Source organism: Notolepis coatsorum (genome assembly GCF_963971535.1).
Source record: "Notolepis coatsorum genome assembly, chromosome: 10".
NCBI lineage: Eukaryota > Metazoa > Chordata > Actinopteri > Aulopiformes > Paralepididae > Notolepis > Notolepis coatsorum.
The window spans coordinates 38,476,132-38,548,220 of record NC_140174.1 but is presented as its reverse complement, the minus strand read 5'-3'; the positions used below and the strand labels follow the sequence as shown (position 1 = coordinate 38,548,220).

The window sequence follows — 72,089 nt, the reverse complement described above, 5'->3', positions numbered from 1 at the left end:
ATGGGAGTAATTTTAAGAATAGAAAAGCCAACACCGTGGTGTGCGGGTATGGTACCCGTGATGAAGCCCAACGGGAAAATCAGGATCTGCGTGGATCTGACTAGACTCAATGAGGCGGTATGTAGAGAACGACATATACTACCATCAGATCAGTCACTGGCTCAATTGAATGGGGCAAAGATCTTCACTAAGCTAGACACACGCTCAGGTTTATGGCAGATCCTCCTATCAGAAGAATGCAGAGAGCTCACCACATTTGTTACTCTGTGTGGCCGCTTCTGTTTCAAGGTCCTGCCGTTCGGAATCAGCTCTGGTCCAGAACATTTTCAGAGGCGCATGTCGCAGCTCTTGGACGGACTGACGGGCATAATATGCCACGCAGACGACGTGCTGGTGTGTGGCGTAGACAAGGCCCAGCATGATGAAAGGCTCACAGCGGTCCTTTCCAGGCTTCAGGAAGCCGGTCTGACCCTAAATGAAAAGTGTGCGTTCGCACAGACAGAGGTAGTGTTCGTAGGCCACAAAGTCAGTGCAGGGGGCCTAGCACCAGACACAGAGAAAGTGAGGGCAATCGTAGACATGCCCGCTCCACAAAATGTCGCAGACGTGAGACGGTTCCTGGGCATGGCCACATATATGGGAAGGTTTTTACCTCTTTTCACCGACACTACCAAACCACTACGGGATTTACTGGTGAAAGAGAATGCCTGGGTGTGGGGAGAGGTGCAGCAGACAGCCTTTGAAAAGGTGAAGTTGGATCTGGCCTCAGACAGGATGCTAGCACAATACAGGCCAAATGCTAAGACAAGAGTGTTTGCAGATGCATCATCTTTTGGAGTGGGAGCAGTCCTCACCCAAAAGCAGGACAACAAGGAGTGGCACCCAGTAGCCTATATCTCACGCAGTCTCTCTGACACAGAGCAGAGATATGCCCAGGTGGAGAAGGAGGCGCTGGCAGTAACATGTGTGTTGAAGCAGTACAGCAGGGCTTACCAGCGTACAACAGATTGCTGAGGAACAGCAAAAGGACTCTGTCTGCAGACAGCTTATACAGCAGTGCAAAAAGGGGTGGCCAAGACAGGAGGAGCTGCCACAGCAGCTAAAGCCCTACCGGATCTACCAGAGTGAGCTCTACTGTGCAGGAGGCCTTTTAATGAAAGGACGGAGGATAGTAGTACCAGAGACTTTGCAAGCAGAAATGCTGGCACGTTTACACGAGGGACACATGGGGATATCTAAGTGCAGAGCGAGAGCAGAGCAGTCAGTGTGGTGGATGGGCTTAAGTAGTCAGATCGCTACGGTAGTAACACAGTGTGAAACATGCGTGAAGAGTCAGACACGGCATCCAGACTCAGAGCCAATGATGCCATCGACATTGCCTCAGCGGCCGTGGCAAAAGGTAGGAGTGGATATGTTTTTCCTGAAGGGCACCACCTACCTGTTAGCAGTAGACTACTATTCAAGGTACATTGAAATAGAGAAAACCCCCATTACCACAACTAAAGGAGTGATCGAGGTGTTAAAGGCCATGTGTTCTGAAGGTCCAGATTAACACCTAAAGTCCACGTTTATTATTTTCTATACCTTATATGTTGTTTATTTGTATAAGATATATATTTACTCTGTTTATTTACCTGAGAGTATTTTTATCATTCGCCCCCTTTTCATATGTCCCTTCATCGCGCCGTAGACAGCGTGAGCCCATGCACCTGTAGAGTGTACGTAAAATGCCCAGTGTTGGCGCAGCAGGAAAACAGCTACAACGTATTACGAGAGAGCTGGCTTGCTAGTGAGATGTAATTACAACATTGGTGAGCTACGAGTTGGAAACGGCAGCGTGATATAGTTGGGAGAAGTGAAGTAATATACTTCGATATAGATCTGCCGACGTGCAGATAACAAAGGACAGTGGAGAGACTTTGGGCTGAGTTCAGCTGCGTTCTGGATTCAACTAGCTACTGAGGACTGCATGCTGGTTAGCCTTAGCATAAAGGGCTAACTAGCTATTGAACCCGAAGTTCGGGCGTTGGACTATAGGACCCGGTCCGTATGAGACCCCCTATCCAGCGACGCCAGGATTATATCACACAGGTCTGCATCAGCCTCTGGAGTAGGAACTCCAGAGAACATCGTCTCCGTCCTCGCCTCTCTCCCCCTTGCTATTCACCACGCCCCCCTCCATTCAGAGCTGCAACGATCTGGTACCATTAGTTTAGGACCTATAATACTTCGGACATTCGTTGCCTATAAATTGTATAATTCATTCGGACATTGTTGCATATAAATTGTATTTGTATAGGGAAATCAGTGTTACATATTACATGTGTGTTTTATGTTAAACATTAAATGTGATTATTCAACTTGGTACCCTGTCCCCTCCCAGTTAATAGAGTGTCCGCCATCTTGTGTATATTTAATATTTGGTTAATTAATCATTTAGTATTTGTCAAGCTCATAATTTAAATACAGTCAGGGTTGTGTAGCCCCTTAGCTACAATTGGTCCTTCGAGCCGGAGCTTATCAGTGATAATATGGCTAGCGGCGGACACTCCCCAACCAGATCTCCCCCATTAGAATGCCCTATGTGCCGGCGTCAGCCTCCTCCGTACCTGGAGGGCTACACTGTAGATTTACCCACTAGCTTAGCCACGAGGATGCTAAGCAGGGATAGCATTGGTAGCTCAAGCATGCCCAACCTTACAGAGGAGTCAACCCAGATGCACACAGTGGTGTAGGGACCCCAGCTAGTTTTAGTGCAGCTAACCTAGCTTACAGGGGGGGACAAGCGAGGCATGACTTGACTAGACCCACAGAGTACCGTGCCCCAGAGGTGGATCTCGGAGCGTGTAAGAAGACCAGGTCGCCGCCCAGCCCGGGCAGCCCCGGATCAAGGTCATCAGCGTCATCCCTGAAAGGGACCGCCTCCAGGTGCAACGAGAGAGTGAGCGTGAACATCTCAGAGTGGAGGAGAAGCGCCTCCAGGCTGAAGAAAGGAGTGAGTGTGAACATCTCAGAGTGGAAGAGAAGCGCCTCCAGGCTGAAGAAAGGAGTGAGCGTGAACATCTCAGAGTGGAAGAGAAGCGTAGCACGAGGCAGAGAGAGAACGCCTTCAAGCAGAGAAGGATATGGAACGTGACCGCCTCCAGGCACAAATGATGACGCAAGCGCTCCGGAATGTAACTCCCCATTCTTACACCCGGAGCTCGCGGAGATCATCATGCCAAGGGTCGAGGGCACCCTCCCCGACCCAACGAAGCTACATGGGACCCCGCCTCAGGGAAGAACCTGCTTACGTTGCAGAGCAGCTAGCTGAGCGACTACAGAGCCTGACTGAGGACAAGGGAGGTCAGACGGCCCACCCGCACTACTCCATCCCAATCAATGAAACCGAGCGCAGCCCCGGTCTCACTCACGACTCGCTGCCGTGAACCCCCAGCACTTCCCAGTAGGGAGTTAGAGCACCAGACGGCACTGAGGACCAGCGCCTGGTAACCCAGCCCCTGGTTCCCGCCCAGCACGAACCAACGCCCCCACGGACCGGGAGACTCGCCGCCGGCACCTCTCCCCCAACGTGTGTCAGGGTCGCAGCCCTCCATGGCACCCTACATCGGGACACCCACATTCCCAGACTTCACCAGAGAAGACCGAGCGCAATATACCGAATTGCGTATGTGCCTAGAGACAATCATGTCAGGAGTACAGGATGAGCGATACAAGTACGCCATCCTTCTTAAACATCTCAAGGTAACTAGAGCGCACAACATTGCGCTGGCGTACTCCAATTCACCCACTCCCTACTCTGACACCCTGGCTGCCCTTGACGGACGTTATGGACGTACGTGGGATTATGTCATTCAGGAGATACATGAGATCGAACGTCTCCCCCCGGCTAAAGACAACCGGGCCCTGGATGACCTATCAGTCAAAGTACAGTCCCTAGTGGGGATGCTCGGGTCCCAACAGGAGAAGGGGATGAGCTGTACGCCAACTCCAACGTGGAGCGCATTCTAGAGAAGTTCCCCCCATTCCGCCAAGAACGGTTTCGGCGGCAACAAAACTACCGTGACCTGAATGCCCCAGAGCAGTCACTGCTGGATCTTGCCGACTTCCTCGCCAGAGAGGTTAGCAGCCTAAGGTTTGACACCTTCGCATGGGGTGGATCGAACCTTAAAGAGGGACAGAGGAAGGCTAAAGACCAAAGCAGGCCCATCACAGTGATGCACCAGGCCGAGTCTGGGTCGCGGCAGAAGAGTCACACCCCCCCTTCCAAGGGGAAGTGGAAGGTCGCATGTCAATACTGCGACAGCGAACACTGGCTGTCACAGTGCGACGCATTCAAGAAACTGACCACCGCCGAAGTAAGTCAGTGGATTAAGGTTAACCGCCGCTGCTTCCGCTGCGCGCGCGGCCACATGGCAGCAGAATGCCGCCTTAAGAAGAAGTGTGGCAAGTGTGACGGCGCTCACCTCGAAGCACTGCACGAGTGCAACAAGCGGAACCCAGCTCCACCGATCAAATCGGGAGCCGACGTACTCTACAACGACCCCGCGAAGAGTGGTAGTTCCAAAGTGCTCCTCAAGGTGGTCCGAGTGCTCCTTAGTCACCGGGATAAAGTACTCGACACCTACGCCGTCCTTGACGACGGGTCGGAGAAGACACTCCTCCTCGCCTCCGCCGCGACCCAGTTGGACCTGCGGGGACCCAAGGAGACCATGACTCTCCGTACCATTCGTCGAGACTTGAAGACCATTGAGGTGAAATTGTCTCGTTCACCATTGCAGCGATTGACCAGCCTGAGAAGCGGTATGTCATTGGCAAGGTATTCACGAGCTACGACATTGGCTTGTCACGTTACAATTACCCCATCCAACAACTGAAGGAAAAGTACGACCACCTACGCCAACTGCCCATACCGCCCATCAGCGGCGCCACACCGACCCAACTCATTGGGTCAGACCACGCGGACCTCATCGTCCCTACGGACGCGGTCCACATCGGACCCAGAGGATGCCCATTGCCCAGCCGCAGTTAAGACCCGGTTGGGGTGGACGCTCCAGGGCCCCCTCTCCGGGCCTTCCATCCGACCAACGTCCACCCGCTGCCTTTACACCAAGGCGAGCGACACGGACCCCACTCTCCTACAGCATGTCGAGCGGTTATGGACGCTAGATGCGCTGCCATTCAAGAACGAACGGAAGATGGTCCGGTCCAAGGAGGACAAGTTTGCCATCGCTCTACTAGAGCAGAAGTCTACTAGGGTCGAGGTCAACTGAGTGCTAAGGTACGCGACCCCACTCTTGAGGCGGGAAGGGATGCCCACTCTGCGTGTGCCTAAGGGAGCGACACACCAGTACCTACATAGCACTGAGCGGCGCCTCGCCAAGAACCCCAAACAAGCGGTGATCTATCGCGCCGAGATCGAGAAGCTGGTGGCGGCCGGCCACATAAAGAAAATCGATGACCGCAAGGCAGAAGGGACGACAGAGTCCTGGTACGTGCCCCACCACAAGGTCACACACAACGGCAAAGACCGCATTGTGTTCAATTGCAGCCATCAGATTGGACAGCAGAATCTGAATAGCCTACTCCTGCCCGGTCCCACACTTGGACCCTCCCTCCTCGGCGTCCTGATACGTTTCCGTCAGGACAAAGTGGCCATCAGCGGTGACATCAAGGGGATGTTCTTACAAGTCCGGCTGATGGAGGAAGACAAGCCTTTACTGAGGTTCCTGTGGAGGGAGAGGCTCGACACCCGTATATCGAACAACCGTCGATATACCAATGGGAGGTACTCCCCTTCGGCACCACCTGCAGCCCGTGCTGCGCCACGTTCGCGTTACAGAAGCACGTGGCCGAAGACCCCGGAGCTGGCGATGATGTCCGACACAGCGTTGAGCGATGTTTCTATGTGGACAACTGTCTACAGAGCGTATCCACACCCGGAGAAGCAGAGAACATCATGATGAAGCTACGGGCTTCGCTAGCCAAAGGTGGATTTGACCTCCGACAGTGGGCCAGTAGCGAACCTCAAGTCCTCCGGCACCTCCCTCCATAGACAAAGGCCGCTAGCAGCGAGACCTCGATGGCGCACACCCCAGGCGAAGCGCAAGAGATGACCCTGGGTCTCGTCTGGCGCTTTAAAACGGACTCGCTTCACTACCGGCACACACCTCTGAGGACGGACCAGGAGGCGTCCACGACTAGGCTGACCACTCGGCGGAGTGTGTACCGAACACTCGCCAGCCAGTACGACCCCATGGGGTGCATCCTCCCCTTCACCACATGGGCGAAGATGCTGGTGAGAGAACTATGGGCAAAGGAGCAGGGCTGGGATGACCCCATACCCCAGCACCTAGCCGCCAAATGGAGAGAGTGGGAGGATGAACTCGTCTTACTCTGCAAGGTTGCAATCCCGCGGAGCTACTTCCCTCCTACCGTGCGCTTGGAGACTTGTGAGATCGACCTGCACGTCTTCAGCGACGCCTCGGAAATGGTGTACGGATCAGTGGCCTACCTGAGGGCTCGAGAAGAGGGAGGAGAAGTCCACATAGCCTTTGTCCTGTCCCGCTCGAGGATTGCTCCCCGCAAGCAGCAGTCGATTCCGCGACTGGAGCTCTGCGCAGCCCTGGTAGGCGCACAACTTGCCAAAATGGTGAAAGAGGAGCTCACCATACCGGTGCGTGAGATCATCCTATGGTCAGACTCTATGACCGTGATCACCTGGCTCCAGTCCCCCTCCTGCCGGTACAAGGTGTTTGTAGGAGTCCGCGTATCGGAAATCCAGGACCTGGTAGGAGCGGAATGTTGGAGATATGTTGACACCAAGCAGAACCTGGCGGATGTCATCACACGGGGGATGTCCCTAGCCGACCTCACCCATCCCAACTCATACAGTGACAGTCCAGAGTTCCTCAGACTCCCGGATGAGAAGTGGCCTATCCCAACACCTCGGGATGCGAACCAGCACGAGTCTGAAATAAAGAAGTCCACGTTCTGCAGGCTGAGTCAAGCCCAGGCTCCAACGGGCCCAGACTTAGACGACTGTCAGACTCTGGAGAGTGCCCAAAAAAGGACATTCCTCTGGCACCACCTAGAGCTCCCCCCCACCACAGACCTCAGTGCAGCCGCCTACGAGGAAGCGGAACTCCTGGTGCTGCAGAGGGCGCAGAGAGACTCTTTCCCAGAGAAAAAAAGAGAGTGTCTGACTAGGGCGAAGCCGGTCTCATCAGACAGTAGACTCCTCACCTTGGCCCCAGAAATCGACGCCCAGGGTCTCATTAGGGTGGGGGCCGGTTGAGACGGGCCCCGGACTTGGCCGAGGATGTGAAGCATCCCATCGTCCTAAGCAACCGACACAGGGTAACAGACCTGATCATTCAGAAATATGACGAGGTGGTGTGCCACGCGGGGACTGAGCGAGTGTTCGCGGAGATCCGGCGGCGCTTCTGGATACTCCAAGGGAGAGACGCTGTACGCCGGTTCCAACGAACTTGCCCTACCTGTCGCAAGTGGAGAGCACAGCCTATTATACAGAAGATGGCAGATCTGCCTCCCTGCCGCCTCAGAGTCGGCGAGCGGGCCTTCCATTCCACGGGAGTGGATTGCTAAGGGCCCTTCAATGTTAAGAGGGGAAGAGGAACGGAGAAGAGGTGGGGTATTGTGTATAAATCCATGACCACCAGAGCTGTACACATTGAGCTCCTTCAGTCTATGAGTACCGACTCGTTCCTCATGTCCTTCCGGAGGTTTCAGGCAAGGAGAGGGACCCCTGCAGTACTATTGTCCGACCAGGGGACGAATTTCCGAGGAGGAGACACGGAACTGAGGGAGAGCTTCCTGAGCATGGGTGAGGAACTCAAGGCCCGCCCTGCTCCATCTCAAGTCACCTTCCAGTTCAATCCACCGAATGCTCCCCATTTCGGGGGAACATGGGAGAGGGAGGTCCGATCAATTAAGACTGCTCTGTACACCGTGCTTGGAGCCCAGACTGTGGGCGATGAAGTCCTAGCTACGGTCCTTACTGAGATTGAGGGATTCCTAAACTCCAAGCCCCTCGGCTACGTTTCAAGCGACGTAGCTGACGTTGACCCCATCACCCCAAACTACCTCTTGATTTGGCGGCTGGACCCTGCACTTCCTCAGACTGTGTACAGACAGGATGAAATGAGCGGAAGGAGAATGTGGAGACAGCCAAGTGCTGGCCGACCAATTTTGGGCTCGCTTCCTCCTACACTACCTACCCTCCCTTCAGACCCGGCAGAAATGGGTGAAAGACAGGGACAACCTGACTGTGGGGACCGTCATGATGGTCATAGACCAGTCACTACCCCGAGCTACGTGGCCAGCCGGCCGTGTAAGCCGAGTTATCAAGGGCTCGGATGGGAAGGTCAGAGCTGCAGAGGTCATCGTCCAAGGGCGGACCTATACCAGACCAGTAGCTAAGTTGATTGAGCTTCCTGCTTTCCCTGACTCCCCTGACGATGACGATAACCCATCGACTTCATAGCTTACCTCCAACTCCCCATAGGCCCTTATGGAGAAATCGACTTGACATTTGATATTAATCTGTGCCCCAATTTTTGATTGCTAATTAGGTTCCGACTAATTTTGGGGCGGCTGTTCTGAAGGTCCAGATTAACACCTAAAGTCCACATTTATTATTTTATATACCTTATATGTTGTTTATTTGTATAAGATATATATTTACGCTGTTTATTTACCTGAAAGTATTTTTATCATTTGCCCCCTTTTCATATGTCCCTTCATCACGCCGTAGACAGCGTGAGCCCATGCACCTGTAGATTGTACGTAAAATGCCCAGTGTTGGCGCAGCAGGAAAACAGCTACAACGTATTACGAGAGAGCTGGCTTGCTAGTGAGATGTAATTACAACATTGGTGAGCTACGAGTCACACCATTGCAGCATGGACCATCACCTGCTGAGCTCCTGATGGGCAGGAAGCTCCGCTCCCCACTGCCACAGGCACCTGCCCAACTGAAACCACAATGGCCCAAAACGAAGGCCTTTCAGGAAAAGGACTACCAACTGAAACTGAGCCAGACACAGAACTTTAATGAGAGACACCGGGCCACACAGAAGCCGGAACTGAGACCGGGTCAATCGGTGTGGATCTCCACCTCAAAACGGCCAGCTACGGTGCTCAGGAAGGCTGACACACCACGCTCCTATGTGGTCCGGGCAGGAGAAGAGGTGGTGAGAAGGAACAGGGCTCATCTGCAAGCTCTCCACAAGAGACACAGACTCCAAAGGAGGAGCAAACAACGGAGGAGGAAATAGCACCAGGCGCCCTGACTAGAGAGAGAGAGATTACAGGGACTAATGTGAGAAACGTTCCAAGTCGGCAGATAAAGCCGCCAAAATGGCTCAAAGACTACGCTCAGTAAAAAAAAAAAAAAAAAAAAAAGGGGGTGTTTCACCTTACGGCTAGAACGCACTTACCTGTATGGACAGTTGTGTTTATCTGTACAGGAATGTTATGTAATGTTACATTATGGTTCTCTTTAGAGTATTTCAACATATACTTGAGGATGTTAGGTTTATTCCTGGGAGAAGGAGAGATGTAATGGATGTCTGTAGTGGATGTCTGAATATACTTGAGGATGTTTATACTTGAGGATGTTAGGTTTATTCCTGGGAGAAGGGGAGATGTAGTGGATGTCCCTTATGGGCATCCATAGCTGTTGCTGTAAGGCGTCAGACAGGCGCAATTGGGTTAGACAATAAAGACGTTATGGCCACGGTGTCCGAGTCCCTATATGAAACACCACCTAAGCTTTACCACAGTACAGAGCATGTACAGTACAGAACAAGGCCAAGTCATATTATGAATGACAGAACTAAGAGTGTCTGTGTCCTGCATTTAGAAGGTGAAACAGATTTATTTCAAGAACGTAAGCCCCTGGCCCTACTCCATATCAAAGGTCACCAAGACAAGATATTTGTGTAAATTTGTTGCTGTCTTTCTTCAATAAACAATAAATAATAGGAGAGTGTGGATATTAAATTGTATACATCACTTAGTGCAATAGACTAAATAATACAACAAAAAACAATGCAAAAATGTTACTTGAAAATATGATACGTCCCCCACAATGCAAAGAGGGATATGAATCATTACTTTGGATTGGATGTTTAAACTTAATGATCGAGTTGATCAGGGAAGCATCAGCATATCAAAACTTCTTGACACTGAGTCTGCAACAGGAACAGGATTCAGAACGAAAACTAACCATGTGCACCTGCCAAATGCGGTTAAATTCTGGTTGTGGCTGGTTAATCTAATCAATTCTACACTCACATCATTCTAAATCAGGTAGCCAGCTGGTCCTCCATCACGTATTTTCTCCACTAAAAACTAATTGTGCAGCTAGAAATTATGAATCTACTGGCCACTGTGACCAGGCAATGAATAGTGTCATCACAAACAACAACATTGAACAAGGCAAGATTATTATTATAAAATGACTGAATTAAATGTGCCTTGGTTACTCTCCGCTGCCATCTACTGGCCATTGTTTCCAATTGTATGTATATGTGTGTGCCACTGCAATTTTGATTGGTCTGTTCTCTGTCACCCAGGTAGCCTATGTAAATGGCTGAATTTATAAATCATAGAGTGCATCAGGCCTCCATTCGTTCCTGTCGATAAGTGAGTCAATATATTTAGGTTACCATAAAGATATACTGTGGCAAAATAAAACCCATAAGAGGTACCCCTAAAATTAAGCAATATACAAACATTGGCTACTTATTGATTATAATGCTTGAATCGAACTGATGAAACCTTATTTGATCCAGGGAGTGTGGAATTATCGTTGTCTTTATCCATGTAGAGCGCTAAAGTAGTGTGTGGAGAGAGGGATAGATAGATAGATAGATAGATAGATAGATAGATAGATAGATAGATAGATAGATAGATAGATAGATAGATAGATAGATAGATAGATAGATAGATAGATAGATAGATAGATAGATAGATAGATAGATAGATAGATAGATAGATACACATAGATATAGATACTGTATTCACCCCCTAGGGGAAATCCAGGGTATCGCATCACACAATAGACAAATATACAGACAATAAAAAAGACACAGACAATGCAGTTTCTCAGTCGTTCACCGCATCATGAATTTAAAAAAGTAAGCACATGATAAACATTTAAGTACATCAGATCTACCAGTAATAATAATAAAAACGTGATAAATAAAACAGGTGTATAAAAAAGGGTGTATAAAAACAGGTGTATAAAACAGACCTGTATAAAACAGGTGTGGCGAACAGGAAACAAACAACAACCAACAGCCACAGGTCAATGTCAAGGTCCCCCTCACTAGACTGAATTGTTGAACAGTCTGGCTGTGGGGACAAAGGACCTCCTGTGTACTATATGCGTGCCATCACTCAGTCAAAGCAGTTTTCCTATTTTTGTCGCAAAAACAGGTGATTGTATAATACATTAGCAGCCAGGTGATTATCATAATGACAACCTTGGCCAATGAGCTGTGGCACTGCGTCATATTGTATGCGGAAAAAAACTTCTGAATAATGAAAACTGTATAGTCTGTTAATTTGAATGAAAGGTGCGTCCCGTATCCAACCCAATCAATATTGGGAAGTGTTCCCCGTAAAAACTATGCAGCCTATCAGCTTCCAGGAAGCAATAATCGTGTGAATGAAAATAACCCAAGTCCTTTCCGTTCACTAATCCCTGTCTATCCTTGGCTTTATATCTGAGGATTTGGAACAGCCAGTCCAGCATGGAGCTCTGAGCAAGCAAGACATGATGAATCTAGTGGTCGGATAAGCGAAACAGCGCATTATATTATATTATATTGTTATACTCGTAGTCGTACGACGTAGTTTAGTTTAATAGCATTTAGAGGTTTGTGGGAGAAAAATGATTCGAGGCTTTACTGTTGGTTTTTGTGTGGCATTAATTTGCCTTCCGCTGCTCTGCGCTTCTTGTCCCGCACAATGTAGCTGTTTTTTTCACAAATTGAGTGACGGCTCGAAAGCAAGGTACGACTAAAGTAATTCTACTCGTTATCGTTGCAAATCTAGATGGTAAAAACGTAGGCTATAATTGTTTTTGTTGTGTGCTAAATTTAATTTGAGGTCAGCTCTGTATATAGTGGAGGATTAACTTGCAGTTGCTTTTTAATCTCCTTTGCTTGTTAGTGAAGTATGTGTTTTACTGAGTCAAATGTAAACCAGAGAAGCAAAATAATTAGATATTTTAACAATATAAGATCTAAAGTTATACAAAAAAGCTCACATGCCATTGTATGTCCATATAAAGAATACTCGACGTTTTATTTTGAATTAGAACTAATACATTTCCCGTTTCCTCTAGGAGTGTCCTTTGCAATGACCCAGCGATTACTGTGGTCCCACTAAATTTCCCGACGGACACGTCTAAACTACGCATCGAGAAGACCGCAATCACAAAGATCGCAAGCGAGAACTTCCACTACCTCAACAGCCTGGAGTTTTTGTGGATGTCCTTCAACTCGTTGAACTCTTTGAACGTGGATAGTTTCCGTGGCCTGTACAGCTTGGATGAGCTGAGACTGGATGGCAACTCCCTCACCTCGTTCCCCTGGGAATCTCTGACCGATACGCCAAACCTAAGGCTCCTTGATTTGCACAATAATAAAATTGCATCTATCCCCGCTGAGGCAACAAGATATATCAAGAATATAACTTATCTGGATTTGTCAAGCAACAGTCTGACAACAGTCCCTGCTGAGGTCCTTACTATGTGGCTTATTGTGAAGCCATCTCAAGATGTGGATACATCCAAACTAATTATTGGTAGGGATCAAGCCTTGACATACACTGTATGATGATGACACTGGGAAGTATTCTGTTTTAAGCTGCCTTGCATGGACAGTGGTGGCATGTTATGTAATGTGGAAGTAAATAGGATTCCATCGCCATTTTTAAAAAGGAGTAAGGGATTAGTCTAATTAATTGTGCCAAATGTGTCAAGTTGTTATGCTAGATCCATTTATTTAGGTCTGCAGCATACATCTTTGGTCTAGCAGTATATACTATAAATGTATCTTTGTGGAGGATTAACACATAAAGGAACACATTAAGGATTAATGCAGATATGACCGGATAAATGCAGAATAGGACAGCCGAAGAGCCTTTGTTGAACGATTTAGGTTTGTGCATTTATTTATTTATGATGAATGTCATATTTCTTCTTTACTTTAGGTCTCCATGACAATCCGTGGTTGTGTGACTGCAGGCTTCACGACCTGGTCCAGTTCGAGAAGTCCCCGTCATCCTCCGTGGCTCTTGTTGACACCATGTTGAGGTGCACTGAGCCAGAGAGCCTGTCGGGGGTGCTCTTCACCGAGGCGGAGCTGCAGAGGTGTCAGGGGCCCCGCGTCCACACTGCGGTGGCCCGCGTGCGCAGCTCCTTGGGCAACAATGTTCTGTTGCGCTGCGGGACCATTGGGGTTCCCATTCCTGAGCTTTCCTGGACCCGTGCTGACGGCAAGAAGATGAATGGCACCAGTGAGTCCTGTTGAACCTATTTCTGACACACCCGTCTGGCTAAGATAAGAACAGTACTTACTATTTTTGGCTTTGTGCAGTCCAGAGAGTGTATCGATGAGATTAAAGTTTGGATGTTTGCATCAATCTTCTTAATTAACATGGTCTATTGTCTGTTCTTTTTACAGTTCAGGAAGAGATTTCAAAGGAAGGAATCATTTGGTCAATCCTGAGCGTGCCTGCTGTCTCCTATCATGATTCTGGGAAATATGTCTGCAAAGCAACCAACTTTGTGGGGACTGCAGATGCCATCATCTCCCTGGTCATTACAGACTCCTTTAGGTCAGAGGAAACGGGGGCCATTTCTAAGAGAGTCAGGGGAAAGAAAAACAGTGGGTTTGGAAAGGCAGCCTACCAGGATAAACTTGTTGCCAGATACGTTCCTCCACCAACCACCACCGCTGCCCAGCCTGTCATTGAGCCTCTCAATAGCAATGGCTTCACTGGGAAGTACGAAATTGAGAGCTATAGCATTTCTGATGACGCTGCAGAGGGACAGATTGCTGGACCCAACGCTGTGGGGCAGGCGGACGTAGAGAAGGGCGTCCTGAGCAACCTGGCAGCCAACACCTCCTCCTTACAGCAGGTCAGAGAGAAAAGGATAGTGCGCTCGGTCAAGGTGATCGGCGACACCGACCACACCGTCTCTCTTAACTGGCGAGCCCCGGCAGCCACCAACACCACAGAGTTCAGCGTCCTGTATGCCGTGTTCGGCGAACGAGACATGCGTCGGATCAACGTCAGCGCTGGGAAGAACCGGATCACCATTGACGGCCTGGTGCCAAAGACAAAGTACATTGCCTGCGTCTGCGTCAAAGGCCTGATCCCTAAAAAGGAACAGTGCGTAATCTTCTCAACGGACGAGGCGGCCAGCGCCAGCGGCACCCAGAAGCTCATTAACGTGGTGGTGATAACCGTGGCGTGCGTGATCGCCGTTCCCCTGACGTTGATCGTCTGCTGCGGGGCGCTGAAGAAGCGCTGTCAGAAGCTCCTGGGGAAACAGTCCAAGGAAACGCAGGACTCCTACGTCACGTTCGAGACCCTGGCCCCGGGGGCCAAAGGAAAAGGCATGGAAGGGGAGTATCTGGCCAGGCTAAACCCGGACGAGTCCAACAGACTGCTCTCTTCCAGGTCTAGTGTGGACTCAGAGGCCACGGCTAGGACTGAGGGACCTCCGAATGAATACTTCTGCTGATACCGAATGTATGCCTCGACTTTTGATTGGTTTTCTAAGGTCCTGCGATGTAAATAGTTATACCACTGAAAGTGCTCGGAGACTTGGATAATAAAATACATTTAAAAAAGACTCATAGGTCCCTTTTTGGGGTCTGCAACGGACATGCATGACTACAGTATGTCAATTGTCTTGTCAGTGTTGGATGTATGAGAGAAGTTAGTTCATACTGTACTGTACTGTAACTTTTGTAACTCATTTTACAGCCTTGTGGGAATACAGACCACCCTTGATATGGTGAACTGTAAAAAGGGAAATATATCATATAATTTAATTATATACATGCAGTGTATTTCATGTGTGGACATGTCTTTTGTATTTGTCTTTTAAAGGGGACTTTTCTTTTTTTTAAATGTTGCTACCAAAAAAACAATCTTCTTTGGCAAATTTCTTCTAAGCACCTCAACATTCTGGCACAATTCTGTTTATTTGACAAAATTGTGTATTTGTAGAAATGTTAAAGCAATTATGTCTAGTATATTTTGTATGTCAGTGTATTGATCATATATGGTAATGTTCCAGTATTCTGTTGGGCTCAAATCTTTAAATATTGTATTTTATAATGTCCATATTTATGACTGGAGATGCGCATGTATGAATGTATGAAATAAATATTTTTATATGAATGTGTTGCAGTAAATTACAGGCCTTTTCTCACAGAAGAAACCAGTGTTTTAATATGGTGATATTCAATTTAGAAGAACTTGGACAGTAATTAGATATACATTGTACACTGTTTTTAATGTAATTATTTGCTTTGCACAACACATGCACCCCCAATGAACGTTTAGGGAACCGCTCCCGCCTACCTCCGGTCAATGGTCTCTAACTACACACCCTCAAGACCCCTACGCTCTGCATCTTCTGGCCGTCTCAGACCCACTCCTATCCGAGCTCCGGGAGGGTCATCAAGGAGAAGCCGCCTATTCTCACTCCTTCCCCCACAATGGTGGAACGAACTGCCCACCACAGTTAGGACAGCCAAAACCCGTCCAATCTTTCGCCGTCGACTAAAGACGCACTTCTTCAATGATTATCTGAAATGAAAGAGAAAAAAAATTATAATCTAACCCTAACTAACCTTATTGTCATGCACTTGTCCTAATATACTAACCTACACTGTAGCACTCAACACTTTGATGAACATTGTTACTCAGCTGATAGATTTTGTGCCCTTCCTGATGACTTGTCGTACAGAACTTGTAAGTCGCTTTGGATAAAAGTGTCAGCTAAATGACTAAATGTAGTGTGTGTGTGTGCTAAACCACACGTAATATCCATTGGTTAAAGGCCCAATCAGTGATCCAAACAAATTGGTAGCCCCACCACCAATAATAAATGAGAATAGAGACATATTTCCCATCTACATATCAAACTCTTCGAGAGAATGTTTGTGAATATAGCCCTTATTGATATGGTCCCAAAATAATTCTGGCAAATGACCTAAACTTAAACTCTGAATGAATAAATAAATACCCAATTTATCAGTAGGATGTAGTGTTTTGCTCATCATGATATGGTGATATTACCGTTGGTCACTGGAGGTGTGCTTTACTGTTGAGCAGTGGCGGACTCAGGCTGTTTGAAGGGTAGGGGCGAAAAGAAAAAAATGGCACCTACTGCACAACATGGGACCCCATCAGTGAACAAAAAGCTATGATGCATCATGTATGGTGAAATAGTCTTCATCCTTGATTAAGATTAACATTAGAATAACATAGACAATCCAGATTAATAGTATAACCACATCTCTATGCTAAAAACACAGGGAAGGAACAATACACCTTTCAAATGTTTATTTCACCTCATTGTCATGGTGTTTGAAAAGTAGATTTATCATGGTGTTTAAAAAGTAAATTATCATGGTGGTTGAAAAGTAGATTATCATGGTGTTTGAAGGCCTAAACCATTGCTGCAGTGGTACATTTATCAATGCTAAAGATATCAGTGATGAATATAAATATTTGGGAAACAGCATTTTAATATGGTCTGGGTTGAAAAATAGTGAACCTATTCTTTAAAAGCTATTTACAACATATATTTTACAGGATATAAAACAGTGTAACAGTTAAAGTGAATTCAAGTGCTTCTTCCTTTTTCTCTCCTAACTGTCCTTCTCTCCTCCCCTTCTCTCCTCATGTCATCTCCTTCTCTCCTCCTGCCCTCTCCTTCTGTCCTCCTATACTCTCCTTCTGTCCTCCTATACTCCCCTTCTCTCCTCCTGTACTCCCCTTCTCTCCTCCTGTACTCCCCTTCTCTCCTCCTGCCCTCTCCTTCTGTCCTCATATACTCCCCTTCTCTCCTCCTGTACTCCCCTTCTCTCCTCCTGTCCTCCCCTTCTCTCCTCCTGTCCTCTCCTTCTCTCCTCATGTCCTGTCCTCTCCTTCTCTCATCCTGTCCTCTCTTTCTCTCCTCTATCTCTCCCTCCCCCCCTCTATCTTCCCCATTCTCTCCATTAAACTTAATATATTGTACCTGGATACTGGCTGGATCAGTGGGATATCTTAATGGCAACAGGAGAGCATTCAAGTTATTTGTTGTTGTTTGAATAATTTCTCTCCCATAATAATTTTCATCCTCGCTTTCTTTAGCATCTCCATGACCGTCTTCATCATCATTTCTCTCATAGTGTAACGGATATGTGCCGCGATAGTGTGACTACGGCACATAGAAGTGTGTAAAACTCACTCCCCAGAGGCAGATAAACCGAGCGCTTAGAGGGGAATTCCCTTCTTGGCGCAGCGGTTTGCTATACTGGCCCCGGAGCAGACGCTCGGGGTTCGACTCCCACTCGAGGCATGGTCGAAGCTTCGTGACGGGTACTAGGACGTACCCGTTATACTGGTGCCGTGACCCGGATGCCTTGGGTGGTGTGAGTTTAGGGGGGGTGAATGTAACGGATATGTGCCGCGATAGTGTGACTACGGCACATAGAAGTGTGTAAAACTCACTCCCCAGAGGCAGATAAACCGAGCGCTTAGGGGGGAATTCCCTTCTTGGCGCAGCGGTTTGCTATACTGGCCCCGGAGCAGACGCTCTGGGCTCGACTCCCACTCGAGGCATGGTCGAAGTTTCGTGACGGGTACTAGGACGTACCCGTTATAATAGCATAATCTGCATTCTCTCTTTCCTCAACTTCTTCATCATTTCTCTCCATAGAATCATCTGCATTCTCTCTTTCCTCAAATTCTTCATCATTTCTCTCCATAGAATCATCTGTATTTTCTCTTTCCTCCACTTCTCTTCACCATCTCTCTTCCTGATATCATCATTTCCCTCTTGAATATCTCCATCTTCATTGTCTGTACTGTCTTTATCTAAGGTGGAGCAAATAATATTTGTTTTATAATAGTAATATAATTGTAATATTCGTACTGTAGCCTACAATGTTATAATTGTATTATAAAATAATATGTCATATAGCACTACCACCATTAGCCCTCTTGCCTTGATTGGAATGAAAAGGGTCTATTTAATTTAAATGTTAAATTAATCAATAATTATTCATTAATATTAATTAAATAAATAAATTAAATTGTTATAATCCAAACTATGGCTCTGTGAGACAAGCTTGTACACATAGCTAGTAGTGAGGACTTACAAATACATACCTGTATCCTTATCTCCTCCCTTGCTATTGTTGCTTTGGACCCAATTTTTCAAAGAGAAGCTGCCTCTCGCAGCATTTCTCAGCTGCTTTTTAATATTCTTCCAATTTCTTTCTCTCCTTGGCATTCTGTAATCATAGAATATAGGCCAATGCTAAACCCACTTTTAAGTTTACTACCACTCTTAACTCAATGGACGCCAGGCAGTTGAGCATCGTTTGTACTTACCACGCAAATCTAATAAGAGATAGGAATAAGTGGCAGTGTTTGCAGGGCTATATTCTATATTATAGCTATGGATACAATACTATGGCCCATTTGACATCGACTATCTATCATCCATATGTAGACACCTGAATATGTCTAACAATAATTCAATGTGTCTAACGTTAATTCCTTGCATTCCCTGTGTTCGCGAGGACGTTGTGTAACTGGCTGACCGCTCTTGATCCTCCCTATCCTAACATTGACACTTAACTTGCTGACCTCTCTTGATCCTCCCTATCCTAACATTGACACTTAATAGTGGGACATGATACAGGTACCGCCAGGGGGAGCTGATGGCGACGTTGGGCAGGGAGACACAGGTGAAGAAGGATGGGCTCAGGGCGCGCCGGAGGAACTCTCTCTTCATCGTTTTCCAGAGAAGGAAGAGGTCGCACGGAGCTGGAGCTCCGGACATCAAGCATGCAAGATATAAACCCAGTTACGAAGCGGGTTAGTAATGAGTATGCGATAGTTTAGCTTTTAGTTAATGCGGAAGAGACATTGTGAACGAAGAAGCAGACGAGCTACTGCCGAAGAGTGTGGTAGATATTGCCCACATTGCGTTTTAGCTGAAGTATATGCGTCATGACAGGGGGTCATCCCGACCCACATCTTAGCTTCAGTTAGGCTAGCACCACAGTTTAGCCCGCGTGTCGCCCCACCCCTTCAGCCCAGCAGCGGACCTGCCCAATGTCTACCCAGCCCTGCTGCCTGCTATCACAGGACCTCTCGACGGCCATCTCACCACACGGACGTTTGGTGGTGGGAGCGGGCCCGCCACTTGGTTAAGTACACTCAAGCCGGTTACAGCGAGGGCTCTTTAAGGGCGAAGAGAAGCAGTGCTTTGAACTGACGCTGGTAACAGTGTTTAGGGGCGCCCCAACCTTTATTATTTTGGGGGAAAGCCGGCTATAGATAGGACTTTTATTTGCAACGTGGGCCCACTGTCATTTTGGTTGAATGTGGTAATAATGTGTGTTCTTTTATAAAAATCCCATTGAATAGCTCCTTTATCCCTCTCCCTCTTCCTCCCCTCTCTCCCCACCTACGGAGAAGCAAATCAGTATATAAACCCTTAAAGGAAAGGGGTTATTACTGTGTCTAGCCCAGTGTGGGAAGAACTTTAGTCTGTACTGTAGAGCGAGAGCACTAGGTGCCCGGTGCGGAAATAACTTTCATTCCTGTGTAAATATTTGTAATGTGGATCAGACTTTCAGTAAAAGAGATCTCAATGGAACCACTGTGTGCGTGTCTGTTAATGTTCATTACAATTGAACCCTTTCCCCACCCCCCTGCCTATAGTTCATTGGGAAAGGTCTCTACTCATCAATCAGGAAGGGTACTGCTTTGGGGAGCGAATATATCATCCATCCTTACTGCCATCGGGTGTGGGAGGGCCCAGGAAGTATTGGGGGAAGTGTGGGTGTGTGGGGAGCTACTGCTGATCGCCCTGGAGGGCAAGAAGGACCAGCGCACCATCCCTAGGTTAGTGACTCGCGCTGCTCGACCTCCACTTCAACATTCCTGGCCTACAGCCGGGGACTCAGCCGGACCCAGCTCTGCTGCGTTCTCACTACCAGGTGGCTGTGTACATCCACTCCCATAAAGCAGGGATAAGCCACCCTGCTACACATACATTCCCGTTTTATACCTTGGTGAATATGAGTATAGTTTTAGAGTAATCCTGTCTAATCCCAGAAAACTACGCTATGCAGCAATACGTGCATTTCACTAAAAACGTTTCCGTTTCTCGCCTGTACACTCGCCTGACCACTGCACAAATGAAGTTCCGAAAGGAAAATAAAGTAATTTGAAGTACACGCTACTATTTCGAAATCAAATCTATATTATCGGTATTATGTTTCATCATGAATGCATGAAAGGGCGGGGGGGGGGGGTTCTTTTTTTGATGCTTTGATCTTCACCAACAGCACGCGTTGTGGAGTAACGTTACACACATATGTTGTGATCGAAGTGAAGTCATGGTTGGATCACAGCAGGATTGATACCATATAGCCCTTACCTTCACTAGGATGTACCCCAAAAAGAATATTCCAATTATCTGATCGCGAGTCCCAGTATTGGTGTCAATCGTGTTGCCAACATAATCCGCTACACATCATGCATCGGGAGCACTTGGCACTTCTCAATCCGATTAGGACAACCGCTCCACTTGCCCGACAAAGAAAAGTCCGACCAGAGACTTTTGATCGACGCACAGGCCAAGATATAATGTTTCAAAGGGTGCTCGATACTGCCACCTGGGTGGATGCGGCCGGTATTGCACTTTGGCATTCACAGGATGATTCCCCATGTTAACCCTGAGCCTGTGTGCCTGTAATGAATGGAAATATCGAATAAAAGAAATAACGATGAAAACCAGACTATACTCGGGTTTTCGGGGGTCCTGGCGCTCAACGCATAGCGAGATAACCCGACTATCATCGGGTCTGGCGCTGATTGAGTTAAGTTAGCTTTAAAAAGCAATTCACACTGAATTTTAAAGTGCTATGGGTATATTTTGTGCAAATAATCCTAAAATAATTTGTACACTTTATTTCTAAATTGAGAACACAGGTTAGCATAGAATCAGCTAAGCAAGGTACCGTTTAGTTAGCTAGCTACAGTAGTAATACAGCTAGCCTACAGTAGCCTAGGCTAAAACATACTGCCATCAATAAAAGCACTTGCAGTGTACATACATTAGTATATTTAGTAATGCATAATTGGTCAAACAAACTCAATCTTTGCAACTTCAAAGAAAGCTTGATGTATTACCTACCTCACACACAGCAGGATGCAGGGTTACAGCTCAGACTGCAATAAACTCTCTGGCATCTGAACATTCAAGAGGGGATGTGTCTAAAACTGAAAACTTAAATGGATGGAATATTGTAGTGACTGGGCTGCTCAGAGTTGTAGCTAACACTTTTGCGTGACATTATTTCACTTTTGCGTGACATATTTAACTGTCGGGGCACATGGTCAAGTTTAGACCATTGGAAGATAGATAGATAGATAGATAGATAGATAGATAGATAGATAGATAGATAGATAGATAGATAGATAGATAGATAGATAGATAGATAGATAGATAGATAGATAGATAGATAGATAGATAGATAGATAGATAGATAGATAGATAGATAGATAGATAGATAGATAGATAGATAGATAGATAGATAGATAGATAGATAGATAGATAGATAGATAGATAGATAGATAGATAGATAGATAGATAGATAGATAGATAGATAGATAGATAGATAGATAGATAGATAGATAGATAGATAGATAGATAGATAGATAGATAGATAGATAGATAGATAGATAGATAGATAGATAGATAGATAGATAGATAGATAGATAGATAGATAGATAGATAGATAGATAGATAGATAGATAGATAGATAGATAGATAGATAGATAGATAGATAGATAGATAGATAGATAGATAGATAGATAGATAGATAGATAGATAGATAGATAGATAGATAGATAGATAGATAGATAGATAGATAGATAGATAGATAGATAGATAGATAGATAGATAGATAGATAGATAGATAGATAGATAGATAGATAGATAGATAGAAACTTTATTGCCATTTCAACACGGTTGATTGGGATTTGTCTTGGTGCCACATACAGTACAGACAATGTTAAAAACATACAATATAAAAACACAAGAATACAATCCCCACAATAAAAAGTTTTACACAAACAATTAAAAAGAAAAAATGCTACAGTACCTAAAATAAATTGCTCAGTGTTCCAGTTTTAAAGTGCATATTGCCTTAAAGTGCATGTTGGCTGGTGCTAGCCCTTGTTGTGCAAAGTGCCTGTACATTTGTACTTGAGTTCAGGTGACTGACAGCCTCGGGATATGTACTGTTTTTAAAACGGGATGTCCTGCACCTGAGACTTTGGAGTCTTCTGCCAGAGGGAAGGGGGTTAAAGAGGTCGTAAGCAGGGTGAGAAGGGTCCCTGATCACCTTTTCCCCTTTCCGCCGGATTTGTGTGGCATAAATGGAGGCCACAGAGGGGAGCTCACAGCCGATGATTTTTGACGCTGTGCGTACAGTTTGTTCTAAATGTCCCCTATCATGGACGGTGGTGTTTCCGTACCACACAGTCATTGAGAAGGTAAGGACACTCAGTGGCTCTATAAAAACTGAGCATCGCCTCCCTGGACACACCAAACTTTTTAAGCTGGCGCAGGGAGTGGAGCCTCTGGTGGGCTTTGCTAATTATGAGGCTGGTGTTAACTTCCCATTTTAAATGATCACATATGGTGATGCAGAGGAATTTGAAACTGTCTACCCTCTTCACCTGCTGGCCGTTTATGTACAGAGGAGGGTGGACTGCCTCCCCGCGCCGGAAGTCAACTATAATTTCCTTTGTCTTAGAGATGTTTAAAAGCAGGAAGGGCACCAATGGAAACATCCTCTCATTTCTTTCACTCAAAAGGGCATTTTAGCGTGATGTTTTCAACTGTGGGGGCACATGGTCAAGTTTAACCATTGGAAGGGCACCAATGGGCACGTCCTCTAGTTTTTTCCACTCAAAAGGGCACTTTAGGTTTAGCGCAATGTTTTCAACTGTGGGGGCACATGGTCATGTTTAACCATTAGAGGGGCACCAATAGGGCACATGCATCCTCTAATTTTTTCCACTCAAAAGGGCACTTTTGCATGACATTATTTAACCGTGGGGCACATGGTCAAGTTTAGACCATTGGAAGAGCACCAATAGGGCACACCCTCTCATTTTTTGCCACTAAAAATGGCACTTTAGCGCACATTTTTAACCCCCCCTCCCCCCGAGTCCGCCAGTGCTGTTGAGCGCTATTCCACAAGACAGGTTAATACCAACGTTAATACCATATTGTTCAGAGGTCTATTGATAGTGTCCATTCACACATGCTTTGTATATTGATCCAGCCTTTACAAACAGAGATAAGTAGTAAGTACATTAAGATGATTAAGGTCGGAGTAGTGGCTGCCAGACATATGTCTACCTCTCCAACCATCCTTCTCTCTTAGCTTAATCCCAAATGGGCTCTGTGTTTCTATATTTAAAGGTATAATCTGTAATGCCGCCAAACAGCGACCTCTAGGCAAAAGAGCCCTGCTTGGTATTGCGCTTTGTTGACTTTTATTTTGTTTTGGTCTGACATGCGGTTTGGAGTGAATTTCTTCAGACCTCTCTCTGAGCCTGCGACGTGGCCACTGCCAGCAGTAGCAACCCCTTCCCTATATCCACTAAAATCCAATCCACACATCAGGGGGGAAAAACTATAAACGCGCAGTACCATTGTCATCTTTTGCCTAGAGGTCGCTATTTGACGACATTACACATTGCCTTTAAACTAGTCAGGCTTAGTGTCATGATTGTGGTAATGCTTTGTAAAGTAACACACCAACTAAAGTATCCTGTACTGCTCCTCAAAATTAAAGTAAACTTATAGTATTGGTCTTGTATTTCGTTTGTAACTAACATTCCAAAGCAGTCTCTGTATTCCAGAGAGTGTGTGCATGCATTCGAACAGATCGATAGCCCTTACTGTAGTGACGAGACAACGTGGATCATTGCTAAATATATACATTTCCGGTGTGTCTCACATGTCAGTGTGTTAAGCATTGCGTCAAGGCAGATTAAAGTAATAGGCTTTCTTGCGCTGAACCCGTGGGCATGCTCTGCTCGGACAGGCCTACTTCACATGCATCCCTAGGAATATGGCCACCTTCTATGTCGCATTACCTCTGGTTGTAGGATTCTGTTTGATAACTTCTGGATCATCGAATTGTTTGACCGGTTGTTCCTGCACAAATGACAGCTTGGGAAGGTAAGACACTGTTTAAACTGTAATACGCAAAGTTGGGGAACCCTTAAAAAAGGTTGCTCCGTTTTCGCTTATTAACTTAATTACAATATTCCATAATACAACATTTTTAAAACTACACACATCGACCACCCCTAGATAATATACAACTTTCATAACCTCGCATTATATCATAACTCCCCCCCCCCTGCTTTTGTAATTTCTTTCATTCTAGGTCGCTACTTTGTATGGAAACCGCCATGGGACACATTCCAGAAGACATTTCAAATGATTTTACAAAAATCCGAATAGAAAATTCGCACCTGACTGAATTACCCCGCGGGTCATTTTCTAAAATTCGTGCCTTAGAGTTTTTGTGGCTCAATTTCAACGACATCACCCTAATGAACATCAAATGCTTCGAAGGGCTTGCGAACCTCACAGAGCTGAGACTACAGGGAAACAAACTGCGTTCAGTACCATGGACAGCGTTCCAAGACACGCCGAGTCTCAAGATTCTGGACCTGAAGCACAATCGTCTAGACGTGCTCCCGGAATACGCGCTGAAGCATTTACCGGGTCTGACCTACTTAGATTTATCCTTCAATCAGCTTACTGTAATATCAAAAGATGTCTTCATGAACTGGCCGCTTTACCAAACGACCGAGAAAACATGGGGGAAGGACGGCATGGTGTCCAATGTGGTTTTGGCGCTGCATGACAACCCCTGGCTGTGTGACTGCCGTCTTAAAGGCTTTGTCGAATTCATCAGGGCGGTCAGCCCTCCTGTCATTCTGATGAACTCCTACTTGACTTGCTCGGGACCCGGCTCCAAAACCGGGAAGTTCTTCCACGAGCTCCAGTTGAAAACGTGCACAAAGCCCGTGGCTTCTGCCCCAGAGACGAACATCACTTTGCCACTGGGGACGAACGTCACACTCACGTGCATCGTCGAGGCCAGGCCTGACCCCACCATTCAGTGGATGTACAGTTTGAAGATTATAAGAGGATTTGCGGGTACGTTTTTTCTTTTTTCATCCATTAAATTGCTGTCGAACGGCGATATGAGTCATGATATCATCTAAGCACTTTGAGTTGCACTCCGTGTATGAAAGGTGCTATATAAATGAAGATTATTATTATTATTATTATTATTACTACAGCGTGTAGGCCGCATCTGTTATACGATTTAGTAACAATATGCCTCTATATAGAGCCTTGTTGGACCAACATGCATTTCACATGCACAGTGCTCTGCTGTGGTATGCCTACATTTCTGTGTCAAATGTTGACAAACATGAGACAAGAGCCATGTAATGGAAGTATGGATGTGCTTTGGATAAATAAAGGCCACAGGCCAACAATAGTGCTTGTTTGCTGCATTTGTTATGCCTGTTCTTACTAGGTAAAGGCCAAATACTGACAATTGTGCTTGTTTGCTGCATTTGTTATGCCTGTTCTTACTGTAGGTAAAGGCCAAATACTTTGTGCTTGTTTGCTGCATTTGTTATGACTGTTCTAACTGTATGTACCTGCTGTTTTTTCAGTGACAGAGACACATGTGGATGAGGAGACCATCAGGTCTCAGCTGGTGATCCCCTCCCTTCACCTGGCAGACAGGGGAGCGTACACCTGCATGGCCAACAACTTCATCGGGAACTCCTCTGTTGCCTTCCTGGTCAACGTCAAATCCTTCAACTCCTCCATTCCCATCCCCCCGCCATTCCCCATGGTGTCACCTGACGACAGTGTCTTCATCGACATCCGTATAGCCAAGCAGACGGTCTACGGCATCACCCTGGAGTGGTACGCAGTGACGGACGACCCGGCGGAAACCTGGTTCACCATCCACTTTGGGAAATATGACTCGCACAAGAAGGAGATGATCTACATCGGCCCCGGCATCAACACCTACTCTGTCAGCGACCTGCAGCCCGTCACCAAGTACGAAGTCTGCGTGACTCTGAAGAACCAGCCTCCCCGGGAAGGCCAGTGCATCATGTTTGTGACGGGAAGCGACATCAGCGAGCTGGAACAGAGGGAGCGACTCATCCACATCATAGTGATTGTGTGCGCCATGGTGCTGGCAGTGCCAGCTGGCATGTATGCCTGTACCACCGACGCCAGGTTCAACTGCATCCAGCAGTGCGCTGATATCTGTAAGAGACGCAGGCTTCACGGGGAGGACCTGCCGGAGGGGGAGAGGCAGGGTACCTTTGACAGCATGCAGGCAGCCAGTGATGAGGGCCTGTGCAGAGACTCAGGGGAAGACAGGATAACGAGGCGGAGGTCAGATGATAAAGGCAAAGGGGGTGGCGGTGCCCAGCTGTATTAGCTGTAGCAGTGTGAGAAATCCTATAATGGAAGTTTGTTTTTCAAGTATAGTCTTGAGTGAGACACAAGCTTTAGAATGTGTGTGTAAAGCTTAAAGGGGCACTTCACCAACCAAAACAACAACAACACTGATTTATTTTGCACATAATCCCACACACATCCAAAAACTCTAATCAGTTTTGCACACATTCATCTAGTTTGACAGTTATTGAGAGCAAATTCGTTTGAATATGGTCCACCGGTGATCATCGGGGGCATTGAATCCTTGTGTTGTGTTAATTACAGCTCCATGAAATTACGTAGATGAAAACATAGCAATGCCTTGTCTTATAGGGATTTATAGGGACCTTATAATTGTATTGAGTTGTAATTAACACAACACAAGTATTCAGTGTCCCCGATGACATCACAAGTGGCCATATTCAAACTAATTTATCCTCAATAACCGTCAAACTAAATGCATGTGTGCAAAACTGTTTTGGATGTGTGTGAGATTATGTGCAAAATAAATCAGCATTGTTTTTTGGTGAAGTGCCCCTTTAAGCTATCAGCTCAAGATTGAAATGCCTTTCTTCCATATTATCAGGGAGAGTTTGCTTATTGTGTATTTCTAAATGCACAACACAGAATCAAATGTTTGTTCTAAAATGTATTTGATACTTCAGTGGGCTATTATTATTATTTTGTTGTTGCTAATGTTTTGATACTTAATGAAAAAGTCACACACTCTCCTGAATTCAAAACTAGGTGAAATATGTGTTACATACATATTGTATGTTTCCTCTTCATGGTTGTTACCTTCAGGTAACAGTAAAATGTAACTGGGTGCTCTGTCTCTCATTTCATTTAAATTAAGGACATTTGAAGGCTGTGAAAGGTTCAATCAGACAGTGACCAATTCTCTACTATTCTTTCCAATTCATTTTGAACAAGGATTTTCACTGTTTTCTTTCCCCCCCAATCCACTCTCCTGTAAAATTATGGGATGGGGAGGATTAACGGGGAGTTTAAAGATGAATGCTGAGACATATACTCAGATTTTGTAGCACAATTACTCAAGAGGATTTGGTTGCATAAGCGTGCATTTTTGCGCGCGTTTGTACATACACTGGTAAGGAGATTAGAGAGGGCTTCTCTATCTGACTCCTGTCTGTCCCATGTCTTAACCGGTAGAGTAGGCCATGATATTTCCATTTAACCGTTTCAAGTGCACAGGTTTACATGCCACAAGGCATCATTTTGAGAACCAACCATTCTAATGATAATGTAATAATTGGTTACTGTCCATTTTGTTACAGGGGTTCTAGAAATCCAAGATAGAATTCCAAGAGAACATTAAAAACACCTTACAGGGTCACAGAATGTTACAGCTTTCTTTATGCAGTCAAATACGCTGCACTTTCAATATTTTTTTTATTATCAATGACAGTTTTATAGATAGATCTGAATATGATGTTATATTATGCCTGTTGTCAGAGCAATATTATTTCATCATGTCAATATACTAAAATAGAGCACAAATATCAATGATTGTTTTATTTACAATGATATGCTCACTCAATGCACACATCTCTTGTGGAATATCTATGTTGTATATAAATATCTGTGACATTGCTTTTTTTTTTTTTTAACAAATAAAAGAGTGGATTCTGCTTTTAATGACCCCAGATCACTTTCTCGGTAGTCATTTACCCAACTGTGTGAGTCGAGCTCGGTTTTTATAACTCAACGGTTGTCAGCCAAAACTCAAAAGCCTATTACACCATGACCTTCTGGGAGGTTGTTTTTGGGGGGGGTTCTAGAGGGGTTTTCAGTAGAACAAAGGACCGCAGGTCCGCAGCACAGAGTTGAATGTGATGTTAATACAGTAGTTTAGATAGCAATCGACCCTATTCACACGGCAATTTTGCTCTTATGTCATACTCAGTTTGGGATTCCTTTCAAACCTTGGGAATCCCAACCTGAGCATGACATAAGAGCCAAATGGCCACCGTGTGAATAGGGTCAATGGGATTTTTTGGAAGGAGAAGCACTTTTAACCTCTCTTCATAATTCGACATCATGATACATTCTTTCTGATATCATACTACCTCATATGAATAGAATCGCACAAAATGTAACCACAAGAACACAAGTATTTTCAAATATTTATTCAAAATCACAAGTACAAAGACAATGCAAAGATGTCACTTCATAAAAGGGACAGGCATGTGTAATACCGTATATAGTAATACTGTATATAGTACACCGATTTATATATATGGACAGGATAAGAGAGATTCATTACATTGACAAAATCACATTAAACTGATTTGCCTACAATGGAAGGCGGTGAACAGTGATGGGAGATCGATTAGCGGTGTTGTACATTAAGCAATCACTGTCTAGACACTAGAATAGACGCCGTAAGAATCTACATAGCAAATTTCCATGCAATTTAAATATGTAGCACACAAAACGGTCAAGCATGTGACACATTTTAGGCACAGTAATTCCCGGGTTGGAGTTACTGTATGAAGACAATAATTAATTTGAGTACCTATAGATAATCTACATAATACGTTATGTACTCTTGTTAATGCTGTTAGATGTTTATTGCAGCAGGATTCCTCAGGGAGTAGCCTACGTGCCGGAGTCTCTTAATAAAAACAGGCCCAGAGGGAACGGAAATCATACAACACTGTACATTAAAAATTAAAAAGACCCATATGTCATATAAAAGCATTTCTACAGGCTGACACAAAAGTTCATATGAAAACTGAAGGAAAAAAAGTTAGCTTCTGTTCTTTTTAAAGCCTACAGTGGCACATCATAATTGTACAAAAACGCAACTCCTCAGCTCTCAAAGCAGCCGATATGACAAACACAGTAAAAAAAAGAAAAATGGTACTACTACAAGGGTCCTTTAGCACTTCATGTCAAGGACTGGTATTTGTAATAACTGAAATTCAGCTGCACGCTCCACCGTGCAAGGACAATCAAATGCATGTTAAACATGTGGGGTGCAATAACGTTTCTTTTTGTTGTCATTGTTTTGTTTTTTTAATAAATAAAAAACTTGGAGCATTTAACATTTCAGGATATAATAGGATCATACAGTATGTATACAGTAAGTAATTCTCTGTAATCCTCTCCTAGGCCACTTACTGTACATCAGTATTTGACGTTCACAGGATGTAATCCTCCTCAAGATGACAGTGCAGTGAATTATCTAGAAGGATCCCGTTCGCCTTATTGAGGAGAGAGGTAGCTTGCTAAACTGGGTTAGTTTTGAGTGCACTGCTGTTTAATTGTGTAATACACTACAGCATTCTATGCTCTACTTGGTGCCAGACTTTGGTGCCAGTTCTATTGAAGCCTATATGGGAGATGTAAATAATACAACAAATATAGCAACTATCTGAGGAAATAGACATAAACCAATATACAGTATAAAACATTAGCTAGTTAACAATGCAACAAATTGCTGATGATTCTGACAACCGAGGTAATAACGTGTTTAAATTATAAAATGGTCATAAACAAGGAGATGGCAATCCCATTCAACTCAATGTCGTGATGACCCTTCCTTCTTTTATAGTTTCCTTGGCACACTGACAGATAACATTTTTGGTCAGTTCCGATGTTTTACAGAGTTCCGACAGTCATGGAAAACCTGGAAAAGTAATGGAATTTGACGAACAAAAATGTGTAGGAACTAGGGATGTTCGATATTGGCTTTTTTACCGATATCCGATATACCGATATTGTCCAACTCTTAATTTCCGATACCGATATATGCAGGGTCCCATTACATATCTCTTGTCGTGGAATTAACACAACATTATGCATACTTTTGACAATAAATAAAATAAGAATTTGTTCTTACTTGCTTGCCTGGGTAAATAAAGGTTAAATAATTTTTTTGTGAAAACCGATACGGATAATTTCCGATATTACATTTTAATGCCAATATCGGCCGATAATATCGGTAGGCCGATAATATCGGACATCCCTAGTAGGAACCTTGGCTGTTGTAAATCCTATGATTGACCTATCTCAAACCACATCCTCTTTTCTTGATCCTCCAATCGCAACTGTTGCTTTCCTTTTGTTTGTCCGAGCGAAGCAACAGTTGTGATTGGAGGATCAAGAAAAGAGGGTGTGGTTTGAGATAGGTCAATTGCCTGTGTGAGGTACATTAATTTGACAGAAATGCTCACCAGAGCCTCTTTTTAAAGGCCCGACCAGATCATCATGTTGAGGTTAGATAACGTTCCTGCAACAGCAGAGGAACAGTAGAAATTATGTCTTTTTAGTTAACAACATGGAATGATTCAAGTGTCCAGCAATCTTGAAGAAACAAAAAGATGTTTAGGGAGAATTAGTAATAACCTTGGTTGCTTTCAATGATTTTCTGCTCCAGCTTCATTTTGAGCTCTGAGACTAAGGCGGAGCTGAGGTTTCCCTCTTTGCTGCGACCTGATTTAGATTTCCTGGAGCCTTTGGATGCCAGTGCACCAGAGACGGTGGGTAGTGCCCAGTGCCTCTCGCAGGGAGGAGGAGGGGGCAGGCTAGGGGGCGGAGGCTCGCGTCGGGGGCTGCCATTGATCCGGCTAGGGTCGCCCTCCGCTGCGTCACCAGCAGGGAACTTGTCCGCCGGGTCGTTGGCTTTGAAGAGGGGCGCCGCGAAGGTCCACGACGGGCGGCCCCTGGGTCGCCTCCGGACGATGACGCGGCGCACCGGCATGATCCTGTTGGACTTTGTGTTCCGCAAGTACATAGCCGTAGAGATCAAGACAGTCACCCCTACCAACACGCTAACAATACCAGTGACCACGCCTAGGGCTTTCATATGACTGCTCCTACTTTTCATTAAAAAGGCTGCCATAGGCCCCTTGAGTGAAGTCTGTAAAAAGAGCACAAATAGAACACTTTTAATCAAGTCCAAGCGGGACTGAATGAAAGCGTCTCTAGTCGCCATTTTGTCCAAAAGCAATGCAAGCATGAGAGATGGAACGCACACAGCACTGACAGAGGAGGCCCAGACAACATGTCTACAATACAACAGGCGTGATAATCACCCCCCCACACACACGCACGCACGCACGCACGCACGCACACACATGCACACGCACACACACACACACACACACACACACACACACACACACACACACACACACACACACACACACACACACACACACACACACACACACACACACACACACACACACACACACACACACACACACACACACACACATACACACACACACACACACTCAACTCTTGGTCTTTTTGGGGGCAGCTGAAGGGAAGCTAGGGAACTACGCTACAGTACTGGTTGTTGGGAATGCGTCTGACAGCGCGGCACGTTAGCATTTTATTTTAGGCATATGCTTAATGGGAGAGCTGCATCATGGATTGTCTCACAGTGAAGTTGCACTTGCACTGCAACGAGTTACTCAGTACTTGTGGGAGTGCAATATACATTTGTATGAAAAATCCTATTAAAAATAAGAGATTAGTCATGCAAATGTGGATCGTAGAAAATGTGGAAAGTAGAGGCCTGCGTCTTAGTCACATTTTTGTGTTCAGACAGTCAACGCTGAGTCGTGAGTCTCGTGTAAAAAACAATCATCACAATTATGATACAATTATGGCGCTTGTGCAAAATATTAAGAATATCAATATTAAAGTATAAAAAAAATCGGATTCTGAAAAATCGAAGAGAGAATATTTGTTTCATGGTGACCATGAGTGAAAAAATATAAACTTGTGGTAATATATTTATAAAAGACAGTCCTGTAAAATGTGCTCCAGTACTCTTTTACAGACAAAAGACACCAGTAGAAAAATAAATAGATATACTTTTTTTTAGCGATATGATCAAACTATCCCTCATTTGATCCTGCGGATGACTTTGATGTAACTGCTCTCTGGGTTGATGCGTGACCTTTTGGTCGAGTTACAGTACAGAATGGTGGATATACAGATCGTTAATAAGACCATGGACATGACAATGCTCAAACAGATCCCAAAAACAGTCAGGGGTCGCTTGCTTAGGCCCAAGAAGTATGCAAACATTCGAGCTTTGATCTGAAAGCACAATACACAACAACACAAGAGACAACACCAAAAGACAGGCCGAGCGTCATCTCAACATGGTAGTGTGAAGACATGAATGATAATGGGATGCAAACAGATGACACATAATACAGTGTATAGGGCTGTCACCTTTAAAAAAAAATCCCCCAGAATATCAGACTATTGAACGAACCTGGCAAATTGTTAACTGATCGAACTGTAATGACGTGATCAAATTCAAAATTGATATTACAGGTGCCTTGCTCTCACTGCATGATTAACACTCTTTGAATTAATTCTAACACATTGTCTTTCTCTTTGGAATCACTCTAACCTTATTTTGTGGAAAGAACTGACAGCCCTAATATACTGTACAGTACAGTGTATGGGTTAATGTGAAACAACAATCTCACATGTAAGATGGAAGTTTAAGAACTGAACATTCTGATGATGATGTAACAATGGCTACTGGTCATTTGGAAGCTATGGTATTTCAGAGAAAACCTTTTAGAGAAAACACCTGAAAAAAGTTAAGTAGCCTATATCTGATTTGTCACAAACTGGGTGGCATGTTTTGGTTTGTCAGGTATTGGACTTATAGACCACCGCAACACTTCCGGTATTCTGAAATCATGGGAGAGAGAGCGGGGGGGGGGAATGAATGAATGTGGATGAGAGCCTTGACATTAAGTGGTTCTAGCTATGGCTGTGGGGGTGCTGGAGACATGATCCAATAGACTTTTATACGCCTGAGTCTCCTGAACACGGAGCAACCAATCCCAAGTCGATCGGCACTTTCTCGGCCGAGCTATAGTCACTTTTCCGCACCTACTCCCGAACTACGGTTGTGCAAATTGCCCACGGAGTCTAGGTTCATCAATAGTAGGTGCGAAAAAGTAACTATAGCTCGGCGGAGAAAGTGCCGATCGACTTGGAACTGGTCTCTCCGTGTTCAGGAGAATAATAATAATAATAATAATAATAATACATCTATTTTATATAGCGCTTTTCCAGGTGCTCAAAGACGCTTTACATGGGCAGGAGAGACAAACTATGGCAAAACAAAAAACAGAACAAAAATAATACATGACAAAAATAAAATAAAATAACACCGACAGAATTAGAGGTCAAAAGCAAGATTGAAAAGGTGAGTTTTGAGGGCTGATTTAAAAGATCATGCGTATTAAGGCTGTCAAAGTTAACACGTTAACGCCACTATTTCTTACAATATTTATATATAAAACAAAAAAATAACATAACAATAAAAAATAACTATATATTTTTTACCAGCTTCACTCAGGTGTATTATTGATACTCTCATTGATACTATGTTTGTTTCTGACTCAAAGTGTGTGTGTGTGTGTGTGAGAGAGAGAGAGAGAGAGAGAGAGAGAGAGAGAGAGAGAGAGAGAGAGAGAGAGAGAGAGAGAGAGAGAGAGAGAGAGAGAGAGAGAGAGAGAGAGAGAGAGAGAGAGAGAGAGAGAGGGAGGGAGGAAGGAAGGGGCAAGAGAGAAAGAGATCTGGGAGAGTGTGTGTGTGTGTGTGTGTGTGTGTGTGTGTGTGTGTGTGTGTGTGTGTGTGTGTGTGTGTGTGTGTGTGTGTGTGTGTGTGTGTGTGTGTGTGTGTGTGTGTGTGTGTGTGTGTGTGTGTGTGTGTGTGTGTGTGTGTGTGTGTGTGTGTGAGTGTGTGTGTGAGAGAGAGGGCGGGGGGGCAGGGGTGTGAGTCCTCAGCCCTTGTGTGGGTGAATAGCTCCTAACGTTTTCTTTCCCCTATTATTTCATGCACACTTTATTCATTGTTTTAAATTATTATTTTCTTAAGTTATTTTGTGCATCACTCTGTTTTGAATTTGATGCAAATTTGCAATGTATGAGGGTCATCCTTTTGTGTTAAATGGCTGCATAAAGCAAGCATTTGTTGACTCTCATGTTGATAAGAGTATTAAAACTTGAAAAAGATCTGTTTAAGATAGATTTAGAACAGATACAAATTATGCGATTCATTTGTGATTAATCGCGAGTTAACATTTTGGACGCCAGTGGTGTAAGCCATCCTTGTACTCAATGGGCCACCGCTTTAACTCTTTCACGGCCAAAGGCGCTTATATACGTTATTGGGCGCCAACCGTTAAGGGCCAAAAAACGTATATATACGTTTTTGGATTGTTTTTCCTTTTTTAAAATTTTTATATTCTATTCAATGTCACGGACCTGTATGTTGCTGTTAAAAGGCATACTGCCTGGGACCCAGAGGGTGCAGTACCGGCCAGATCCTGCTAGTAGGGAGTATCGAGAGTGCAGTAAACCCTGTTCCAGACCGGGTGTTACATTTAAACTGCTCCGGGCGCAGTTTTTTAGTACAGGGAAGCCTAGGGTTTCACTCGATCGCATTGAATCGTTTTCGGGACAATCGATGCATGTGTTGTGCTGGATTATGTCGTGGACCAGATGGACATCAGATGGATCAAACAATTGGAATATTCTTTTTGGAATACCCCTGACCACAGGTAAGGACTATCTGACGTCAATTCCAGCTTGATCGTACAATGTTTTCATACCGATCCAGCTGATCTGTGTGTGTGGTGTTCAATACGAATGCTGTTACTGGCAATCAAATCATCAGAAACGACCCCCCCCCCCCTTTCATGCATTCATGATGAAACATAATACCTATTATATACATTTGATTTGGAAATAGTAGCGTGTCCAGGGACGAAACGCCAATGCTTTTAGTAGAATTCACGTTGAGCCCTATAACCAGCCTCCCAGGAATTAGCCCGGATCATTCCGAAATTATACTTATATTCACCACGGCATAACGCGCAAACGTATTCAGGAAAAAAATTATTCTTTTTTGCATCTTGGACAGAAGATAGTTACTGTCAAATGACCATAGTATTGTATCCATAGCTATAATATAGAATATAGATATAGCTCTACAAACAATGACAATGTGATCGGGTGAACCGCTAGACTTGCCTGAACCAAAACACACGGTGTGCAATAAGGTTTCAAAGGGTGGGCGATACTGCCACCTAGCAGGATGCGGCCGGTATTGCACTCTAGCGATCTCAGAATGATTTCCTATGGTAACACAGAGGTCCGTGAACCTGAAATGAATAAAAAATATCGAATAAAATAAATAACGATGAAAACCCGACTATACTCTGGTATGGCGCTCAACTGCTGGCGAGTTAACCCGACTATCCTCGGGTCTGGCGCTGAAAGTGTTAACTATGGACAATCATGTGATTAATCAGATTAAATATTTTAATCGATTGACAGCTTTAAAACTTCTATTGGATCATGTCTCCAGCACCCCCACAGCCGTAGCTACAACCACTTAATGTCAAGGCTCTCATCCACATTCATTCATTTTCTCCCCTCGCTCTCTCCTCCATGAGCTCAATGTAACGCGGAAGTGCAGTGGTCTATAGAAATGATTAGCATTTGTTAGCAATGCTAGTAGACGTCAATGGGGTTTCAACCCATTTCTCTGAAAGAAATCACATTTAAGTCCTTCTATAATATATATAGTTAACTATCATAGCTGCTCAGAAGGTGCAGCGGGTGATCTTCTGATAAATGGTTTGAAACCCCATTGACTTTCACTAGCATTGCTAACAAATGCAAATAATATCTACTCCCAATATCTCAAAAACCCAAAACACTGAAGTGCTTTCTGTATGGACTGAAATTACTTCCAGTTTCTTAAAATGGGTGGACTATCCCTTTAAAATAATATCTCTTAAAACAAGATGCTGTTGTTGAAGTGGAAGTGACTAAGTATAAGCAGGCCCATACTTGGAGCATAATACATTTTTTCATGAAATGGGAATATTGCTTGAATCTAAAGCCAATATTGCCTGTACATTGCTGGCTAGCTAGGCATAGCGCTGCAAAGCGTGCTTAGAAACTACAACTCAGAGGAAGTCATGGAGTCTTACCGCCTCGGTGATATCGATGTTGAGCACGGCTGTCGTGCTGAAGGACGGGGAGCCTCTGTCCCTGGCCTGGATCACCAGGGACCACTTACAGGTCTTCTGCTTGGTGATGTTCTGAACTATCTCCATGGACTTGACGTAAGACTTGAGCCTGATCTCTCCTGTGTCAGCGTTGATCTCAAAAATGTTGTCTGGGTTGGTTTCCATGATGGAGTACTCGATCACGTTGTTTGGCGACTCTGCGTCGTCGTCCACCGCCTGCATTAGTGGCAAAGACAAACCAATCATATACAGAGGTATATACCTGTGTTGTGTGCAATGACCAAGTGTCCAAGTAATTGACCCGTTGACCATCCTCTCCCTTGAGATAGGTCAATTACATTGAACAAATGTGTTTCTAGGTCCTTTATTTGCTTGTAATTAAATTTCGACTGGCATCACACCAAATGTTACCTCTACTCTGACAGGTGCACCGATAATCATAGTTCTGTCCAGGTATTCGTCTGCAAACTCTGGAGAATGGTCGTTCTCATCGAGGACGGTAACGAAAACTTCGGTCAAGCTGTACTTCCCTTCCGAGTCCTCAGCCTTGACGTAGAAGTTGTACTTGGACTTGACCTCAGCGTCCAGGGTGGCCCAGGGCTGGGTGGAGATGGTGCCTGACGAAGGGTGAATAGAGAATCTACAATACAAAAATAGCATGTGTATTAGTGTATTATGACCACAATATTGACTATTGAGGATTCGCTTCATTTAGTTTACTCTTTATATGGCAGTGATCACGCACAACTTAAATTCAACTGTAAAATTCCTGTTAGCTTCAAGCTCATTTGCATCTGTAGTCCCTGGGCAGGGGTGTCCTACCACTACAGATAAAATACAATAATAATAAAACACAATAATACATTATAATAATGCAGTACAGCAATTAAATCTAAAAGTAATAATAAGTAGCAATTTCATGAACATTTAACATTTAAGAGCATTATAAAACAGATTCAGCGCATAAAACAATTTGTGAAGTGATACATTTATTTTTGCCATGGGTGCTTGGCTGTAGACCTACTGCGCAGCTACAGTAAAAAAATGAATGCGCAAAATGGACAAAAATAGCATTTTATTATATTTTTGTATCCAAATGCCATTACTCTCTATTCCTGGACAGTAGTGACATGTTGTACCGACCCTGACCCATCCTGGGGTTGTTTATAAAAACTCCATCCAATAACATGCAGTACAATCATTGATTTAAAAATAATGCCACTTCCAACCTTTGCTAATGTAAAACTTTCTTCATATTGGTCCTCAATGACAGAGTGAAGACTAACATTAAAGTCATCATTTTGCTGTTATCTGTGGTTAACAGACCGTTTAATTCAAATCACACAAACAAAACATATACAGTAACTATTTCCTACTAACCAATGATGTTATCGATCGGCAGTCCTTTCCCAGCACAATCCATGCTGTTCTTCATACAGGATACCTGCAGCTCCATCTAGTTAGCCGCAAAATCAATGTAAAGTAATGGGGCCATGCTCTATTGTGTACAAGCCCGACTGGAGCATGGCCCCATTACTTTACATTGGTTTTGTGGCTAACTAGCAAGAGCTGTGTATCCTGGGCTGGATGAACAGCATGCATTGTGCTGAGAAATAACTCTACCCATTGACAACACCAGGTAGGAAAAAGGGCAAGTAGGGGTCAGAAATTCAGAACTTAACCTTTAACTACTAATAATAACAACATTAACCTTTTAATAAGAACCATTATAGTCCCTGTAAACGTGTTTCTAAACACATTATATATTATAAGATGCTGAAAACATGTGAACATATCTACAGTAGTACTGAATTGTGGAGTTAGGACGTTTGACTGTTTTTCACCATTTTTGTGTTCACAATTTTTTGAGCAGGCCTGAAATCATGGCTCCACTATGCACTCAAAACTGTAGCATAGCAAAGCTAATGCTAACCATTTTTATGTAAGTGGATGGAAGGTCAATAGTGGGTGCTATAGTTCAATAAAAATACAGATATGGGTGGTCTACCCTAGTCTGCTAGTTAGCCGATTAGTCAAGATAACTAGCAGACTACTGGGGTAGTTAATAATAAGCTCAAAATGTTTGCATAGAAAAGCTAATGCTAACTGTTTCATGCAAGTGAATGATTAGCGCCATACTCATGGGTATAGTTCAATAAAACACACATATTTGGATGGTCTAACCTAGTTTGCTAGTTAGTCGATTAGTCAAGCTTTCTAACCAAGTAGGATACATTTGATAGATTTGGTAGTTTATAGCAAAACATGTATTGATTGAATGGAAAATAAAATGGCACTTGAGCTGAAAGGGAGCCGTCATCAATCAAGCGTGATCGGACCAAACCACCACAATCCTGAGAAATGGTCAGAGCTGTTTTTGAACTGGGTTTTATAATAGTTATTAATATCTTAATCATTCAAATGTGGCTCATAACCGTGTGACTGCAGCTCTTATTCAGCTCTCCCTCTTTCCACTTTTCTGCACTGTGAAAATTAACAGGATGCCTTGAAACTGATAGCTTTCACACAATTAACTGAAATCTCTGCCAGGCGACGAGCATAAATTAGCACTTTCTGTTTTACCTTGTGCCGCCTCGCCTCTCTGAAGCTCCCGTCCTGAGGCTCCAGCTGTCACATTGCATGTTAATTGGCTCTCCCTATGTGAGACGGGCCAGGCAGTCTATTTTTTACCTTCCAATCCAATTAGGAGATTAGCCAGTGTCTTGCTGCCATCTCAGAGTAAGCTGTTTGTGTCAGTGGAGGAACACAGGCAGAGAGAAACCATGCTGGTTTCCTGCTTACTTCTCGGATAGAAGAGAAAACACTGTGTTGAAGGCAGGCTATTGTTAACCCAAAGGACCTGAGCACCAGTACTGGGTCAAGAGTTGAAGTAATGGACCTTACATACAGTAGGCCTATGTGTCCCAATATCACCTTTCTTTTCAGACCAAGTACAAGTATACGTACATTTTGGTATTTGCAGATACAATTCTAGTTTTATTTTCATCAGATGTTCCTCACTTTCTAACTGTAACAGAATAAATATAGAATGTGACTATTGTACTATACCATTTTCACCCACAAAATACTGTACATTTAGACGAGTTCAAGGCGACTCAAGAGTAACAGGGTTTTGATCTGATTGAATCTGAACTGGCAGGAGTACAGTGCACCACTTACAAATCAGATCCTGATCCATAAATTGTGTATTTGACTTCTCCCCAAGGCCCTGAATCTGGATCATTTGCCTGGAGGGTGAGAACAAATAAAATAAATAATAATTGAAAACACAGGTTAAAGAGAATTATTTCTAACCATCATCATTACAAACATAAAAAAAAATCTGTATTAGCATCATCCAGTGTTTTGATAGTCATCTGTGTTGAGGGACAAAACATCTTAACCAAGGTCATGAAGGCTGGTCCATTTAACTGATTGGAACTGGCTGAGGATAACCCAATAGGATCTGCTCATATTCAATGTATGGGGGGGGATTTGGACCCTACCGGTAGCAGGGCCCCTCTATGTGTCTGACCCCTGCAGGGTGAGTGACCCACAAGGCCCAATATTATGATTAACCCTAACGGAGCCTAAGCTTTTTACCTCCTCATAGCTTAGCTTAGAAAGCAATATTAAATCACTGTGTTGCCGGAGAACACAGAGCTTTGTGGTCTCTGCCAAGGTCCTGACTCAGTAATATGCACTCATTGGGGGATTGTTGGTTTATATAATCGTGTTTTTGCGGCAAAGCAGAGTTTTAATCTCGAAGGACTCACCGTTACAGTCACCACAACGGATCCTCCCAGTGAGTTTTCAGGGATCCTGGCGATGTAATACTCAGATGTGAACTTTGGGATGTTGTCATTTTTGTCCAGGAGGTTGATCACTATGTCAGCGGTGGCACTGAACCTCTCGGGCGTGTCGATCTCCACGGCCAGCAGCTGCAGAAAGAGGAAGGCGTACCAAGTCGTTGAGGAACAGAAATCGATACAGTATTTGATGACAATCCTTTGGAGAAAATTGCAAAGATATTCGGCGGGAAATCTGAGATATACCTTGAAAGACAAGACCGGTCCCTTCTCGTAATCGATACCGGATGTGTCTTCTACGATGATGGTGACCTGGGCTTCATTGAGTACAGTCTGCGGGACTACGCGGAGCACTCGGCCTGACCCCACCAGCCTCAGTTTGAATTTTGCATTCGCTCCCTATAAAGGAAAAACACACATTTGTTCTTGTGACGTGTTTTTGACAACCAATATGGCACAATGCCACAGATGTCATTTAATGATCATCACCTGTTATTGGATCTCAATCACCTGTTGTTTGCCGACAGAGACGTTTGTGATTGAATGTTATGATCTTGCCGTACCAACTCACCAATGATCGGTTGATCGGTAGAGTCCTTTCTCAGTACAATCCATGCTACTAGCTCCAGATAGTTGGCCACAAACCAATGCAATGTCAATGGGGTCACGCTCTTGTCTGCAAGCTGACTGAAGCTCTCTGAAATTTACTTCACAGTGCACACAAAGAACATTTCAGAGAGCCTCGGTCAGCCTTGGTCAGCTTGATCAGGTTATGCTGTGTTGGCGGTCAACATATATATATAATTGTATATATTTTTTCTTTTTTTTTTCTTATTCTAAATTTTTTTCTTTTAACCTCTATTTAAACAGGCAGGTCAATTAAGAACCAATTCGGTAACACTTTATAATAACACTTTATAAGACCTTTATAATGCATTTGTAGATAATGAACTAATCATGAACAAACCATTTATATACATTCGTACATTATTATTAAATCATGTATAACTATATTTGTATAATATTTACAAATTAGTTATACATTATTTATAACTCATTATCAACATTGTTTCTACTTGATTTGTTCATCATTAAATAATGTTGTTTAATGTGTAGTAAGTAACACATTTGTAGATGCTTTGAAAAATGGATATGAAAAAACGACTATACATCCATTTATTTGTTCATGTTCAAAAAATTTTTGTTAATACATTCATAAAACATCTATAAATCATTTGCAGGTGCTATTGTGTGCCCTAATCTAAAGTGAAGACTATTCATCATTAAAACATTTCTAATACAGTTAATTATTTGTTGACTTTTTCATCATATTCATATTGTTTGATATTGAAAGCTTTGAGAGCTTGAAATTCTCAAAACTTGGTTTGATGTTAAACCATATCATTAATATGTTAATATTAACAAAACAAAATTTATGGTTTTTGGTAATCGAAAAGAAATAGAGGGGGATATCGAGTAAAACATATGTGATGTAAAAATAGAAAGAGTTTCTGAGATAAAATGTCTAGGCCGGGGTATTATTGACCAGAAATTAACATGGAAACAACATGTTAACTATATTCAAGGAAAAATATCTAAGTCAGTAGCAATATTGTATAAATGTAAGGATATATTAAACTACAAAGCCTTGCACATAATTTACTGCTCACTTATACTTCCTTACATTACAAGAAAATGGTTTGTAAAGACATTTTTGAAAACTACAAGGGTGAATAATACTGTTTTTCTTTGCTATTTTCTTTTAGAATACTGTTTTGGAGTCTTCATTTTTGTTAAGAATATAGGACAGGCATATATAAGCATTATGCTTCAGTCTGTACCGTTTCAGTCACTGTAAAATCAAATATTGTTAAATGATGGTGTATATTGTATTGTGTGAGATGATGACTGAATAAACTACTATAATACTACTACTACTACTACTACTACTACTACTACTACTACTACTACTACAACTACTACTACTACTACTACTACTACTACTACTACTACTACTACTACTACTACTACTACTACTACTACTACTACTACTACTACTACCTGTTAGAAATGTAGCTTTCGGATCCACCCTTCTTTGTGACATCAAACAGTGACAGAATTAGGACTATAGATAAATGCAATTTTATTAACATATAAAATACATGTGCACACATAACATATAGTGTAACCTGGGGGACACTAGGACCCAGGAGTAGTATGTAGAGCGAGTCTCACGCGAATGAGACTTCACGTTTGTTCTCATCAGTTTGAATGGAAGCTACATACACGTTATACTATTATATATTATTAGCAGAGCCAAGGAATTATTATTATTATTATTTTTTTTTTCTCCCATCCCAATGTTAGTCGTTATGCCAATTCCCAATCCACTTCCTGGTCGTTGCGCACTCTACCCCCTACCGTCGGTCCGGGAGGGCGGAGACTATCACATGCTTCCTCCGACACATGTGTACCCAGCCCACCGCTTCTTTTCACCTGGCAGCACGGACTCTCACTGGGAGAGTGTAACGAGTGGAAGATCACACTACCTCTCTCAGATCAGTCCCTTGCTGTGCAGGCGCCCCAACCGAACTGTAGGAGTCACTGTTTACAATGACCAGGACCCACCCTCGCCGGGTTTCCCAACCGCTAACACTGCCAATTGTGTTAGTATGGACGGTCGGCCAACCCGGAAGCACCACAGCTGGATTCGATCCCACTGTCTCTGTGGTGGTAGACAGACGCTTAGTCCGCTGCGCTACCCGGCCGCACCCCAGGAATTATTTTGTGCTGCCCCACGCTTTTAATTAAGGTATGAGCAAGCTAAACACCTTTTTTGTTGGTAAATCTATTCCATCATTTCCGACCTACAACTTATTGTCCTATATTTTGTGTAGACTTGATAAATAATAATAATAATAATAAATAACCCCATTTTTGGTGGTCAGATCACCAGCTTTAAACATAATGTTGTTGTTTATGGCTGTGTTGTTTTGCTTGCTTGCTTGAGATTGCTATTCACTTTGTGTTTTCTCCATGTATGTTTTATGAAGTAAGCTAAGGCTACAATTAGCCCTGCTGTAGGCTGGACAAGATATGCCTCCTAAAGTGTCTAAACGGAAGTACAGGAAGAACAGGCTACAGGCGTTCCAGTTTCGACAAAACAATTATAGAAACATGTGAAGTGGGGGCGGCTGGGTGGCGCAGCCGACATTGCGCTCGTCACCAACGCAAGGGACACCGGGTTCGACTCCGGCTGTCTGCGTTGCCTCCGGCTTGGGTCGGCCGTCATACTAAGTCAATTGGCAGAGTTAGTGGGTGGAAGTCGATGGGTGGTAATCTGGACGTTGTGGACAGCGACTCCTACAGGTCGGTTGGGGGACGCCTGCACAGCAGAGACAGGAAATGGCGGGGGTAGTGTGAGCCTCCCACACGTTACACCTCGCCAATGAGAGTCCGCGCTGGCAGGTGAAAAGATGTGACAGGCTGCCTCCACATGTATCGGGGGGGACATGTGATGCAAGGCTTCTATCCTCCCTACGACATACTTGTGGGGGGCATATGTGAGCAACGTTCAAGACAGGGGAGGGGAGAATTGACACGACAAATTGGGATGGGAGAAAAATAGAAAAAGAGGAGAAAAAGTGGATAAAAAAAAAATAAAAAAAATTAAGTGCACAATATTTCCTCATTTAAGCCACTGCAACGGCTTTGCCTGAAGAATTTACTACATGACCGGGACGTTCTAGTTTGTTTGCCGACAAGATTCGGGAAAAGTTTGGTCAGTTCGGAGGCAGCTTCCAGGGGAAGTATACACCGGATATTCTACCCCATAGACACTTTCGGCAGTAGTTCTTTACCAGGCTTTATCTCCTTTATAACTGGGAACGAGGTTAGCCCTGCTGTACACAATCTATAATCACTGTGACCTGATTGGTGGAATGATGCTCCCACCTGATCAGAATCATTGACGGTGATCTTGAAGCCTCTGAGGATCTCCCCGGCTGGCGGGTGTTCATACATGGTGACCTCGAACCTGTTCTGTGGGCCATTCTCCCCGTAGAACGTGGGAGGGTGGTTGTTGAGGTCCACCACACGGACCGTCACCGCCGTGAAGTCATGATCCTCCAGCAGCCTGTCGTTTGGTCCTATCTCAGTGGCCTGGGTTTACAAATAGATACACAGATAGATCCGATACCGCAGATTACTATAAGATAAGCATGTACAGTATCAGCACCCAGGAAACAACTAGAGAGAGTTGCTATACAAATAAAGTTATTATTATTATTGTCAAAAGAGGCAACTATTTTCTACCTTGACTTTAATATCGTATAATTCACTTTTCAGCTGGGCTGGATACGTTGCTAGACTGATGCACCCGCTTGTACTATTTATGTCAAAGACGCCGTCGTTACCTGTAAGGGAAGAAAGAGGTGTTAAGTGTGTGAAGGAATGACACTTGGAGACAGAGAGAAGAAACACTGCCTCCTACAAATCTGTATGTACTGTACGCAGTTAAGCCATTTAACTGGAGCGAATGACAGCTGAAATTGGCATGTATTTAATCTTTTGTAAAAATGGTTTGCCGTTGAGAACGCTTACCGTTTACAAGAGAGTAATATATGGGGTTTGGATTGCCTTGGTCTCCGTCTTTGGCATACACAGTAAATATTTCAGAGCCCTAAAAGTACAAGCAGCTATATTATATTACATTCATATGTTTACCCAGAAGAAAAGAACAACAACTGACTATTTAACTGCTATGCAAAAACAGTACATAAAGGTAGAATCTATAATGCCTTCAAACAGTGACCTCTTATCTTATCTAGGCAAAAGAGCCCACTTGATATTGCACTTTGTTTACTTTTTTTGGGTGTGGGTTGGTGTTGAGTGGGGATAGGGGAGGGGTTTCTCTTTCTGTGCCACACCTCAGGGTGGAGAAATCCACAGCATAATATGTCATTTGACACACGTGTCAGACCAAAACAAAACAAAGTGCAATACCGATCGGAGCTCTTTTGCCGAGAGGTCGCTGTTTGACGGCATTACAGATCATACATTTAACCCTTTCACTACCACACTACAGAAGGTTAACCCTTTCACTACCACACTACAGAACCGCCTGTTGTGTGGTAGTGGAAGGGCTAACCTTCTGTAGTGTGGTAGTGAAAGGGTTATATGGTCGTACTGGCGAATCGCGTCTCGCTCTTTCGCCATATCGAGATATACCTCATCTCCAGTACCTACTGTACTTCATTAACGAAAACAAAGCACCCATGCACTTGACCAGGCCCCGCCCCAGTGCCCCCCTATAAGGCACCAGGCATGGTCACACTCGCCCTTCCTCTTTTTCGTTTTCCATCATGGACGTGCTTTTCATCCCATGTAACTAGCTGTTGATGAAATGCAGAGAGAAATTGAACAATGTTGGGTTTCGCCGGAGATTTACCAGCCCCTGGAATCTTCTCGGCATGTTCCAATGGCGCGTCGGGCCTGTCCTGGGGTTTCCTCGTCTTTTGACAGCAGATCGAGGGAAGTCATGCGATGTTTAGCTATCGGGCTAACTTGTGCCCAGGTAGGATCTGCGCCACTAGGCATAACAATGCTGGCTTTAGTGATGCTGCTCGAGTTGTCCCGGGAGACAACCGAGTTGTGTATTGGCGCAAGGGGCAGGATATCTGGGTAAACGTTGTTGTTTTCCCGGTTATCCTGGAGCGCGCGGCTAACGCTATGCTATATGCTGGGTTACTGTTTCTGTTTTGATTCCCCGCTGAGGGCTGTCTTTCTAAAAGGTCTTCCCTCCTCTTAACCATTCATGCTGACGGTCAATCGGTGTCTACTGTTGGGAGTATTGACGGGGGCTTGTTTACCTTTTTCATGGGTGAATGGGCTGAGGCCTAGGGCTGGTGTGCTTTTTGTGAATATTATGAATGGTATGCGGGACTGGTGTTCTCTGGTCCGCATCCCCTTAACGTTGTGTGTATGGGCTAGCCCATTCTACAGTGTATTGGTGGTGTTTTAGTTAATTTATTCATTAACCCCTTCATGGGTGCACACCACAGTGGAGGTTGCTGGTTGCAACCACCACTGGTGCTCCGTGTTTATGAAGCAGGTGGCATCAGTCCTTTGCCTCTGGCATGTTGAAACAGTGCCCCGCCCGGCCGACGCCATGAGGTGAGGCGGCCCGGCGGGTGGCTGGTGGGCTGTTAAGCCTATACCGCCACGGTATAGAATTAGCAGCGATTAGTAACCTTGTTCGAATTGCTGTTTTTTCCGGTAAAAAATGGTGTCTGGTGGCGGGGCCATGAGGGCCAGCCGACGTCGAAACATTGCATGAGGTTTTTGACGTTATTAGCTTTGACCTAGCCGCAAGCTATAACCGCAGGGAGGGCTAGGATGCTGTCAACGCTTGTTTACAGACATCTTGGTTGGATTAGTCTCCTTTTGAGGGGGTGAGAAGTTACAAATAATTTTTCCCTCCTCAGGGCTCCCCTCTCCGCAGAGGATCTTTGGTCTTCTGCTGGAGCGCGGGCGGTATTTGACCTAGGCCCCACACCGCCTCACGCCGCGCAGCCAGAGGTGAGAGCACGGGCTTGCCAGCGGCTGCGGCGAGGCCCTCGACCAGCGGCCATGTTTCCCCCGCCTGAGGTACCCTGGGCTCAACGTCAACAGGTGTCCACAAGGCCGACAGCCATGGCGGCCGAGGGATCGGCTACATTGGATGAGCACGCCCTAAAAAACCGTCGCCGTCCGGCTGTGTGCAGCCCGCTCTCCGGTCACTCCCTCCCCCAACACCAGCGGAAAAGGAGCTCTGATTTGTTTCCTTTGGCTGCGGGCCGCGTGTCTTCAATGAAGCGCAAGCGGCCCCACGTTCGCTTCTCATGGGGACAGGGGCTGACACCCAGTTGATGGCTGAGACTGGGTCTGTCCGTGAGAATGTTGTGCTGTCAAGCGGCTCCCACGCCACACGTTCTGCGTCTGTGTTTGGTTGAGCCTGGTGTTACGTCTGTCAACTACAAGGGTTGTCAGCATGGGGGCTTCAGACCTTTTGAGGCAAACAGTGCGGGCTTCCCCGACCTCGCCTTCGCCAGGCCGGGTATCACGTTAGTGCCTCCCACTCCTGCAAGATCGGCAGTGGTCTGGCAGGCGCGCGTGATTTGGGTGGTAGTAATATCACTGCAGGGCTACGGTGTGTAGGAACCCATGGGGGCCTCACACCTTGCATGTCCAGCTGCAGAACAACTCCTCAGCATGCTGGAGGGGTGTTCAGTGGGGGAGCTTTTGTCACCTAGTATGATGTCAGCTTCCCCCGTATCAAACCGGCCCTTTCTGTCGGGGTCCCCCCTTGGGTGCGATTGCCTCGTGGGTAGTGTCAGGGTCCGATGTCCCGACTCCACAGAACGCTCTGCTCGCACGGTTAGCGGGTCCAGGGTTGTCTACGCACAGCGGGTGGGACCGGGCCGCCTATCTACAGTTCCTAGCGGACCAGCGCCAAATGGTGGCGGGTGCGTTTGGGAGTATCATCACATATGGCTACAGCAGTACCATATGTCGAGGTGGATGGAGAGAACGCTGAGGCGGGGACTTGTGTTTACACAACCCCACCCGTTTTCAGGTTTGGTACAGACCGTATTGTCAGGGTCACCAGCAGTGACAGCTCTGGTCAACAAGATCCAATCTCTGTGGGCGAAGCAAGCCATCGTCGTGGCGTTTTCCTCCCGGTATTCTCTGGTGCCCGAGAAATCGGGAAGGGGGGGTGTCAGACCCATGCTGGACCTGTCCCATGGGAAGGTTCAGCATTTTGGACCGTCTCCTACCTGTTGAACACTGTCAGGTGGGGGCCTGGTTCTCCTCCATAGACCTGTAGGAATGCGTATTCGCATCCCCGATCTTCCATCCTAGGGCTTACCTACGCTTCCTTTGCAGGTTTTAGCATATGAGTACCAGAGGCTGCCGTTCGGCTTTTCTCTGGCTCCCCGCATCTTCACCAAGTGCGTGGAGGCTGCACTGGGGCCTCTGCGTCGTCAGGGGTTACGAAGTGTATTCTACCCTGACGACGTTCTGGTCCTTGGCGGTCAAGGTGGATCGTCAGGTCTCATACCAGGCAGGTGGTGGAATTCCTCACCAGCCTGGGGTTTGCTGTAGACTGGAAGTAGAGTACTCCTCTTCCCAGTCAATGGGTGGAGTACAATGGGCATCCCTCTCAGAGCATGTTATCGACATGCTCGGGAGGTTCCGTCCTAGGACGGTTACCGCTCTGTCCGTGATGCGCCTGCTCGGTATGATGGCATCTGCTCATTCCGTGGTCCCTCTTGGCCTCCTCTTCACCTCATGAGGAGGATACAGAGGTGGTTTTCCAGTATGGAAATAGACCCGGTGAGAGGCAAGTGGAAGCGGCTAAGGTTCCCGTGTCAGTACTGGGGGACCTCGCCTTCTGAGGAGGGCCTGGGGCCCTCACCAGGGTTGTCCCCATGAGCAGTAGGCTGTCACACGTCACGGTTTTCACCGACGCCTCCCTCACTGGGGACGCGTTGGGCCAATGCAGTAGGGTGCAGCTGGCAAGACCATGCTGCCCGGTCTGCGCTACGTTCAATGTGTTGGTATTGAAGGCGGTCCTTCTGGTCCTCAAAGTGTTTTGGTCACGACGGACAATACGATGTCAGTGTCGTATATCGACAGACAGGGAGGAGTACGCTCCCCCCGTCTGCACCGGGCGGCGGTCGGCTGGCTATGGGCGTTTTCCATCTGTGCAGCCTGAGGGCTCTCCACATCCCCGGCAGGGTGAATGTGGGTACAGGTGTGATGTCGCGGGGCGGTCCTCACCTTGACGAGTGGGGATTACGTCCGGACATAGTCGGGCAGGTCTGGGACCGATGCCGTGGCCACATGGGATTCTGTACGTTTTTCCCCCCACACATCTGATAGGTCAGTTGTTGGTGCGGATACGTCGGGAGCGCAGGACCTTGGTCCTGTTCGCGCCAGACTGGGGCACAGCTGTGTGGTTCCCGGTCCTGATCCAGCTCTTGTTAGCCCCGACGTGGCCTGTTCCTTGGTCGTCGCGGGCCCTCTCTCAGGTGCACGGGTCTCTGTGTCAGTTCCCTGTGCTGGGCCAGCCTCTGATGGTTTGGCTGGTGAGAGGGTGAGTCTGGAGAGGATGGACCCTTCTGTGGTCAACACCATCCGGAACGTGCATGCTCCCTCCACTATCGCGGGTTACACGGGTAGGTGGCGTATTTTCCAAGAGTGGTGTAAGGTGGGGGGCTGGGAACTGGTGTCCTGCCCCCTGGACGCTGTCCTTTCCTTCCTTCAGTCTATTTTGGATAGACTGTCGGCTTCGACAGTGAGGGTATATGCCGCGGCTATATCCTCTTGTCATGAGGGGTTTTGAGGGCGCTACATTGTTCAGCCACCCTCTTGTGAAGCGTTTCCTGCTTGGCGCTCGGCGCCTTAAGCCGGTGGAACATTCTCTGTCTCCGAGTTGGGACCTCCAACTGGTCCTCGGCCGGTTGTCCGAGGCCCCGTTTGAGCCTCTTGAGCAGGCGTCTTTGGAACAGCTGTCTTCAAGACTGCATTCCTGCTGGCCATCATCTCCACTAAGCGCGTGGGTGAGCTCTGTGCTCTCTCGGTGCGGCCTGAGTGCTTGTCTATTCGTGTCAATAGCGGTGCGACTCTGAGGCCTAATCCAGTCTTCGTGCCAAAAAATATCCGGAGCTCTTTTCACTCCAGGGATATTGTGGTTCAGGCGTTTCATCCGCCTCCTCACACTGGTGAGTTAGAGGCGAGCCTTCACCTGTCGTGTCCAGTCCGGGCTTTGGAGGTTTACCTCAGCCGGACTCAGGACCTCAGGGCTACCGATCAGCTCTTTGTTTGTTACGGTGGCTCTCGTGCTGGTGAGGCACTGTCGAAACAGCGCCTGTCACATTGGTTGTGCGAGGGCTTTGCCCTTTGCTACACGTTGGCTGAGCTGGCCCCCCCTGGGGGTTTCAGGGCGCACTCCACTCGTGGAGTGGCGGCCTCTGCCGCCTTGTTAGGGGGGGCCTCGGTGGAGGCCATCTGTGCTGCGGTCTCCTGGTCCTCCCCGGGTCCCTTCGTTAGGTTTTACCTCATGGACATGACTGGGGGTTCTGTCTCCCAGGCGGTTCTGAGGTCTGGGACCTCCCCTGCGTCCCGCCCTTCGGTGGGTTAGCAGGGATGTGTGAGTGTGTGCCACGAGGTGATGTGTCACACGTGGTCCCGCCTGTGCTGTGCGTTTTAGGGGTCTCTAGTTCCTCTTTTTCGCACTTGGGTGGAGTTGACTGCCGCCCCCTCTTCGCTAGGAAGGGGGGGTGACGGGACTCCCCTCCCCCCTGGTGATAGGGCTTGCGGGTCCTCAGGGGGTACATTTGTTGGTCCTCGCGTCTGCTCTGTCCCAATATCTCGATATGGCGAAAGAGCGAAACGCGATTCGCCAGTACGACCATATAACGATAGGTTATGTATATAACCTAGTTATATGAGTACTGGCTGAGCGCCTCGCTCTTAGCGCGCCCTGAGGTCCCTTGAGGGGTTTTTTCTTGATGGAAAACTTTTCCCGAGGAAAGGAGAGTGTGACCACGCCTGGTGCCTTATAGGGGGGCACTGGGGCGGGGCCTGGCCAAGTGCATGGGTGCTTTGTTTTCGTTAATGAAGTACAGTAGGTACTAGAGATGAGGTATATCTCGATATGGCGAAAGAGCGAGACGCTCAGCCAGTACTCATATAACTAGGTTAACCCTTTGTAGTGTGGTAGTGAAAGGGTTAACCTGTAGTGTGGTAGTGAAACCATTAACCCTTTGTAGTGTGGCAGTGAAAGGATTAATGCACTGTTGAGAATGTAACTGAGACTTACAGGAACTGAAACCTCATAGATGTATCCAAAGTAAGGGGTGCCGATGAAGGAGGGAGGTGTGTCCTGGGCGTCGATTACATTGACCGTTATGGTGGCTGTGGAGGTCAGCACCTGCTGTTTCCCCTTGTACTTCCCACCTCCGTCCTGAAAAGATAAATAGTGAGCCAGATGGTGAGATTTAACCCTATCACTACCACACTACAGAAGGTTAACCCTTTCACTACCACCCTTTGTAGTGCAGTAGTGAAAGGGTTAACCTGTAGTGTGGTAGTGAAAGCGTTTACCTTTTGTAGTGTGGTAGTGGAAGCCAGGGTTAAATGATCTTTTGCATATTTTTCTTCGTTTTGATCGAGCAGAACTTCTGACACCATGTTGTGTCTACAAAAAGTATATGTGTGAGACGAACTGTTAACTAGTATTGAGGATTTATTGAACTTAATCAACTACTGAATGTAGTTTTACACACAATGATTTCGTTTTTTTTATGCTAAATTAATAAATACATTTATATAATTATTTATTTAAGCATAATGGAATTCAACTTGCGCGTTTACGGCAGTACCAAGCTAATTTATAAACAAGCTAACTAGCTGAATGTGGTTTGGCAGAACTCACAAACTGGACATGTTTACAGATAACTATTTCTCAAGACGTAAAATACACTATAAAATATTGTCATGAGGGCACTAGTTCAATGTTTTGAAATTTGAACAGACAGTATTGAAACGTAGTTAGTTTCTCTTCCCTATTGTTAGCATGCAGCAACAATTAGATCTGAAATTAGTTTCAAAACGGTTGCACCGTGGTGAAAATAAAAAAGTACAGTAGATTTCATTATCTGTTCTTATGCACGCCTGGTGATACTAAATCCAAATTGAACTTGGTCATTTGAAAGATAATATATGTATATATATAAATGTGCGAATTGGTTATTATAAGGTAATTTATAAGCCTGCTATTCTATATTCTATAATAATATTTCAAATTGCATTGGTCCGGATGGGAGAATTCAGTACTGTATCTACAGAACCTCCTGTTTAATCATCTTCCCTTTATTCATCTCCTTAGATTTTCTGTACACATGATCTCAAGAAGGTACTGAACGAGATCAGTGGCAGTTTTTAATGTTTGGTCATTATTAGCATGGTGTTATTCACTGTCAAAGATGCAAAGAAAAATCATAATTCATATTCTCCTTTGTTTCATCATAATTTAAGCAAGCCTAGTAATAGACACAACATTTCTGACACTGGGAATACATTCACTGAGGTCCATAGATGTCCCTAGATACCAAGAATATGCAAATGGACCTTGTAGAAGTGGAGCAATATTCCATTTACTTAGGTATGTATTTTAGGCAGATTTTCAGAAAATAGGCTTCGGGCTTAAGAGATCAACGTATTTATGACGGACGTAAGAAATAGAGCAGTCTTTTCTTCCTCACCCCCTCCCCCAACCTTCCAACGTCGCTTTGGATAAAAGCGTCAGCTAAATTACTGAATGTAAACCTCCTCTACCCCTCCCTCGAAGGGGTGACATCACCTTCTCACCTTGGCAACCACCGTCACAAAATGTGTGGGAGTCATCTCGTAGTCCAAAGTCTCGCCGGGCTTAATCCTGAGGACACCGCTGTGACCGTCGATGGTGAACTTGGCCGGCGACAAGCTCTGTTTTTAGTGTAAAAAGTCACACATTAGGTAGTGTGAGTAACGGGTTCCTAGGTGTTTATATATCTGGTTAAACTTAGCAGTCTGTTGCTATCGAAACCAATCCTTCCCCTCGATGCAGCGTACAGTATGCAGGCCTGTCATGTTCTAGAGAAGCTTCTCTCAACTGTCCTTCCTACCTTTTCTGTACATCTGTGGTCTTTTGTCAGAATGTTTACATGAACAGCGACAGTTAGCGTCCTGTCAGTTGCTTCTCAAAAACAACCCTGAGCCCCTGTTAAAGGAACACGACCAACATATCGTCTTCTCCCGAGTGAGGCAAGAAGATAGATACCAGTTTCCTCTCTGTGCGTTCAGTAGAAAGCTATCTGGCTGCAAGTTAGCCTAGCTTAGCACAATGAATGGAAGCGGACAGTGCCAGTTAGCACCGGCACTGTCCGCTTCCATTCATTGTGCTAAGCTAGGCTAACGTGCAGCCTGATACGTTTCTACTGAGCGCACAGAGAGGAAACTGGTATCTATCTTCGTCTCTCTCTCTGGAGAAGACGGTAAGCTAATTTCCCAAAATGTTGGCGTGTTCCTTTAAGCTATCAACGCCTTGCTGAAACATCACTGACATGTAATCCACCAAAGTAACACCATTTACAGACTGCATTCAACCCAGAATGAAAATAATAATCTTTTCAGCCGCCGCTCTGCACACTGTTCCATCACTCAAATCCATGCCCTTGTTTTTGTGTCTTGACATGATGGTGGCTCTCTCACAATTCTTTCACCCCAGCCTGCCTAGCACTGTGTGTGTGTGTGTGTGTGTGTGTGTGTGTGTGTGTGTGTGTGTGTGTGTGTGTGTGTGTGTGTGTGTGTGTGTGTGTGTGTGTGTGTGTGTGTGTTTTTGTGTGTGTGTGTGTGTGTGTGTGTGTGTGTGTGTGTGTGTGTGTGTGTGTGTGTGTGTGTCTGTGTGTGTGTGTGTGTGTGTGTGTGTGTGTGTGTGTGTTTTTGTGTGTGTGTGTGTGTGTGTGTGTGTGTGTGTGTGTGTGTGTGTGTGTGTGTGTGTGTGTGTGTGTGTGTGTGTGTGTGTGTGTGTGTGTGTCTGTGTGTGTGTGTGTGTGTGTGTGTGTGTGTGTGTGTGTGTGCGTGCGTGCGTGCGTGCGTGTGTGTGTGTGTGTGTGTGTGTGTGTGTGTGTGTGTGTGTGTGTGTGTGTGTGTGTGTGTGTGTGTGTGTGTGTGTGTAAGTGATGGTCGGACAGTATGTTATTGGAAGCAGGTAGGATAGTATCACCTGTAGGATGTACGAGACGCTGCCTCCAGAGCCCATGTCTTTATCCACTGCTTGGACTTTGTAGACGCTGCTCCCAGGAGTAGCATCCTGGGGAACAGACGAGAGAGTTTGGAGTGAGAAACGTGTGAGACACTCTCTCTGGTTAAATACAATGAATCTATGTACTGATCTAAAAACATAGGTGACATTTCAGTCCGTCGACCATAGGGACAAACAACAGATGTAGACAGAATCATATATACACACATATGAGCGTACAGGTGCCCATCAACAGGGGTTCTTACAGGGCTTGACATTAACTTGTTGGCTCACTAGCCACTGTGGCTAGTGGTTTTCCAAAGTCACTAGCCACTCAGCATTTTCACCAGCCAAAAATCCCCACACACGCCGATCATAACCCAACAATGGTAATAATGTGATTATTAAAATGGTCATGTGAAAATGGGCTCCAGACAAACCTTTTTCACCACCGTGATGAATGAGAGAGAGAGAGAGAGAGAGAGAGAGAGAGAGAGAGAGAGAGAGAGAGAGAGAGAGAGAGAGAGAGAGAGAGAGAGAGAGAGAGAGAGAGAGAGAGAGAGAGAGTGCGCACTTAGGTTCTAGGTTGAAGGAATTGATGAACAATGTCGCCGTTGGAGCGTTTCATTATAAGCGTCTTGCAAGTTGCAACGTTGGTTAAGATATGAAAATACTTGCCAGTAGTGTAAGGATGCATTAGCCATTACCTTTGCACACGCCTCCTTCGCCTTATAAGGAGCTGGCGGGCGTGTCTGTATGCAAATTCCGGTGTACGAGAACGTGCTTCCAGCGTCATTACCTAGCTTAATTACAGAGACTTGTGTTGGATGTTCTAGCTGTGTTCAACTTCGAACAAGCCTGCCAGCTTGATTTCAGCCAGGCAGAAAACGGGTCCATAAACGAAAGTTTTAATCCACACCAGTATGTAAACAAAGGTTTTAACCATCCACAACAGAATACTGCAGTCCAAATGTATTTCCGATGCTTGATTCTTCTCTCAAACCGACGCAATATCTTGAAACTATTATGTTTATTGGCGACGCGACTCAGTATGAAAAGAACTTTGAAGAGAGGTTTCAGGTTTCACATGGCTTTTTTGTTTATTCCGTCATTCAGCATCAGGGTGATGATCAGAGTCAATCAGAGGCAGATCAGGGCTGGTCTTTGCATAATGCACGTGTTATAGCCAATCAAAGGCAGAGATTTTTTATTTTTTTTTAGAATGCACATGGCCAGGGAGAAAAAGACGCTAAACACACACACATACACACAGACAGACAGACCTTTAAGCCACTAGCCACTGGGGCGGGTAGAATGACAGAGTTACACGCCACAGGGGAATTCTACCCGCATCTGGCGGGTGGGCGGGTGCTAATGTCAAGCCCTTCTGCAACATAATGCAGTCCAAAGTACATAGAATAGTATGTTTGACTCCACTGGTTGATTGTTCTATTGACCTATTCACTTCGCCACCATCTTTGTTTTCACTATGAACGCATTTTCAGTGAGCTGATGAGTAATTCACTTTCATGTTTTTCAAAATACGACAACTATGGCAATGAAAAATAATCAAGAGTCATGAGCTCATAATTCTTATGAGTGTATACTGCCTGTTGTTTATATTTTGGTCCTTGAAGTGGCATTTTCCTAGCTAGGTTTTAACATTGAAGTGAACAGGCACTTCCGCATCCGTATCTCACATTGCATCAAACTCGACCAACATGGTGGCAAAGTGACTATGGCAAATAGGTTGTCAGGATAAAACCATAGGTACACCAAGCAGCTTACTGTACTGTATACTATAGCACTTTAGGCAGGTATGCATTTAGTCAAATCCCAGTGTATTTATATTATTCATAGCCCATTGTCAAAATCATAAGTCCCAACTGGCAAGAGTATAATATAAAAGAGTAGGCCTATATTCAACATCAGCTTGATGTGTAGGTCCAACGTTTCAAAGTTCTTTCAAGTTTTACTCTTATACAGTAAAATACACACTGTGGTTTTTTCAGATGCATGTATGCAGGTTTCTGGGTAATTTGTGTTGTTCCCTGTAATATTTATTGAATTCCTTGTTAATCTTTATTGTTGCATGTCAGTTGCCCTCTGGCCTTTTATGATAAAGACAGAGCTCAACTGAACACAATCTTGATGGCAAACATTTAGCAGTGTCACAGTACAGCATTTTATCACAAAGACACCTTCCAACAATACACGACTACACTGAGACGTGTCATTTTGTTCACAAATGTCTACAATTTCAAACATACCTCTGGTATATCAATGATGAATGGCAAATTTAGGAATTGAGGTCTTTCATCGTTGACATCCGTGACAAACACTCTTATTGTCTCAGCAACCTGAAAGAGGTAAGTAAATACATGGTCATAGCCACAGTTGGAAACGTATAGAATTTGGAACAAATATTTGACATCAGTACGCACCTTATTGCGACCATCTGTGATGCTAACAAGAGCTGAAATTTCAGCTTGTTTCTAAAAATAACACACAAAAAAGGCTCCTGTCACTCTGAACAGCAACACTGTGAGATGGTTTCATTTTATGATGTCTTTCTTTAGATGGAAAAAAACAGTGTATGAAAGGGAAGTGCTATATTTTAAAGAAGCTAAACCAATTTCTGTGCTTTCAGTCCGTTCAAAAAGCACTTGTAGGCTTTGTTTCTGAGATATTAGAAGGAGACAATGGTCCTCATTCTTGAACGGACATATGTGAAAGTTACCAAGGAATTCCTTCGTAACTCGATTTACAAATTTATTCTGCATTCTCGAACGGATTAGTATTGTAAATTCGTTGTATGATTTATGTAGGATTTACGAACTCGAAAAGGCAGTCGTAAATCGGACATAAGTCAGACAGACCGGTGTGCGCCTGTGTTTTTGACAGCTGTCTGTGGGAGAAGTCCTTGGGGATTGCGTCACTTCGATCCTACAGACATCCGTGGAATTAAATAATTATAATGATAATAAATACGACAATATTTGTATCATTAACAATCACGTTTTAGATATATAGTCATGACTCAATGAACCATGTCCGAAAATAAATAAATAAGAACTGAACTCAATAGTGTGGATATAGCTTGGCCGCCCTAGACTATTAATATTCCATATACCATCTTGTTCTCCATGATATTATTTATTGTTGGTTTTATTTGTATTTTCTTTTACATTGCTCATTGTATAAATTGTAAGAGCCAGTGAAGAAACATTCCAACAAGCGCTTCCATCACCACATGGTCCTCTCCTGGCTGTCCAGCATCGCCTGTCGGTAGGTCGGGCTGTGCACCAGCACTGCCCCCCGTCCAACATTCCACTGCTCATCTTGCCCGGACAACAGACTGCTGTCCAAGTCCGACAGCGATTAATTGCATGGATGTAGGCCAAATAAAGCCTTTAAACATTAATTTGATTTACTTGATGTTGTCACTATTATTAGATATAGTTTACAATTTCTCTCAAGAACTAAACACATCACTTCACTAATATGTCAGAGAATACGCGTGGCAGCGCTGGTGGATGGGGGGCGGGCAGCGCTGGTGGACAGATTAAATTGTATTGTCATCATACAGCACAAGTACACCGCTGCCCCCGTCCACCAGCGGTGCCACGCATGCCCGTGGCAACGCGGTCCAGCAGGCAATTGTGGAGGATAACAGAACTTGTCCCCTCCCTCTACCCAATCCCCAGTTTTATTGTCCCCCCCCTCTTTATAAAGAGGGTCCCCACATGTAAATCTATCTCTTTCTCCCGGGTCCCCTAGCTAGTCACTTTGGTGAGAGCCATCAAGCCATTCTCTGACTATTCTGTATTTGATACATTCATTCCGAGTTAATAAAGTGTATTACTGGATCTCCATTGACTGAGTAGGTTATTATGGCCACATTAATCCACACAATGCTGAACAGCCAGGAGAGGGTCACCAACAGCCTGGAGAGGTTTGCTAACAGCCAGGAGAGGGTCGCCAACAGTCTGGAGAGGGTCGCTAACAGCCAGGAGAGGGTCGCCAACAGTCTGGAGAGGGTCGCTAACAGCCAGGAGAGGGTCGCCAACAGCCTGGAGAGGTTCGCTAACAGCCAGGAGAGGACCACGGTGGTGATGGAAGCGCTTGCGGCCACCTTGGCCCAAATAAAACGCACAATTACTCAGTAGTATTTATATATTTTATACCCAGTTTAATCACATGTGCATTATATGTTACTATTGCACTTTACTGTTACATTTGCACTTTGGTTGGAATCTAATCTAATTTTGAGATCAGTCGCAAATGTTGAATGGGTCAGCACGGTGCAAATGCAATGCTGACCCTCTCGCTATTTTGCACACGCCTCCTTCGCCTTATAAGGAGCTGGCGGGCGTGTCTGTATGCAAATTCCGGTGTACGAGAACGTGCTTCCAGTTTAAGAATGAATAACGTTTTTCATTCATGGGAACCCAGCTGCGAAGATTTTGGCCACTTACGGAGACCGTTTCACACGTTCAGGAATCCCGAGGAGGATTTTTGTTAATGTGTTAGTACGAACTTTTTACCAAGATATTTACAAAGGTACTTACGAACATGCTCGAGAATGAGGACCAATGTTGGCATTTTTTTATTATTTTTTATAATTTTTTTCCTCCTTCTTTTTCCGCTTTTTCTCCCAATGTTAGTCGTTATGCCAATTCCCAATCCCCTTCCTGGTCGTTGCGCACTCTACCCCCTACCGTTGGTCCGGGAGGGCGGAGACTATCACATGCTTCCTCCGACACATGTGTACCCAGCCCACCGCTTCTTTTCACCTGGCAGCGCGGACTCTCACTGGGAGAGTGTAACGTGTGGAAGGTCACACTACCTCTCCTAGATCCTTCCTTTGCTGTGCAGGCGCCCCGACCGAACTGTAGGAGTCGCTGTTTACAACGACCAGGACCCACCCTCGCCGGGTTTCCCACCCGCTAACACTGCCAATTGTGTTAGTATGGACGGTCGGCCAACCCGGAAGCACCACAGCTGGATTCGATCCCACTGTCTCTGTGGTGGTAGACAGACGCTTAGTCCGCTGCGCTACCCGGCCGCACCAATGTTGGCATTTTTGGCAAAGCTAGTGGAAGTCATTGCTTCTTGCAATGCCTGAAAGGACAGTTTGTGACAAATCACATAATGCTTCTTAGAAGTGCAGACTACCCCCTTAAAACTCACCTCTCTGTCAAGCTCCTGAATCAGAGTCACATTTCCTGACTGGGGTTCCACTTTTAAGTATTCCCTGGATCCTTTTTCAAAGGTCAGGCCATATCGTACAGGGTCTCCTTCCGGATCTGTGCCATACAAAGTGTATACATGGGTTCCTATAGGGAAACAAGCACAAGGAAATGTAACTGTTGTCCAGGACAGTGCACAGACATTTTGGGGGGCAGGGGCCGAAGCAACAAAAAAGGGCACCTACATTTTTTAAATAATAATTGGATACCTCTTAGTAATAGTATGGTAAACTAAAATCTATATTCCAAAAATTACACCAATAAACACAATCTAAGAGGGCAGTTTCTCTATGTCAGGATGAATGGGCCTCAAGGGCCTCAAGCCCCCCTGAACTCCAACCAAACCCCCCCCCAGACCTCCCGCAGAGCCGAACACCAGTCTCCCACACGCGCCCCGACGGACCCGACAGACCCCGGCCAGTCCCCACCACTGAACTTCCCCAACTCACCGACACCCCAGGGACCCCCTGCATGAAGAACCCACCACAAACCCCACAGCACCGCAAAGCGTCCCAAAGGTCCCAGTGCCATCCCAGACCACCCCCAATGCCACACGCCCTCCCATCCAACCACCTCCATGTCTATCCACCCGAACATCCAGAATCGTCGGCTTGAAATAAAAGCATGGACCAGCTTCTCTGCATCCTGTTGGGTAAAAATGGCCAGACTTTGGGAATCTTCTTAAATGGAAGAATGCTGTCTTGGTCACATTATTTATGTCTGTTTTTAAAACTTAAATCAGAGTCTAAAATAACACCTAAGCTTGTTACTTCTGCTTTATGTAGAGCCAGATTCAAGTGCATCCATTTTGGCTTTAGGGCCAATTAAAAGTATTTCTGTCTTATCCTCATTTAGTTGAAAAAAAAGTATTGCTCATCCATTGATCAACTGCAGACAGACAGGTAGTCAGGGAGCATAGAGCATTTGTGTCATTCAGTTCAACAGAAATGTATAGTTGTGTATCATTAGCATGACTATGAAAGTTGATATTGTGTGAGGAGGAAGGCTAGCTCCGTGGTGGGAGTCGAGCTACCTAGACTTGAGGTGATGGTAGAGAGGGGGGTGATAAGGAAGCTGGATGCCATCATGGAGAACCCCTACCACCCCCTCTACGACGAGCTAGTCAAGATGAGAAGCTCGTTCAGCCACAGACTCATCCCCCCCCGACACTCAACTAACCGCCTCGGACAGTCCTTCATACCAGCGGCCATCAGGCTCCACAACAGTGGGCAGCGACTAGCAGCCTCCAGGCCCCACAACAGGGGGCAGCGACAGCGACTGCTACCAGACATTGACCTGGGACTTATAGGAACCCAAGGGGGACAAAGTAGACTACCCTGGTACTTTGATTAATGTATACTCAGTAGATAGTAAATTATAACACTACCTCATGCATACTGCACCTTATGTGACACTGTGAATAATGTGAATATTCCTCAGCTAGTCAGATAGTAAATTATATTGACCATATTGATCAAATTGTTTACACTGCCTGTGTTGTCTTTTACTACCTGTATACTGTGTTGTTTTACTACCTGTACCCCTCCCCCCTCCCCCCCCATGCTGCTATGATGCCTGAATTTCCCCAAGGGGATCAATAAAGGAATATCTTATCTTATCTTATCTTTTCTGCATGTACAGTGAAAAAAGGAGTGGACCAAGACAGCTTCACAACACCAAAAGTTAAGTCTTGTTTCTCAGACACAAAATCTGCTAAACTAACATAGAACTTTCGCTCTGTGAAACAAATTCAGTGCACTCCAGATAACATCAGATAATCCAACCCAGTTTTATTAGAATGCTATGATCGAATGCAGCGCTCAAGTCCAAAATAATCAGAACAGAGACTCTGCCAGCATCAGTATTAATCCTGAGATCATTTGTTATTTTAACCAGAGCTGTCTCTGTGCTACGATTTTATCTAAAACCAGACTGGAATTTCTCTAATATACCATTTTCATAAAAGAAAAATGGATGCATTGATGTACCACTTTGTCATTGTCATAAAGAGTTTAGACCTGTTCCCAAAATGCAGAAAATCAAGTTGCTTTGCTTAAATTTTCGACATATTCCTTCTCATCACCCTTCCTAAGCGTCCTAACATAGTTCCTACAGTATGTTTCCTAACATGCTTCCTATCACCCTTCCTGTGCTTCCTAACACCCTTCCTATGCTTATTAACATGCTTCCCATGCTTCCAATAACCCTTCCTATGCTTCCTAATATCCTCCCTAAGCGCCCTAACATCCTTCCTATGCTTCCTAACATGCATCCCATATACCCTTCCTAAGCATCCTAACATCCTTTCTATGTTTCCTAACATGCTTCCTATTACCCCTCCCATGCTTCCTATAACCCTTCCTATGCTTCCTAATAACCTCCCTATGCTCTCTAGAGTTTTGCACTCTACTGAGTGCACCTTTCTAGTTTACATTTGAATTACAGATCACACATTTAACAGGATAATAAATTATTACATCAAACTGCTTTAAAGACTCACCAACTGGAGTATCCTCAGAGATGCTGAACAAAGCCATATTCCCATTTGTACTGCTTGGTCCATTGTCATAGAAATATGGAGCATAGTCTGATAGTCCTTTTGGGAAAGCAAACATGTCCATTGTCAGTATCCATGATATAACACAGCAAAAGTATTCACACAATAAACACCACATGTATCAAAATAACCAGGAATCATAATCTAAACTACTATAATTTACTTATTATGCTACTTTATACACTATATACTACTACACTATACTGTTAAGCACACATTCTGATTATATTTTCAGTGTTAATTCGAATGCCAGTAATTAATGCAATCGTTTCTTGCCCTCACTTGTAGAAATGACAGGTACTGAAGGCAGATTGAAGAAAAAAAGAAAGGAGGGGTTAGGTTTTATTATTATTATTATTATTATTATTATTATTATTATTATTATTATTATTATTATTATTATTATTATTATTATTATTATTATTATTATTATTATTATTATTATTATTATTATTATTATTATTATTATTATTATTATTATTATTATTATTATTATTATTCATTCACTAGCAGAAACACACAACACACATTTTCACAGAGGTACAAGCGGCATGAATACTCTTAAGAGGGGGCATGCCCCTGTCTACATGAGAGGATTAACTACTGTACATGTTAACAAGGCAATAAACAGGCAAGAGGTCTATAACCACAACAACAACAGCAACAACAAAAAAAGAGACCCATACCCAAGGTAAAGTGAACCAAAATGAGGAACAATACAAATTCTGTTCTCTTTCCTTTCATCATCCTGGTAGGAAGGTAAGGCTGGGCAGGCTCATGTGGATAAGGCTCTGGGGAGCGACGAGCGAGCGGAGAGCGGAGAGCCCTTCTGGAGGTGTGTGTGTGTGTGCGGCTCAGTGCAAGAGGCTGGAGCAGATTCTCAGGGGCTAATCCGGTGACGCATCCTCTGCGGGCTCCCTAGACATCTTCAGCAACGCTGCTCTCACTTCTGTAAGTCAGTGAAAATGGAATCAAGGGTGATATTATTCCAAGTTTTAACTCAGCATAGTGTAATCACACCCCGACACACGTACTGTATGTGTGTGACTAATGTACACGCATGCGCCTCAGAAAATGCCTTTTTCAAGAATTACAGTTATATTATCATACTGGCCAATCGCGTCTTGCTCTTCACCATTATGAGATATCTCTTATCTCCTAGCACATAATGTGCTCACGAAACAACAAATGCACTCACATGCACGTGACCAGGCCATGCCCCTGCGTCTCACTATATGACGCCGGACATGGTCACACTCTACCTTCCTCTTTTTGTTTCCAACACGGAAGTAGCAGTGCACTCCGTGAACTAGCTGTTATGAAACGCAGGGAGAAATTACACAATGTTGGGTATTCGCCAGAGGTTGACCAGCCCCTGGAATCTTCTCGGCAAATCCTAACAGTGCATCGGGCCTGTCCTGGGGTTTCCTCATCTTGTGACAGCGGATCGAGGGACGTTGCGCGACGGTTAGCAGTCGAGCTACGTCGTGCACAGGTAGGGCCTGCGCTAACAGGCATTGATACTAGCATGAGTGATACTGCTCGTTGTCCCGTGAGACAGCCGAGTTATGTATTGGCGCGAGGGGCAGGATATTTGGGTAAAGATGGTCGTCATGACTCTGTTTTGGATGTTTTCCCAGCTATCCAGCTATGTTCCGCTGGTCATGAAGCTGGTTACCAGAGCCAAAGCTTCCACCTGCTCCCTCGACCCCATGCCTACGGTACTGGTCAAGGCCTGCCTTCCTACCCTCTGCCCCATCATAACGGACATCATCAACTCCTCTCTGTCATCTGGAATAGTTCCCTCCTGTTTCAAAACCGCCTCCATCACTCCCATCCTAAAAAAGCCTGGTTTGGACCCTGAGGTGCTGGACAACTACCGGCCGATCTCCAACCTTCCTTTCCTAAGCAAAACCTTGGAAAGGGCAGTCGCCGCCCAGCTTCATCAACATCTGTCCAACCATGAGCTCTACGAACCCCTTCAGTCAGCCTACCGAGCACATCACAGCACAGAGACCGCCCTCATCAAGATCACTAATGACCTCCTCCTTGCTGCAGACTCCGGACACATCAGCCTCCTCATCCTTCTCGACCTCTCCGCGGCGTTCGACACAATATCCCACTCAGTCCTCCTCAAATGCCTCTCCGACAACCTAGGCATCACCGGTACAGCTCTGTCATGGTTTCATTCATATCTCACTAATAGATCTCAGTTTGTCAGCGTCAGCGGCTCATCCTCCCCCCCGGCCCCAGTCAACCACGGTGTCCCCCAGGGCTCTGTGCTGGGTCCCCTACTATTCACCATTTACATGCTCCCCCTCGGTCAGATTATACGTCACCACGGACTCGACTTCCACTGTTATGCTGATGATACTCAGCTCTACATCAGCACCTCACCATCCTCCCAGCTCCCCCCACAGTCTGTAGTCAACTGCCTCCACGCTATAAAAACCTGGATGGCAACCAAATTACTTAAACTCAACAGCAAAAAGACAGAGCTCATGGTTGTGGCCCCCAAGGCACTGCTCGGGAAGGTTGGAGATCTCCTCCTCCACGTTGACGGCTGTTCCATCTCCCCGTCTCTCGAAGTCCGTAACCTGGGCGTCACCCTTGACTCCACACTTTCATTTCACTCCCACATCAAATCTGTCACCAAGTCTGCCTTCTACCACCTCAGGAACATCTCCCGTCTCCGACCCTCACTCTCAGACTCTGTGGCGGAGACCCTGATCCACTCATTTGTCACCTCCCGGTTGGACTATTGTAATGGAGTCCTGTTCGGGGTACCCAGCAAAGCCCTGGACAGGCTCCAGTATGTCCAGAACTCAGCTGCCAGGGTTCTCACTCACACCAAGCCCTGGCAGCACATCACCCCCACCCTCATCCATCTCCACTGGCTTCCAGTCAGGTTCCGCATCACCTTCAAACTCCTGCTCCTCACCTACAAATCCCTCCATGCCCTCGCCCCCCGGTACCTGTCTGATCTCCTCCACCAGTACACTCCATCCCGGAACCTACGATCCTCTGATCTAGGTCTCCTCTCCATCCCTCGCACCAGGTTACGGACTTTTGGGGACAGAGCCTTCAGCGTGGCGTCCCCTACCCTCTGGAACTCTCTCCCCCCCGAAATCCGCAACGCCCCAACCCTGGACACCTTCAAATCCGCTCTAAAAACACACCTCTTCACCAAGGCTTTCCCCATCAGTTAGTTTTAGATTAAATTAGGTCCATTATCCCCTACTTTCCCTCATCCCCTCTTCCCCCTCCCCCCCTACTTTCCTTGTCCTATTTTTTGTCCTGATTGTAAAGCGACCTTGGGTTCTATGAAAGGCGCTATATAAATTTGATTTATTATTATTATTATTATCCTGGAGCGAGCGCGCGGCTAATGCTAAGATGCTGGGACGCCGTTCCTTTGTTCCCCGCCGTGGGCTGTCGCCACTCTTCCCTCCTCTTTTTTTTTCTTTATTGATCTTTTCCCCCCTCCTTTTTCCTCAGATTTTTCTCCCATCCCAATGTTAGTCGTTATGCCAATTCCCAATCCCCTTCCTGGTCGCTGCGCACTTACCCCCCACAGTCGGTCTGGGAGAGTGGAGGCCATCACGTGCTTCCTCCGACACACGTCTAGCCAATCAACCGCTTCTTTTCACCTGGCAGCGCGGACTCTCACTGAGAGGGTGTAACGTGTGGAAGGATCACACTACCCCCCTTAGATCCTATCCGCGCTGAGCAGGCGCCCCGACCGAACTGTAGGAGTCGCTGTTTACAACGACCCGGCCGCCAGCTTTCCCACCCTCTAATACAGCCAATTGTATTAGTGTGAACGGCCAGCCAAGCTGGTGACAACGCCGGAGCTGTGACTCTTCCCTCCTCTTAACCGTTTTATTGCTGAAGGTCAATCGTGTCTAATGTGGGGGGTTTTGCTGAGGCTTATTTACCCTTTATACGGGTGGATGGGCTGACAACAGGGCGCAAGGCAGGTGTGCCGTGGCTTGAGGGCCAGGTAGCATCGGTCCTTTGCCCTGGCATGGTTGAACGGTGTCCCACCCAGAAGCCGACGCCAGAGGGCGAGTCGGCCCGGCAGGTGGCTGTATGGGCTGATGAAGTTTATACCGCCGCAGGACGGAATTTAGCGGCGACCAGTGTCATTGCTCAGTTGACTGCTTTTCTGTCCACAATGGTGTCGGGTAGTGGGGCCTTAGGGCCAGCCGACATCGAAAACATTGCGCATGTTTTTGGGGTTATACAGCTTTTAACTCAGTCGCAAGCTATAACCGCAGGGAGGACTAGGATGCTGTCAACGCTTGTTCACAGACATCTTTGGTTGGAGCAGTCTTCCTTTGAGGAGGAGAAAAGGCTTCTCCTCCTCAGGGCTCCCCTCTCTGCAGAGGGACTCTTTGGTCTTTCCGCAGGAGCGCTGGCGGTATTTGACCTAGACCCCACACCGCCTCGCACCACGCAGCCAGAGGTGACGGCTTGGCCTCGCCAGCGACCGTGGCGAGGCCCCCGACCAGCGGCCATGTTTCCCCCGCCCGAGATACCCTGGGCACAAAGACAACAGGTGATCACAAGGCCGACAGCCTTGGCGGCCGAGGGATCGGCTACATTAGATGAGCACGCCCTAAAAAACCGTCGCCGTCTAGCTGTGTCTAGCTCGCTCTCCGGTCACTCCCCCCCCCCCAACACCAGCGGGATACGGGCTCTGATTTGTCCCCTTTGGCTGCGGGCCGCATGCCTTCACCGAGGCGCAAGCGGCCCCATGTTTCGCTTCTCATGGGGACAGGGGCTGACACCCAGTTGCTGGCTATAGGCCTGGGTCTGCCTATGAGAATGCTGTGCTGTCAAGCGGCTCAGGCGGTTCAGGATGTTGACCGTCAAACACCTGATAAGCTCTGTCAGAGTGGGAAACTGGTTCACCTCCATAGACCTGAAGGATGCGTACTTTCACATCCCGATCTTCCCTCCTCACAGGAAATTCCTTCGCTTCCTTTTTCAGGGTGTAGCGTACGATTACCAGAGGCTGCCGTTCGGCTATTTTCTGGCCCCTCGCACATTCACCAAGTGCGTGGAGACCACGCTGGAGCCTCTACATCATCAGGGGATACGAGTTATTTTCTATCTCGACGACATTCTGCTCCTCAACCGGTCGGAGGAGGTCACCAGGTCTCATACCAGGCTGGTGGTGGAATTTCTCACCAGTCTGGGTTTTGCTGTGAACTGGAAGAAGAGTACTCCTCTTCCCAGTCAACAGGTGGAGTACTTGGGCTTGGTTCTCAAGGCCCATGAGGGCAACCCTCTCAGAGCGATGGCGAGAGGATATTCTCGGCGCGCTCAGGGGGTTCCGTCCTGGCAGGACGATTACGGCGCTGTCCGTGATGCGCCTGCTCGGTATGATGGCATCTGCTCACTATGTAGTCCCTCTTGGCCTCCTGTTTATGAGGAGGGTTCAGAGGTGGTTTTCCAGTATGAAAATAGACCTGGTGAGAGGCAAGTGGAAACGACTGAAGGTTCCCGTGTCAATACTGGGGGATCTTGACCACTGGGGGAGGACTGGTACCCTCACCAGCGGGATCTCCATGGGCTGCAGGCTGTCACACGTCACGGTCTTCACCGACGCCTCCCTCACGGGATGGGGGGGACGTGTCGGACCAACGCAGTAGGGGGCAGCTGGACGTACCATGCTACCCGGTCTGCACTGCATATCAATGTGTTGGAATTGAAGGCGGTCCTTCTGGTCCTCAAGCAGTTCGGCCACCTGGTGGTGGGCGAGCACGTGTTGATCAGGACGGACAACACGACGACAGCGTTGTATATCAACAGACAGGGAGGAGTACGCTCCATCCGTCTGCACCGGGCGGCGGTCGAGCTCTGGCTATGGGCGTCTCTCAATCTGCGCAGCCCGAGGGCGCTCCACATCCCTGGCAAGGAGAATGTGGGCGCGGATGTGATGTCGCGGGGCGGTCCTCATCCCGACGAGTGGGGACTACGTCCAGACATAGTCAGACAGGTCTGGGACCGATTCGGGGAGGCCACGGTGGATCTGTTTGCGAGCAGACAGTCTCACCAGTGCCCCTTATGGTTCTCGGTCAGTCGGGGGAAATCCTCAGTCGGGGGAACGCGTACAGAATCCTCCCCTGGGGGTGGATGCCATCTCAATGTATCCATGGCCGCCCGGGATTCTGTACGTGTTCCCCCCCATACACCTGATAGCTCAGCTGTTGGAGCGGGTACGTCAGGAGCGCAGGACTTTGATCCTGATCACGGCGGACCGGGGCATGGCTGTGTGGTTCCTGGTCCTGATCCAGCTCTTGGTAGCCCCGCCGTGGCCTGTTCCATGGTCGCAGCGGACCCTCTCTCAGGCACACGGATCTCTGTGTCTGTTCCCTGTTCTGGGGCAGCCACTAAAGGTTTGGCTGCTGAGAGGGTGAGTCTGGAGGGGATGGGTCTTAACCAGGGATGTCCCGATCCGATCACGTGATCGGGATCGGCGCCGATCACGTGCTTTTCAGAGGATCGGGATCGGGAATCTTTTTTTAATAATTTTTTTTTTTTATTCAACAAACATGACCATGTTCACGTCTTAAACTCATACGGAGGCCTTAGTTTTGGTTTTAAATTACATATAATATATCATTAATGTATTTATTGTCACACAGAGCAGAATAATTGTCCACAACAAACAGATTCCCTTTAATTTACACCGTTGCAACAAACACATTCCCTTTAATTTAGACCTACACACTCACATCACAACAACACGTCGCTCCCGAAACACGGTTATCCACTGACTTGAGCAGCTAGAGGTTTGGAACTAAGCATTTTAAAATAGAAAGTCAAGCCAGTCCAACAGCAATTGCAATGTTTGCAAGGAGGACATTCCGCGTGGAGGACAAACTCATGAAGCAGCAGGCTGGAGGCGGAGTTTTCAGACTAACTTTTCACCTGGATAACGTAAATTATTTGCTGTGTGACTGAGGATTATCGTCGGCGTTTCAGACCAGAATGGAGCTAATTATTACGTAAGTCGAACACTGAATGTATACTAATGTGCAAACATATATTGAAACTTTTAATATTTCTCATATGAAGCACATTTCTCAGGGTGAATGTAATAACAAGAGCCACCGCGCTCGCGCCCCTCGAGGGACTATAGGCAACAGAGGGGCTTGTCTTGCTCCGCCAGTTTCTGACAAAAATGGGTCAAAATTGATTACTAATGTGAAAGATCGGATCGGGAACAATCGGGATCGGTAGATATTTAAAATCACATGATCGGGATCGGAAGCAAAAAAAGGCGATTGGGACATCCCTAGTCTTAACCCTACTGTGGTCGACACCATCCGGAATGCGCGTGCCCCGTCCACTATCGGTGTTTACGCGGGTAAGTGGCATACTTTTCAAGAGTGGTGTAAGGTCGGGGGCCTGGATCCGGTGTCCTGCTCCCTGGATGCTGTTCTTTCCTTCCTCCAGTCTATCCTGAATAGACTGTCGGCCTCGACGGTGAGGGTATACGCCGCAGCTATATCCTCTTGTCATGTGGGTTTTGGGGGCGGTACGATGTTCAGCCACCCTCTTGTGAAACGTTTCCTGCTTGGCGCTCGCCGTCTCAAGCCTGTGGGACGTTCTCTGTCTCCGAGTTGGGACCTCCAACTGGTCCTGGGCCGGTTGTCGGAGGCCCCGTTTGAGCCTCTTGAGCAGGCGCCATTGGAGCAGCTGTCTTTTAAGACTGCGTTCCTTCTGGCCCTCACCTCCGCTAAGCGCGCGGGTGAGCTGTGTGCTCTCTCGGTGCGGCCTGAGTGCCTGTCTATTCGGGCCAATAGCGGTGCGACTCTGAGGCCTAATCCAGTCTTCGTGCCAAAGAATATCCGGAGCTCTTTTCGCTCCAGGGATATTGTGGTTCAGGCGTTTCATCCGCCTCCTCACGCTAGTGAGTTAGAGGCAAGCCTTCATCTGTCGTGTCCTGTCCGTGCACTGGGGGTTTACCTCAGTTGGACGCAGGATCTCAGGGCTTCCGATGAACTGATTGTTTGTTACGGTGGCCCTCGCGCAGGTAAGGCACTGTCCAAGCAGCGCCTGTCACATTGGTTGTAGCGGCCATGTTTCCCCCGCCTGAGGTACCCTGGACACAAAGACAACAGGTGATCACAAGGCCGACAGCCTTGGCGGCCGAGGGATCGGCTACATTAGATGAGCACGCCCTAAAAAACCGTCGCCGTCTAGCTGTGTCTAGCTTGCTCTCACTCCCCCCCCCAACACCAGCGGGATACGGGCTCTGATTTGTCCCCTTTGGCTGCGGGCCGCATGCCTTCACCGAGGCGCAAGCGGCCCCATGTTTCGCTTCTCATGGGGACAGGGGCTGACACCCAGTTGCTGGCTAGGCCTGGGTCTGCCTATGAGAATGCTGTGCTGTCAAGCGGCTCCCACGCCACACATTCTGCGTCTGTGTTTGGTGAGCCTGGTGTTGTGTCTGTCAACGACGAAGGTTGTCAGCGGGGGAACTCGAGGCTCAGGGGGTCGCAGCGTGAGTTCCCCCAGCCCCGCCCTCGCCAGGCCGGGTATCACGTTAGTGCCTCCCACGGCCGGAAGACCGGCGGTGGTCAGTCAGGCGTGCGTGATTTGGGTGGTAGTAATATCACTGCAGGGCTACGGTGTGTAGGAACCCATTGGCATTGCCCTTTGCTACACGTTGGCTGGCCAGGTCCCCCTGGGGGCGTCAGGGCGCACTCCACTTGTGGAGTGGCGGCCTCTGCCGCCCTGTTAGGGGGGGCCTCGTGGAGGACATCTGTGCATGCGGCCTCCTGGTCCTCCCCGGGTCCCTTCGTTAAGTTTTACCTCGTGGACATGACTGGAGGTTCTGTCTCCCAGGCGGTTCTGAGGTCTGGGACCTCTCCTGTGTCCCGCCATTTGGTGGGCTAGCAGGGGTGTGTGGGTGTGTGCCACGGGGTGCTATGTCACACGTGGTCCCGCCTGTGCTGTGTGTTTTTCAGGGGTGTCTGGTTCCCCCTTTTTTTCGCACTTTGGTGGAGTTGACTGCCTCCCCCCCTTTGTTAGGACGGGCGGCTGGACGGGACTCCCCTCCTCCCTGGTTGGGGCTTGCGGGCCCTCAGGGGGTACACTTGTCGGGCCACGCATCTGCTCTGCCCCATATCTCATAATGGCAAAGAGCGAGGCGCGATTGGCCAGTATGATAATATAACGAAAGGTTATCCTATAACCTAGTTATATGAATACTGGCTGAGCGTCTTGCTCTTAGCGCCCTGAGGCCCCTTGGATGGTTTTTCCGTGTATGGAAATCTTTCTGAGGAAGATAGAGTGTGACCATGTCCGGCGTCATATAGTGGGACGCAGGGGCGTGGCCTGGTCACGTGCATGTGAGTGCATTTGTTGTTTCGTGAGCACATTATGTGCTAGGAGATAAGAGATCTCTCATAATGGCGAAGAGCGAGACGCTCAGCCAGTATTCATATAACTAGGTTATAGGATAACCTTTCGTTATATCAGTGTAGTTATTATTGTTTATTCTACCAAGAAGGGGTTTTAATTCAGTGGTTTCATAAACATTAGCCTCTATACAATTAGTGAGACTTGAATTTACATACTGGAGAAACGTCAATGATACTAGCTTAATGTGTTCTAATGTATTACCATTGCCAAGTTACCTATACAATTACTTCCAATATGTTAAAAATAATCACAGCCATGAAACCAGAGGTAGAGACACAAA

At 46.0% G+C, this 72,089-nt stretch overlaps 3 protein-coding genes across 3 annotated transcripts; 2 read left to right on the top strand and 1 right to left on the bottom strand.

The window, feature by feature from the left end:
- Positions 1-11,922: 11,922 nt before the first annotated feature.
- On the top strand, positions 11,923-14,787 carry lrit1b (leucine-rich repeat, immunoglobulin-like and transmembrane domains 1b; the record flags this gene model as incomplete). The annotated part of the gene is made up of 4 exons (XM_084323008.1): positions 11,923-12,044; positions 12,379-12,839; positions 13,248-13,553; positions 13,721-14,787. The coding sequence occupies 4 exons, from the start codon at positions 11,923-11,925 to the stop codon at positions 14,785-14,787; spliced, it is 1,956 nt and encodes a 651-aa protein (XP_084179134.1).
- Positions 14,788-24,490: 9,703 nt separating this feature from the next.
- On the top strand, positions 24,491-26,860 carry lrit2 (leucine-rich repeat, immunoglobulin-like and transmembrane domains 2; the record flags this gene model as incomplete). Its single annotated transcript, XM_084323828.1, has 3 exons — positions 24,491-24,549; positions 24,761-25,542; positions 26,073-26,860. Exons 2-3 carry the CDS (start codon positions 24,774-24,776, stop codon positions 26,858-26,860), a joined length of 1,557 nt encoding a protein of 518 aa, XP_084179954.1. The 5' UTR covers positions 24,491-24,549; positions 24,761-24,773.
- A 4,362-nt stretch (positions 26,861-31,222) lies between these two features.
- Positions 31,223-62,429, bottom strand: LOC311235539 (cadherin-related family member 1a; the record flags this gene model as incomplete). The annotated part of the gene is made up of 16 exons (XM_084323007.1): positions 31,223-31,747; positions 36,878-37,132; positions 37,328-37,556; positions 40,097-40,164; positions 40,693-40,857; positions 40,972-41,124; positions 44,680-44,886; positions 45,040-45,140; positions 45,328-45,406; positions 51,593-51,736; positions 53,143-53,259; positions 54,539-54,625; positions 56,827-56,916; positions 57,001-57,051; positions 59,750-59,895; positions 62,309-62,429. 16 exons carry the CDS (start codon positions 62,427-62,429, stop codon positions 31,223-31,225), a joined length of 2,538 nt encoding a protein of 845 aa, XP_084179133.1.
- Between the last annotated feature and the right edge of the window lie 9,660 nt (positions 62,430-72,089).